The 71249-nt window shown below is 37.1% G+C and overlaps 3 protein-coding genes across 3 annotated transcripts; 2 read left to right on the top strand and 1 right to left on the bottom strand.

The window, feature by feature from the left end:
• Nucleotides 1-13580: 13580 nt before the first annotated feature.
• Nucleotides 13581-17795, bottom strand: LOC131162395 (uncharacterized). Its single transcript, XM_058118838.1, has 3 exons — nucleotides 17367-17795; nucleotides 14555-15955; nucleotides 13581-14471 (listed from the first exon to the last, which is right to left on the bottom strand). Exons 2-3 carry the CDS (start codon nucleotides 15870-15872, stop codon nucleotides 13873-13875), a joined length of 1917 nt encoding a protein of 638 aa, XP_057974821.1. The 5' UTR covers nucleotides 15873-15955; nucleotides 17367-17795; the 3' UTR covers nucleotides 13581-13872.
• A 3089-nt stretch (nucleotides 17796-20884) lies between these two features.
• On the top strand, nucleotides 20885-22783 carry LOC131162388 (cysteine desulfurase, mitochondrial). The gene has a single exon (XM_058118825.1). The coding sequence runs from the start codon at nucleotides 21075-21077 to the stop codon at nucleotides 22443-22445; it is 1371 nt and encodes a 456-aa protein (XP_057974808.1). The 5' UTR covers nucleotides 20885-21074; the 3' UTR covers nucleotides 22446-22783.
• Nucleotides 22784-34014: 11231 nt separating this feature from the next.
• On the top strand, nucleotides 34015-38986 carry LOC131162384 (ubiquitin-conjugating enzyme E2 1-like). Its single transcript, XM_058118812.1, has 6 exons — nucleotides 34015-34346; nucleotides 34457-34541; nucleotides 34654-34746; nucleotides 38368-38456; nucleotides 38546-38631; nucleotides 38716-38986. Exons 1-6 carry the CDS (start codon nucleotides 34281-34283, stop codon nucleotides 38753-38755), a joined length of 459 nt encoding a protein of 152 aa, XP_057974795.1. The 5' UTR covers nucleotides 34015-34280; the 3' UTR covers nucleotides 38756-38986.
• The last annotated feature ends 32263 nt before the right edge of the window (nucleotides 38987-71249 follow it).

Here is a 71249-nt window from a genome sequence, read left to right as displayed (position 1 = left end):
AAAATGTTGGAAGCAGAAATGATGCAAGGGAAGTGGAGGAATTTTAGACAAAAGTTGACAAAAAAAATAGTTTTTTTAGTGGGGAAGGAAAGAATCATAAGGAAAGTTGTCAGAAAAATCATTATAACATAAACTTATCATTCTATTACACAATTTGAGAAGCATAAACTAGATATGGTTGAGGAGGCGGGCCTATGCATGCCCCAATAGTAGCCATGATAATCCTTGCATGGAACTGTTGTGGGCTAGGCCATGCCTCTATAGGCTTTGATCAAACAATACAAACGATTGCCACCAAATTAAGTTACCTTTGTCACATGATTGTGAATCCCACTAATATCAAAGGAGGTCTATGCTTATAATGGAACAACAAAATCAAAATTTATCTAATGTGTGGGAATTTGATCTCAAGTTTTGTGCAAAATGAAAAAGGATCATTGGGTTATCAACTAATTTTATGGGCCTCCTTATCACAAAGATTATTTAGAATTTTGGACTTCTTTGGGTAAAATTGTTGAGAATATAAATCACTTTATGCTGTCCATAGGTGATTTCTATAGTGTTTATAAACAAACTCATAAAAAAGGAGGGGGGGGGGGGGGATAAGCAAATGTTAGGGAGTGACAATATAATGGGGAAAAGGGGGGGGAGATACTGTTATAATTGTATTCTCTAGGAATTTAGAATGAATATATGATTATCTGTGTTATCGTTTGTATGGTTATTCTCTTGGAGTTGAATAATACAAGTAGTCCTTTTCATTGTGGTGTTTTGTTGCCTTGGATTGTGATGTCTGTGATTGTTATAGTCTTATTCTGTGTATGAGAATATATTGCTCGTGTGATATTCTATTGTTCCTTATTTTTCTTGAGTATTGAGACTCACCTGGTGCTTGTGCTTGCAGGCTTGAATGTGTGAGATTTGACTAACTTGTCGAGAGAGAGCTCTTAACGAGTGCTATACGGCCCTTACTTGAGTCCCATTTTGGGGGTCCGTGATAGTTGGTATCGGAGTACAGTGTGTGCGAGCACCATGAGTGGTAATATGAGAAACAAGTCGGGAAAAGTGGAGCGCATTGAGGCGCTTGAGACAAAACTTGTAACCCTGAAGACAACGTGCTGTGAACTCCAAGGTTTGGTAGCAACATTGATAAAGGAGAAAGACGTGCCAACAAAGCTTGAGGCTGCTAAAGAAAACCCCAAAGAAAATCTGTATGGGGTATTAAAATTTGTAGAGATACTTGAGGAACTTGAAAAATTCATTCCACGTATGAAATCCCTAGAGAAAAGGCCAAGAGAGTTTGAGGCCTTCTAGAAGAGTATCGAGCAGTTGGAAGCCTTTGAGAGTAGGCTGGAACATATTGTGGGCATATTGCCATCTCTTTCGTCCCAAAGGGGAGAGCCAATAGAGCTTGAGGCATCCTTACGGGAGCTAACGGATAATTTTGATTTACTTGCAGAAGATATTAAGAACTCCATTACTACTTTAAGGGAAGATTTGAAGGAGATGGATAATGTCTAAAGTGCTGTGGACCAGGTTCAGAGGGATTTACAAGAGATGATTGTAAAAGTGAATGTAATGGCATAAATAGCTCGAAGGCCGGTTGTAGATCCAAGTGAGGGTTTTTGATTGAAGGTACCAGAACCTAAAAGTTTTAGGGGTACGCAAAATGCAAAGGAATTGGATAATTTCTTCTTTGATATGGAGCACTACTTCAGGTGCTCACGAATGGATCTAGTAGTGGACTGGGTAAATATGGCAACCGTATACCTGGTTGGGGATGCAAAATTGTGGTGGAGAACTAAATGGAATGATATTCAGCACAATAAATGTGTCATTAACACTTGGGAGGGGTTGAAACAGGCGTTGAAGACCCAATTCTATCCAGAAAACGTGGAGTACATAGCAAGGTGCAAAGTAATGGAATTGCAGCAAACTGGCTCAATAAGGAGTTATGTACGGGAATACTAGGCCTTGATGTTGGACATCATAGACATGACCGAATCAGATAAACTGTTTCATTTTCTTCAGGCTTTGAAGACATGGCCAAAGAATGAACTGTGCTGGCAAGGTGCTGGTGATCTCTCTTCTGCCCTCACTGCTATTGAACGATTGGATGATTTTTCAAACAATTATGGGAATCGAAATTTCCCTACGTCCGCCAATAATGATTTCAAGCCCAGTAAAGTGTATAATCCCACAAATGGGAGAAAGGACAGGGAGACAAATAGTTCTTGGAAAGATAAAAGAGTGCCCATGAATAGGGAGTGGAGGGGCGGATGAATGGGGGGTGGAGAACGTCGAGTGCCGGTCTCATGTTTTCTTTGCATGAGACTGCATCAAGTGGTAGAGTGCCCTGAGCGAAAGGCTTTGAATGCTTTAAAGGCCCTTCGAGGGGAAACCGAAACCCCAATAGCAACCCCAGAAGAACAACAGAATATGGTGGGAGCATTGAGATTTTTGGGGGCATTAAAGCGCCAAGTAGTTACCAACAAGTCTCAGGAGAAGGGTTTAATGTACGTTGATCTACTTTTGAATGGAAAGAAAATCAAGACCATGATTGATAGAGGGGCCACCCATAATTTTATTGCTGATTTAGAAGCCCAACGGTTAGAATTACAAGTAGATAAGGATGTGGGGAAGTTAAAAGTAGTGAATTCTCAAGTGCTAACCATGGTGGGAGTGGCACCTAAAGTAGCATGCCAAATGGGGTTGTGGTCTGGAATAGTTGATTTGACCGTGGCACCCCTTGATGACTTTGATGTGGTATTGGGGATGAATTTTCTCAAAGTGACACGCTTAATGTCGATCCCAGCTGCAAATTGTTTTGTGATAATGGGAAATACACCTTGTGCGGTCCCCGCAGCCTACAACAAATTCAATGAATTGAAGTTGCTTTCAACCCTCCAATTCAAGAAGGGAGTAAAAAGGGGAGAACCTTCTTTCGTGGTTCTACCGGTAGTTTCAGAAGATGAAGAGATAGGGAAATATCTAGTTGAAATTAAGGAAGTTTGAGAAGAGTTCGAGGAGGTAATCCTATAATAGCTACCTAAGGTTTTACTACCTTGATGACAGATTGACCACGAAATTGAGCTTTTGCCGGGAGTAAAGCCGCCAGCACGTGCCCCTTATCGAATGACGCTGCTTGAGTTAACTGAACTTAGAAGGCAACTGAATGATCTAATTGCAGTAGGATTCATTCGTCCTTCAAAAGCACCTTTTGGGGCCCCAGTGTTATTCCAGAAGAAACAAAATGGTAGTTTGCGTTTGTGTGTTGATTATCATGCTCTTAATAAGGTGACGGTTCGCAACAAGTATCCCATTCCACTGATTGCTGATATTTTTGACCAGTTAAGTACAACTAAATATTTCACTAAACTGGACTTAAGATCGGGATATCATCAAGTGCGCATTGTAGAGGGAGATGAACCGAAGACCACTTGTGTCACCCAGTATGGAGCATTTGAATTCCTTGTCATGCCTTTTGGGCTAACAAATGCACCTGCTACCTTTTGATCTTTAATGAATCAGGTTTTTTGGGACTACCTTGATCAATTTGTGGTTGTTTAGCTTGATAACATAATGGTTTTCAGTGCATCCTTAGAAGAACATAAAGATCACCTTTGGAAGGTTTTGGCAAAACTCTGAAAAAATCAGTTATATGTAAAAGGGGAGAAGTGTGCTTTCACTCAAAAGCGTATTAAATTCTTGGGGCATATCATTGAGGAGGGTCAGATACAGATGGATTTAGCTAAAGTACAAACCATCAATGAATGGCGAGCACCTACATCCGTTAGAGAACTGCAATCTTTCTTGGGCCTAGCCAATTACTATCGAAAGTTTATAGAGGGGTACTCCAGAATAATTGTATCGTTAACAAATTTATTGAGGAAGGGGGTACCATGGGGGTGGTCAGAAGAGTGTCAATCAGCATTTGTTGAATTAAAGGAAAAGATTGTAGGAGATCCTGTGCTAATCCTTACTGATGTGACAAAGTCGTTTGAAGTACAAGCAGATGCCTCAGACTTTGCATTATGGGGAGTTCTTTTGTAGGAAGGGCATCCAGTTGCGTTTGAAAGTAGAAAATTAATGGGTGTCGAATGGAACTATACATTGTCTCCGAGTGTTGAGGCACTATCTTTTGGGTCCAAATTTGTAGTAAAAACCAATAATGTGGCAGTTACTCACTTCTTGTCACAACCTGGACTAACTTCAAAACAAGCCTGTGGCAGGAGAAGCTAGCTGAATTTAATTTTGATTTTGAATACAAAGCAGGGAAGACGAATGAAGTGGCCGATGCTTTAAATAGAAAAATCGAATTGGTAGCATTGAAACTCATCAGTCATTTATCAACTAGTAGGGTGACATTACCTTTGAAGAATCTTATCAGGGAACATTTAAGTATAGACCAGCAGGCGCAGACATTGAGCAAACAAATAGAAAAAGGGAAGACACAACAATTCTGAGTAGAATATGAACTGATTATGACTAAGGACAGGAGAGTCTATGTGCCCAAAGCTAGAAACTTGAGGAAAACCTTACTAAAAGAGTGTCATGATATATTGTGGGCTGGTCATCCGGGATGGCGAAGAACTCATGCATTGATTACACAGGGGTACTATTAGTCGAATATGCAAGATGACGTGATGAGTTATACCAAAATTTGCTTGATCTGTCAACAAGACAAGATAGAAAGAAAGAAGACCTTTGGTTTATTGGAGCCATTGCTAGTTCCTGCTAGACCATGGGAGAATGTCTCTTTGGACTTCATTTCTTCTTTGCCAAAAGTAGAGGAGTATGACCCAATTTTGGTGGTGATTGACCGATTCTCAAAGTATGCAACTTTCGTACCAGTCTTGAAGCCATGTTCAGAAGAGAAGATAGCTCAGCTATTCTTCAAACATGTGGTGAACTATTGGGGTGTTCTAGAAATCCTAATCAGTGATAGGGATGTCAGATTCACTAGGGGATTTTGGGGTGAACTCTTTCGCTTGATGGGTTCAAACCTTAATCTGTCCACCAGCTATCACCCATAGACAGATGGTCAAACCAAATGTTTTAATGGGATGTTGGAAGAATACTTGCGACATTTTGTTAACTCAAATAAGAAGAATTGGGTTACTTTACTGGACACGACACAATTCTGTTTTAACTCTATGAAATCTTATGCGACTAATAAAAACCCTTTTAAGATTGTGACAGGTCAACAACCGACTTTTCCACACATCCTGGATGGTTCATACAAAGGAAATTGCCCAAAAGCATACCAATTCACAAAAAATTGGTTGTAAAACATTGAAGTTACTCGAGTTCAGTTAGAAAAAGTATCGAAGCACACGAAGAAATGGGCTAACAAAGGGAGACGATCACAACAATTTGAAGTTGGAGATCTGGTTCTTGTAAAAGTGCCGTCAGAAACATTTTGATTTCTTCGCGGCAAGGATAAAAAACTTTTATGCCATTACGAAGGTCCAATCAAAGTGATCGAGAAGGTGGGACATGCATCTTATCGGCTGGAACAACCCAAGTGGATGAAAAGACATAGACATCCAGTCCATCCCATGTTTCATGTAAGTAATTTAAAGCCATTCCACACAGATGAAGCAGATCCGCACCAACAAAAGATAAGGAGATCAACAATTTCTAGAAGACAGCCTGTAAGCAAAGATGTCCAGGAGATGATTGCAGACAGAGTTGTCAATGCAGAATGTTGTTAACAACAACAATATCCGGTTCAATGGTTGGGGTTGGGGGAAGAAGAGAATAGTTGGGAAAAGGCTGAAAACCTTCACCATGCCATATAAAAGATTAAAGATTTTAGAAATTCGAAGACAACGACATCAGCTTCAACATCAGAAGAGTGAGAAGGCTTTCTACAACACATCGACGAGGACATCGATAAAATGAGTGGGGGAGGATATTAGGGAGTGACAATGTAATGGGGAAAAGGGGGAGAGAGATACTTGTATTCTCCAGGGATTTAGAATGAATATATGATTATCTGTGTTATCGTTTGTATGATTATTCTCTTGGAGTTGAATAATACAAGTAGTCCTTTTCATTGTATTGTTTTGTTACCTTGGATTGTGATGTCCGTGATTGTTATAGTCTCATTCTATGCATAAGAATATATTGCTCGTGTGATATTCTATTGTTCCTTATTTTTCTTGAGTATTGAGACTCACCTGGTGCTCGTGTTTGCAGGCTTGAACGTGTGAGATTTGACTGACTTATCGAGGGAGAGTTCTTAACGAGTGCCACATGACCCTTACTTAAGTCTCATTTTGTGGGTCCGTGACACATAACATCATCTTCAAAAAAAGGTCTTTAAAACTTTGATGGAAACTCAGGGGCTAATTGATCTGGGGTTTAGTGGGAATCCCATCACTTAGTCCAATAAAGACATGGGCTAGTGAATATCAGATAGAGAGACTTGACATAGGGATTAGGGGTGAGCATAATTTGGGGAAACCCAAATTAACCAATTTAACTGACCGAAATTGATCATTTTGGTTCGGGTAAAAGAATCGATTCGGTCGGTTCAGTTGGGGTTAACTGAAATTCTATGAATCGGTTTTCGATTCGGTGAACAGGAAATATAAATTCAGTTAACCGATTATTCGATTTAATCGCGAACAGCACATGCGTCGTCATCATTCATCATCCGCGATTGTTCTCCCCTGCAATCTCTTCAACGAGCTAATGATAGTCGTCAGCGTCGACTCCGCTTCATCGCGATTGCGATGGTTCTCTGATCGGCTCTGGTCATTGATTCTTCGCTGTTTGGATGGTTTGTAGACGGTAGGAGCTCAACGAGGTGGCTTCATTGTTGCTCGATGCTTTGTGAGCCATCACCATTGAAGTAGTGTTTAATATCTGCTAGGTTGTCGAGAAAATGGAGGAAAAATGACGAAAATGGATTTTGGGATTTAATGGATTTAAATGAGCTGCCGAATTGATAAAAAAATTATAATTACATTATGTTTTTAATACGCTCCGGCCGCTACAACCATGGCTTCAGAGAAGAAGCTCTCAAACCCAATGAGGGAGATTAAAGTCCAGAAGCTCGTCCTCAACATCTCCGTCGGAGAAAGCGGAGATCGTCTCACTAGAGCCGCGTGTTGGAGCAACTTAGTGGCCAGAGCCCCGTGTTCTCCAAGGCGAGATACACTGTGAGATCATTTCGGATTAGGCGTGTTCTCAAACCATCGGTGGCTCTTAGGCAAGAAGTACTCTTGGGTGAAAGTGAGAGAAGTTTTTTTTTGGTAGAACAGTCGTGATTACTCTTTATTTTTCAGTTTACCTGTCAAAGAGTGGGTTCATGTTTTCTATATTGACTAGTATCTGTTACCCATTTGCCCATTTTAATATTTTTTTTCTCTCGCAGTTGTTCTTGGTGCCCTTTCATATCAAGACAATTTATCTTTATTTTTTGAAGTTGAGAATGAATGTTTCAAGCATGTTTGTCAAAAAAAAAAAAAAAAATTCTGTTTTTAATAATTAATTTTAAATAATTTCAGTTAACCGAATTACTCGCACAGTTAATTCAATCGGGCGAGGTTCGGTTAATATCTCTTATTTGGTCGGTTCGGTTAATGGAAATGGTTAGCCAAAATTTTTGGTTAATTCGATTAATTAACCGAATTTCACCTAACCGACCGTTTGCTCACCCCTAATAGGGATAACTAATATTGCTTGGAGAGATTGTTTCCGTAGAGCCATAATAAAAACACCTTCAAGTTATAGAGTTTGATCACAATCCAATTTTGCTTGACATCTTAGGTTATACAAATAATTTCCCTAAGCCATTTAGATTTGAATGGATGTGGATTAGAGATCCATTGAGTTTTGATGTTATTAAGGGAGTTTGGAATCAAGAGAAGCAGAGATTGAAAGTTTTAAATCTTTGTTCAACAATCAAGAACACCAAGAGTGCCATAAAAAATCGAATAGGGAACACTTTGGATACTGTCATTACCAAATTTTGGAGACAAGAAGATTAGTAAATTTTATTCAAAGCCAAGATGCATCCCAAAATTTCTTGAGTTGGGAAGCTACTCGATGCCGATCTTAAAGAGCAAATTTCTGGGGAGGATTTATTGTGGAGATAGAAATCTAGAGTAAAATGGACATTGGAAAGGGATGCTAACTCAAAATTCTTTCACCTATCAACAATCACTGGAAGGAGAATGAATGCCATTACCTTTCTTAAGAAGGAGGATGGATCATGGGTTGAGGACAAAAAATAAATTGGAAAGGAATTTTCACTAGTCATTTTTCAAAAAATTATAGAAGCATTAATCCCTAATTTTCTAACCATCTATAACATCTTATTGTGCCTACTATTAATCAAGATTAAATGTAAGGTGTGTGAAATTCCTTCTAAAAAATAGAAATAAGGAAAACCCTGGCTAAGATGCACCTAAGGCACCTGACCCTGTTGGTATATCTCTAATATTCTTCAAAACCTATTGGTCCATAGTGGCAAAAGATGTGACTAAAATGGTTTAAAGCTTCTTCAAACATGGGAAAACGTTGAAAGAATTAGGCCATACAAACATAGCTCTAATTCCCAATGGTTAAAATGCCAAAACGATTGACCACTATAAGCCTATCAGTCTATGCAATATGACTCAAGTTAATTCCTAAGATTCCAGCCACAAGACTAAAACTTGTCATGGCTAAACTTATCACACCTAATCAATTAGCCTTTCTAAAAGGTAGATTTATCACATACAATGTTGTATTAGTCTAGGAAATCTTTTATAATTTCGAAAAGAAGAGAGGGGAAGGAGGTTTTATGGGCATTAAGGTAGATCTCAATAAAGCCTTTGGTCATATGGAAGGGAGTTTCATCCTAAATGTCTTAAGCTACTACGCTTTTAAGGATCAAGCAATAAATCTCTTTGAACAATGTCTTTCCACTCCATATTTCTCAATTTTGATCAATGGTGGTCCCCTGAGCTCTTTCAAACCTACGACAGGAGTTACGCAAGGCAATCCACTTGCCCCCTTCCTCTTTACTTTAGGTATGGAGGTGCTTTCTAGAATGCTTTACAGAGAAGAAGAACATGATGAATTGTAGGGCATAAGGATTGCTAGAAACTGCCTCGCAATCGGCCACTTCCTTTTTGCAGATGATTTTTTTTTTCTACCGAGCAAATGAGCAGAATTCAAGAACAATTGCAGAGGACCTTGATTACTTTGGAGAATGGTTTTGTCAAGAAATAAACAAAAACAAATCAGGTATTTCTTTAATAAAAATGTTGACAAAAGAAAGACCAACATTATTAAAGATATGGTTGGACTAAAGGAATTGAAGGAAAAGGCGAAGTACTTGGGGCTACACATTCTTTCTGGGAAAGGATTTATAGCAAATAATTGACAACATAAAGCATAAATTGAGTGGTTGGAAATAAAAGGCCCTATCGTATGTAGGAAGAAGTACTCTAATCAAATAAGTCATAATGATAATGCCATCTTATGCTATGACCGTTTTCTTTATTCCTAAATCCCTTTGTGATGATTGGGACAACTTGGCCGAGGACTTTTGATGGGGACAACTCAACGATGATAAGAGTCACATCTAAGGAGTTGGGACTATCTCTATAGACCTAAACATATTAGGGGCCTAGGATTTAGATGAATGAAAGACAAACTATTGGCCATGTTAAGTTGGCAAATAACCAAAACGGATGAACCCTAGTGGGTTAAATTCTTGAAGCTCAAATATTGCAAGAGAAAGGATTTCTTAAATGTTGAAAAAACGAAGACTGACTTATTTATTTGGAAGACAATTTTAAGGAAAGTAGAAGTTATAAATTAAGTAGGGTGCATGCATCCCATGGGTGAAAGGGGGGGGGGGGGGGATATAAATGTGTGAACAGATTCATTAGTTCCCTATGTACTTGGGTATATCCCAAAACCTTTGATTAAAGGTTAGTACGATTTATTCATAAAAAAAATTCATATTTATTTTTAACATTATTCTATTTAACAACATCCATTGTCTTATCCTTACGAAACTATAGTCACGAAGTAGGCCCCCTAAAGGTTCACAAATCAATACTTGTAGATAAAAAAATAGCAATACAAGCTTAAATGTTTGATTATTGTTTTGTCCTAGATTATGGCATTGTCCCATGTTAGTTTTGCACTAAAACAATTAAGACTTGGTTGCTAACTATCCTTCTAATGCTTGCGGCTTTGTATGAGGTTAGACTCACAACATGCGTACCATAAATTTGTTGTCAAGATATGTGGCATGTCTAAATACAAATTTTGGTATTAGGATGCTCTATAGAGTTTTAATTAGTAAGCTTGAAGCACGGTTCCTTAAAAGAACCCCAATTGCCTAAATCATTTTAGTAGTTTCTAAGGTGCTTAAGGATCCACCACACATAATTAGTGATACACATCACTTTTCATTCCACTCATCCTAGTCATGGATAAACAATCTCTCTAATGTTTATAACTTTGTAGGAGGTTAGGCTCACTGTATGTATGATATGTTACATGTCTCAATATGAATTTTGATATTGGGACACTCCATAGAGTTTTAATTTAGCAGGCTTGAATCATGGTTCCTTAAGAGAACCCCAATTGCTTTAACCCTTTAGGCGGTTCCTAGGGGTGCTTAAGCATCCTTAATGCATCGTTATTGATACACACCACCATATTGGACCACCAATTTTCCTTCTTCCCATCAGTCAAGTCTCCTTGGGCTCGGGCTATATAAGAGGAGGTAGCCCATTTCCCATCCCATACCCCCTTCACACTACTCCTAGAATTTGAACCAAAGACATTTGATATGAAAGTCTCAAACTTTGACCATTGGTATGTTTCTTAGGGGATCCCAACATGGTTTTTTCATATAAAAGGATGACAACAACTCATATACATTTGCCTTTCCTTATATATAAAAAAAAAAAATCTATAACCATATATTGTAGTATTTTGGCACTTTAGCAATCTCTCTCTCTCTCTCTCTCTCTCTCTCTCTCTCTCTCTCTCTCTCTCTCTCTCTCTCTCTCTCACACACACACACACACACACACACACACACACACACACACACACACACACACACACACACACACAAAATCTCTCAACTTTTTGGGATTCCTTTAGTATATGAGTTCTCTTCACCCATCAAAGCTTCCTTAATTGTCGTCTCTCATGCTTGAGCTTTACAGGGTTCACCTCATTTTCTTCTTTGGGTCTTCTTTAGAACATACATTATTTGTGTACAATATAGGTTCTCCCTCGCTTCAAGTGCACCCTAGTACATTTAGTGATTTGGAAAGTCATTTTTTAAGATAATTGCTAAAATAAGGCTAGTAATGAACCAAAAACTCCAAGCACTACTCAATCTACTCAGACATTGAGAATAAGGTGGACTAGGGAAACACTTTACCAATCACCAAGAATCTCAAGACTTCATTGCTTACATGGCCTAGTTGATGTAAGTATCCCAATCCTCTCAAAGAAGATGTCTAGTGTGTTTAAGGAGAGCGTTGAAATACTCATCCAATTGATAGCCATCATTAGTTAGATGATTCTTGCATACTCTTCATTTTTTGAGTTCTCAGGGGACAATCTTTGCTTCTCTACTTAATCCATATTTAAATGGAAATGATTATTTTTTTAACTTTGGGATACGTGAAAAGAGTACACAGTTAGTGCAAGAAATTCCCTTTACATCAAACCTCATGGTAGTATCTTAAACACCACCTTATAGAGAGACTATTCCCATCATGCCTTCAACACTTACTGCTTCACTCACACAATGTCTAACAATTGGAATCTACCTCACATGCTCCTTTGAATCTCACTTTCATACCATCAACTTTTATCACCTCCAATTTTTCCTTTTAACAATACTACTTGTAAAAAGAAAGTAGGAGAGGGTTGTTATTTCGAACTTGAGTTTCAATTTTCCTTAAACAACTTTGGTAGCTTCTAGGTTCTATTTGTAATGAATTGAAATAAGATTTTGGGGCTTAGTCAAAGTTGGAGAGAGACTCCACTTTTAAACAATGTTTGGTACACTATAGTGAAAGGGATAAGGAGTGGAATGAGATGAAACATTGTATTTGAAACATATGAAAAATAAAATGAGTAGTTCCATTTCATTCTTATTTTTACCACTTCCTAATTCCCCACTTTTCATTGTCATTAGTATCTCTTGGCTAGAAGAAATAGTAAATAATTCCTCTCCTTCCCCATCCCCCTTTAAAGCCATGTTTACTATGCATTCTTGCCAAAAGTATTACAACAACTTTATAATCAAGGGAGATTCTTCCATTACAAAAAAAAAAGAAAAAGATTCAAGCTACTCTCCCTTAAAGCCCCTCTTAGTTTTCGTGCCACGCCTTCTTGAAATTTGTGACATAGTATATGGAAACTCCTTCAAGTTGCCCAAAAGACTTCTTGTGCAAAGGGGTGGAGTGTAAATACTTCAAATTATTATTTCATCCTAGATTGTGAAACTATCCTACATTGGTCTTCAGTATATACAATTATAAATTGATTATTAACTATGTTATGTTTTCACCAATGTAGAAAGTTTGGTACGCAACAAGTGCTTAGGGTTGATCATCTCGATGTTGGGGAGTCTTTCTACCAATTCTAGCTTTGGGTGGTCAAGAGAGTTTTGGCTTAATAGAGTTAAACAAAGTTTCTTTAAGTGAGCCTCAAGTCTCCTTCCTTTTTCTTAGTTGCTCAAGCATTTCCCACATATCTGTGGAATGTGTCCATTTTTATCATTCTCATTCCGGTCAAGGCTTACTATCATCATGAATGAAAACCAATCTCTTTCTCGTTGGTCAAGCCTTGACGTGATATTATCATATTGGATAATGACAAATCTCTCATAAAGCCTTGATGTGTCATCATGCATGGAGATTGCCATGTGCCACATATAAAACCTAGACATGACAAATTTAGAACTCTATGCTCAGGACACTTGTCATACACTTGTCACATGCACATAAGAATCCATAAATCATTAGATCATACAATGAATGTAACAACCATACACAACAAGCATTTTTCTTTAGAATTCGAATATGGCAAAACTTAGTTTAAATTTGCTAGACAATTGTATTTAAAAAATAAAAAATTTTAAATACAAATTTGTATGAATTTAAGAAATTTAACATGATTTTATACTATATCTTATCTAAATTTATACATTTAAATATAAAATCTAAAATATAAATTGCCGAACACAATATAAGGAGATTTTTTACGTTAGGAAGGAGTTAAATGTGATTTTCACAATGAAGTTTCTTTCAAGAGGAGAAGCCCAATTTGAAGCTTTGATACCAAAGTGGAATTTAGGATATAGTGAAGGAACCTTGATCCTAAATTGTTTTGTTAAATAATCACTTCACCAAAAAGCTTAAACTCTCATGTTAATGACTAACAATATTTATTAAGCTTTAACACTCCCCCCCATACGTGTACTCCAATAGCATGTGAGGAGATAAACACATGATAACAGGAATTTTTTAAACACTACAAAATAAATTCATGACCTCTTGGTAACTAACTTTGATATCATGTAAGATAACCAGTTTACTTAAAAACTTTAAGATACTAGATTGTGAACTGACAATGTATAACATGTTCAAATCCGTAACTTCAATTCCTCAACTCACCACGCTTCCTGGCACGGCTGAGATTACATTTATACATTGGTGCTGCATTACAAGGGATACTCCAGCAAGCAAAGAACCCATAAAAATTTGCCCATTTACCATGCAAAGCAGAAAGGGGTGGGGAGAGGGCAGGGTGAGGACAGCTGAATGTAAGGAGCTTGAAGGAAAAAAATAAAATCCTTAATCACGACAAATTTCATAAGAGATGTCACTCTGCAGATGCAGCTTCATTGTTACTCAAATCAGTTCCCATCTCGGGCAAAGTTTCTAAGTCTGTCCGAGCCTCCTTCTCTTCTTGAAGGACTGAAGAACTTGAAGAATCATCTGAACCATTCTCACCTGCATTGGCAGTGTCATTTGTGTTTGAGAATGCCTCTTTCTCTTCATGGTTGACTGAAGAACTCGAAGAATCACCTGTTTCAGTCTGACCCACATCTGCATCGTCATTTTCATTAGAAGATTTGGTGTTCTGTTCAGTCCTCTCTGTCCCAGAATTTACATCTGAGTTATTGTTCTGAACAGCATCATTGTCCTTGTTCTGGTCTGCAATATCATTGTTATTCGTGTTTTGGGACTCATCTTTCCTTTCTTGAGATACTGAAGAATCGGCTGGCTCTTTTTGCCCTGCATCAGCATCACCATTACTGTTTGGGGACTCCTCTTTCCTTTCTTGAGATATTGAAGGATCGTCTGGTTCTCTTTGGCCTGCATCACCATCATCATTAGTGGTTGAGGATGCAGTGCTCCCCTCTGTCTTACCATCATCTTTTTCATTGTTGGTGGAAGGAGGAGAATCGTTTTGTGTTCCTGCAGATGTGTTCCAGTCAGCAGTCTTTCATCAGGCATAACAAACACAAAATTGATAATAAGAATTTGGAATTTTCTTTTACCTGCTTCTATATTCTCAGTTGTGGTTGATAGTTTCACATTTAAATCTGACTGCACACTGCTGGCAACTGCACCAGATTTTTCTGTTTGGTCAAAGACAACAGATTCTGTGGGAGGGGTTATTTCTTTAGAAATAGTGTTGTCCACTGTTTCATTTTGATTTTGAGAGGAATCAGATGCCATCTGTATCCCATTTTTCTCTGATGAAACAAAAGTTTCTGCAGATTCGTTCTCTTGCCTCTGTTCATCGGAATCTGTTGCGATTGATGAATTAGGAGAGAAACCATCACTGGAATTCGGCAGATTGATTTCATTATCCTTCTCCTCAGTGGCGGTCACATTTGAAGCATCATTCTTCTCAACTTTTTCACCTCCACTCACATTTGGGCCAGACTCATTTTGGTCGATATTGGCAAACTCAGAGCTATTGTCTTTTCTCTGCAGTTCGAACTCATTCTTTTCTTTGTCTTCTGATTGCTTTCTTTCTTTTGAGTTTTCTGAACTTCCATTCTCAGTTCCATCTGGTATATTTTGAGTTTCCAGGACTACTGTGCTGGAAGCATCATTCCCCTGGTATTGTCCTTCTTTTGTCCCCTCGTTATTCCTGTCACTTCCATCATCAACTTGATTCTCTGATGAAACTGACTGCTCAATCTGACCTTCCTTCTCGTCCCTCTCTTTCTCTTCACTTTCCATCTGATTGTTCTCTTCATTTACCTCCACTTTAATTTCTTTCCCTTCACTCTCCTCTCTGTTCCTCTCAATTGCATCTTCATAACTTTCCTTGTGTTTGCTTTCTGCTTTCTCATCTTCCTTAATGTCCTCTCTACTCTCATTTCCGCCAGCTTCTCTATCTTTGCTCTGTTCACTCTCCATGTCTTCACTTTCCTCTTCCTTTCTCTCTTCATTCTCCATACCTTTATCCACAAAATCCTCTCCATGCTCAACTTCTTTTTCTGCGATCTCTTGATCATGTTCATGTATCTCATCACCCACACCCTCTTTTCCTTCCTCCTCACCCTCTCTAAGCCTATTATTTTCTTCACCTTCATGTTTATTTTCTTCACCTCCTTCCTCTGTAGGCTTCTCATCCTCGATGGCAGTTTCCTCTACATGAGGATGGACATCCTTCCTCCCTAACTTCACAATTTCATTGACATCCTTAACCCTGCTTTTATCATATGCAGCTTTCTTATCATGGGAATGCTTGACTTGGTAAAATAGCCAGACGCAAACACCAAGCAACAGGCATATCTGCAAAGCATGCTTAACCCTGAAACCTTTAGATCTCTGAGTCCTACGAGGTGACTGTCTGAACATGATAAATTTCCTTGAACCTTAGCTTATGCCTTGCTCCAAGAAACTATGTCCCTTAAAATCCAACTTTATCAAGTCTTCAAAATCTATTCGAAATTTAAAATAAAAAATAATGTAAGGAATACATAATGCAGAAATTATGCATTAAAGGAGACTAAACTATGGATATACAAATTTCAATAGACATCAATCTCACAAACACATACTAACAATGTGTCACATAAAATCCATCCAAAACCACCATATGAAAACCAGATCAAAACTGACACAAGTTCAGAAAATGAAGTAGAAAAACATAAACCCAGATTGGCTGGCATAAAACAGCAAATTGAGTTAACATAACGTATGTAACCATAGATGGGAAAAATAGACAAACATAAAAACATAGTAGTTAAAATCTTACAATTTGCATTCGTACAATTCATATAAAGTCTGCACCACATAGATTCAAATCTTACTAGCAAATCTAAAAACAACTGAATCGTTATTAAAACTATTGATTCACCTCTTGAATCTAACGAATTGATCTGAATCCATCGAATCCACGTGATTCCACACCTGATATCATTCCTGACAGACCCGACCAATTTAAAGCCCCAGAAAGAGCATTTCTTTTTCTTGCTTTTATTTTTACTCGATTACCTTACATTCCTCATCTACGTCAAGTTTGTGCTAAAACAAAGGAGAAAATAGAACCTCAAATCTTATGCTGCCTTCACAAAACCATTCTTCACTCTTAGACTAGTGTTCTGCCACTGAGAAGAAGGGGGCGGTACTTATATTTCATTGTGTTGTTAAGATTCAAAAGTTTTTCTTTAGTAGTTTGTACAATTATTATCATTTTCTAAAGTTCAATTTTGAGAAATTGTACCAAACCTTATGATTCGTTTCGAATCTCGATTCCAAAATTGTAATTTCAATTCATGATTCGAATCTCAATTTGACAACTATGCTAAAAAAATAAAATATCAAAATAGTAACAAACAGTGAACAATGTTGCAATTCCCTGCTTACATCCTGACCATATCTATATAAGATTGCTAATGCAATACTATATTTCGCCATTTCAACAGGTATACAGGCTCGCTGGACTTGATCTGCAAAAGATATTATCCATAAAGAAAGATAAAGAAAAAAGACACCGAAACTAATAAAATGCCAATCAATCCTCCAGCGATAAAACATTATGCGGGTTTCGACTATCCATAAGCATCCGCCAGCAGTTCTGAGACAACTCGTTTCAGTTCAACCAAAAAACCTCATATATGAAAAGAAGGCGCACAAAGTCAAACTTTTTAATTTTTTTTTATAACGCTGAAACGTCCCCAAATAGGAAACAGATCTGCACTTCGCTTATTTTCTATCATCAATAAAACTAATCCCGTTGAATATAATCAAACAGTGGGACATCAGAGATCCAGGCAAGCCGACATCCGAAAAAGGAAGAACAGAATTACACTTGCAGTGAAATAAATAAATGGTTCGGAAGAGACTTACCAACAAGATGTCAAGAACCACGAATTATGCACAGATGAAAAGTGGGTTTTCAGAAATTGCGTGATTACTTCCCCGAAAGTGAAGATTTGGAGGTTGAAAGGATTATAAATGGAACATTGAACGAAAAGCTCCTTGAGCAGAGAAAATGGAAGGATATGCAGATTTGGGTAGTGCGTTATCTTTTCCCTTTCTGCTCGGTTCTGTTTGTGTGTATACTCGGATTGGATCTGGGAACAGGAAAGTTCGGAGCCAAGCAATGTATTGAGAGAGAGCAGCGGCGTCAGCATCGCTTGCCTTTTAGAATTTACTCATCGTCTCCTCACGCGAGAACGTTGGCTCCATTACAGAATTGTTACTACCTACACTCCTAAAACGGCGTCGTTCAAGGTAAAATGACGTCATTTTATGTTCTGAGGGGACAAACCGCCCTGAATTTCATCACCGCTTCAGATTTTGGCTTCTCCAGATCCTTCAACCCTGACACGTGTCCTTCGTCGAGAACGTTGGCTCCATTCCAGAATTGTTACTACCTGCACTTCTAAAACGGCGTCGTTCAAAGTAAAATGACGTCATTTTATGTTCTGAGAGGACAAACCGCCCTGCATTTCATCACCGCTTCAGATTTTGGCTTCTCCGGATCCTTCAGGCCTGACACGTGTCCTTCGTCGAGAACGTTTCACACAATTACTGTCCTTTGGTGACCCTAACCGCTCTTATAAGCGTAAGACCACACTTCTAAATTGGGTTTTTTTTTTTAAATAATATATTAAATAATATCTGTTTGGGAAAATATTTCCCAAAATGACTATCTCACTACTAAACCAAGCAGCAGGCAAATTTAAAGGGTCAGCACAGGTGAGAGATCGATACGTGACATCCAACAAGATTTGCCTAAAAATCAGAGTGTGGATGAGGAGAATTGTGTACTGTGCACTGTGCAGAAGGCAGAGAGGGCTGTGACATAAAGTTTGAAAACTCACAATAAAGTATTGACTTTACCTTTCTTTTTCAACTTTTCCATTTGCGTTTTGCGTGGGGATAGCAGTAGGCAGGTTTCTAGGGACAAAAAACACTTTTTATAATTGAAATTACTCAGGGTCGACTCTTCACAATATAGGGTCCTAGACAAGATTTAATTTTCTTTCTTCGTTTTTCATATCCAGATTCATATTTTCTCGTTGACCTAATTAAATTTCAACATTAACATTAATTATAAATTGACAAATTATGTAAACAAATAAAAATAAATTTAATAAATCTATAAAAATAATAGATTGAAACAATATAACCTGACTATTATTATTATTGCAAATCGATCGGTGAGCGAGACTTTAGAGATATCAGATTTTTGCCGAATACAACGCTCTAACCTCAAAACTTCCAAAATCTAAGAAAAAATAGAAAAAAAAAAAAATTTAGAGTGAAAATAATAGAAAAATAATGTACAAACATTGAAATCAAAATTAGGGTTGATGAAAATTATAGAAAATTGGAGGTCCGAAAATGATGAACACAAAAAACAGAACAAAAGTCATAGAGAGACCGAAAGATGAGAGTTAGAGAGTGTGAGAGATGGAAAGATTTTTTTAGAGAGACTAAGAGAGAGAGATGAGAGTAATAGATAATTAGAAATATAATAAAGTTGTTAGTTGGAAAATCAATGAAATTTGAAAAAAAAGGAATTAAATTGCATTTATTTTACATATTAAAGTACAATTTCATTTATTTGTTAGTTGAAAAGTTAATGTATGAGAAGAGAGCATAATAAATAATATTAACATTATTTAATTAAAAAAAATTTGGGGCCCCAAAAATATATTATTATATTAAAAAAAATTTGGGGGCCCCAAAGGCGAGCACCACACCCGTCTAAAGGAAGAGTCGGCCCTTGAATTACTTGAAAAGACACACACATGTACTCTTTTTTTTTTTTTTGGGTACGACCCGGGTATCCGCCTACCGTCAACGACGTCCGTTTCACACACATGTACTCTTACATGTATGCGTGCTAGTTTTACAATCTAAGTTCCAAAAATAAAATAATTTTTTACAATTTATAACTTATAATTTTCCTTAAAAAGAATATTAATCATCCTTCCACATAGCCACACACATGCGCGCGCGCGCACGCGCACACACACACACACACACACACACACACACACACACACACACACACATATATATATATATATATATATATATATATATATATATATGCAACTAACACTTTCAAATTAATGTTTTTGACTAGTTAGCAATTTGGCATTTTCTTTTAAAAGTTATTTTTATTTTTTCATGATTTTTTCAAATTAAATGACAAATGATGACATTTTTTCCTTGTATTTTTCATACTTGGGGGACATGGAGATTTATAAAATGAATATTGTAAAAATAAATAAAATGAAAGAAACAAAGTAATTGAAGGATTTTTAGAATTAAAATTAACAAAAAATTAAAAACATTTCGAGAACGATGATATATAAATATGTGTCTGTGTGTGTGTGTGTGTATAATTAATAAGTAGTGTGAACATCATATGTGTGTGTGTGTGTGTATATATAATTAATAAGTAGTGTGAACATCATATTAATTCCTAGAGAATCAAGTCGATTTATGTCGATTGTATCAATATAATGACACAATTTTATATGAAAAAATAAGAGTATATAGATAAAAATATTATTAAATTACAAGAAAAAACATAACTAAAATATCAAAACTCACATTTCAAAAATAAAATTATAAAATTGAATGATAGTGCCCCTGTGCTTAAAATATAATTACTTACTTTCAGTAAGTAAAAATTGCTTTTTATAACAAAAGTATTACTTTCACTCTCAAATTAATGTGCAGAATTTTGGAATTAAATTTTTATTTTAAATTATTTTTTCTACATTAAAAGATACGTGAAATCTTGAATTTCTATTTTAAATTTTAAGAAGTAAAATTCTAATTTTTTAAGAGTCTTCCAAATTAAATGATAAATATTGACATTTTTTTTTAAAAGGAAAATTGTAAGTTATAAATTGTAAAAAAATATTTTATTTTTGAAACTCAGATTGTAAAATTGGCAGGCATACATGTAAGAATACATGCGTGTACCCCTAGGGTGTGGTTTAGGTGGTAGTGCGGGTTGCAGGAGTACCTTTCACGAGATCAGGTGTTCAAACCCTCTTGGACTCGTTTCCGCCCCTAGACTCCTGAATTTACCCTCCCTTTGGAGTTGTGGAATCAATTTCAAGGGACGCAAAATTAGTCACGTGGACCGTAACACGGACACGTGGATATCCGGTGCATAATAAAAAAAAAAAAAAAATACATGCATGTGTTTTGATAAAAAAAAAAAAAGAAAAAAGAAAAGAAATACATGCGTGTGTCTTTTCAAGTAATTTCAATTATAAAAAGAGTTTTTGGTTCCTAGGAAATCTGCCTGCTGCCATTTTCATGCAAAACATAGATGAAAAAGTTGAAAAAAAAGAAAGTAAAGTCAATCATTTATTGTGAGTTTTTAGGATTTATGTCACAGACCTCTCGATCCTTTGCATGCAGCAAAGTTAGCCTTTTAATTGCCATATGAACATATTGCGTTAGAGTTATTCTGAAAAATAATTTTTTAAATAGTGTATTATTTTTCTAATAGGAAAAAGCTCCTTTTAAATTGCCTATAGCCACTTTTGCCACAATATCGCGTTTTCGCAGTCGAAAATGGCCTCTAAGCTCATCGCCTCTGCGCTCCGCCGCACCACCGTTGTGCCTTTACGTCTCCGTCAACTCTCTACGGCGGCAGCGGCTGTTGCTCCGCAGCCCACGGCCACCGATGCTTACGAGGAGGTGGATGGAATTTCATTGAAAGGGGTCAAAATCTCCGGCAGACCTTTGTACTTGGATGTGCAGGCCACTTCGCCTGTGGACCCTAGGGTTTTGGACGCCATGCTTCCCTTCTACCTCTCCCGCTTCGGCAACCCCCACTCACGCACTCACCTCTATGGCTGGGAGTCCGACCTCGCCGTCGAGAAAGCTCGAGCTCAGGTGGCCTCTCTCATCAACGCCTCTCCCAAAGAGATAATCTTCACCTCCGGCGCCACAGAGTCGAACAACATCTCCGTCAAAGGCGTCATGCACTTCTACAAGGACAAGAAGCGTCACGTTATCACCACCCAGACGGAGCACAAGTGCGTTCTCGATTCTTGCAGGCACCTTCAGCAAGAGGGTTTCGATGTCACCTATCTTCCCGTGGATTCTGATGGGCTCGTCGACCTCGATCGCCTTCGCTCGGCCATCAGGCCTGACACGGGGCTCGTCTCCGTCATGGCGGTGAATAACGAGATTGGGGTGATTCAGCCGGTTGAGGAAATTGGGAAAATTTGTAGGGATTTTAATATTCCTTTTCATACTGATGCAGCGCAGGCGTTGGGGAAGATTCCCGTTGATGTGGAGAAGATGAATGTTAGCTTGATGTCGTTGAGTGGCCATAAGATTTACGGACCGAAAGGGGTTGGGGCTTTGTATATTCGGCGGAGGCCGAGGATTAGGGTTGAGCCCCAAATGAGTGGGGGTGGGCAGGAGAGAGGGATTCGTAGTGGCACAGTACCCACTCCGTTGGTAGTGGGAATGGGTGCTGCCTGTGAGCTGGCTGCACAGGAGATGGAGTATGATAAGATGAGAATTTCGGCATTGCAGGAGCGGTTGCTAAATGGGATGAAGGCTAAGATTGATGGAGTGGTGGTGAATGGAAGCATGGAGAAGCGATATGCTGGGAATTTGAACTTGTCTTTTGCGTATGTGGAAGGGGAAAGTTTGCTCATGGGGTTGAAGGAGGTGGCAGTGTCGAGCGGGAGCGCTTGTACAAGTGCAAGCTTGGAGCCCTCGTATGTGTTGAGGGCTTTGGGGGTGGATGAGGACATGGCTCACACTTCAATTAGGTTTGGGATTGGGAGGTTTACAACTGAGGCAGAAATTGATCGGGCTGTGGAGCTCACGGTACAGCAGGTGGTGAAGTTGAGAGAAATGAGTCCGCTTTATGAGATGGTGAAGGAAGGGATTGACATTAAGAGTATACAATGGGCGCAACATTGATTGGCTAAAATGATTGCCAATGCTGTAATGAATATGTGATACAAGAAGTCAAGAACACATGGCTATATGGTATTTGGACTATGTGATATATGAGAACAAGCCTGCGAGCTAGAGCTGCTCATTATAGAATTCCAGGTTTCTGTAATGTTACCTTTGTACATGCCTTTTGAGAATTTTCCATGGGTACTTTTCACTCAATTTTGCAAGATGGTTACTTTGATGTTTCGAACAAAATTTAACTGCTATCACTGTAAGTTATTGTCTTTCTCTTGGTCTGGACACAGACATATGTTGTTATTTTGTAACTGGAATAACCTGAGCATACATCCATTTTAGTCTCTGCTTTGTTGGATTTATATTTTGCATGGCTTATTTTTTAGGATTTCATACAGGATTGAATGTTGGATTGCTTGCAACTTTCTCATTTTTTTGTTTGAATGAACTAAATATGAATGCTTTTGGATTGTTGTGTCTTAGAGTGATATTTATCAATTCAATTGATTGATTGAATCAAACAAATGAAAATGGATTGTGAGTTAATTGCATTCTAGAAATGTCCTATGAAAATAGAACTTCTTCTAAAATGGGTTTTGTTATTTGCAGATTAGAGAACATGCCTATTTTAATCTTTTGTCTAATATTTTTTGGGTGTTACTGAAAACATATCCATATAAGTTATGCTATTGGAGTGTGAAAATGGGGTATTGTACAGGTTTCAAGTAAGGGTGTTGGCATGGGTTTCGAATGAAAGACTGCCTCTAGAGGTTATGTCAAGTTTAAGGATATATTGGTTTTATGGAAACTAGCTTCAACTGGTTTTAAGTATTTTGAATTTTTGATGGTGCTTAGCGAGGTTCGAGGAATTTCATTTCAGTTAGCATTATTAAAGTTCTGATCTTTGATAATTTTTTTTTGTTGTTTGGGTTTGGGTTAGTGTTTTTAGTGTCTAAAAGTTGGAAGATGGCATTTTAGTGTGCTTTTTGTTTCATGGGCCTTAGTGGCTAGCCATGGCAGCTTAAAGATTCCTTTGGAGCCTCCATCACTCAAACCATTCTTTTGATCTGGCAACTCCTCATGAAAACCATGACGCTCTCCTTGTCAATTACAGGCTTGGCTAAGCCACTCCTAGCCCATGTTGTTTAGTGTGACAAAAAAAGTGAAGGAGAGGTACTTTTTTTTTTTGGTGGCAAACTTCCTAGCCTGTGTGCATGGGCTAGAGGTAGCCACCCCCAACTCAACACACCAGCACTAAGGTAGACCAAAGGCAAAAGGCATAAAAACCAAAACAGAAAACAAAACTCCACTCATGTCCTTATCCCGTCCCTTGTAGATGGCTCACCGATAGGGTAATTATCATAGGTAATTCAGTACAATATTATTCAATCCAATCTCGCCCCACAAATCTTAGTTTTCTAAATATTCTCACTCCTATGCTTTTTGGTGTATTATCCATGTCTACAATTGAAGTATTTTGAAGGTTAAGGCTCCATATTCTATATTTGAGAATTTTATTTTGAACTACATGTTTGCATGGGCGTTTACTTTTGGGGAAAGTTGGCTTCTTTACTTGGTTATTTTTTTATTCTTTGTGTGTTATCGTAAAAGTGGTTTATTGTAGGCCTTGTATTGAAGGGGAGCTTAGGCACAACAGTAAGGTTGTCACCGTGTGACTTAGAGGTCACGGGTTCGAGGCGTGGAAACAGCCTTTTGCAAAATACAAGGTAATACTGCGTACTATAGGCCCATTATGGTCCGCCCCTTCCCCGGATCCCACATATGCGGGAGCTTTGTACATTGGGCTGCCCTTTTTGTAAGCCTTGTATTGGCTGAGTTGCCTTGTTTCTTTTCCTTTTAAAACCTATGTCTCATTTAGAATTGGAAAGTTGGGCTTGTTGGGTTACGTTTTCACATATAGTTTTCTTGAAAACAAGGGATACGGGAAATACAAAGAAAATGCATTTCTTTAGTCGTTTTTGCATTACTGTTCTCAGAATAATCTTGAAAACACCTCCCTTTTAGGATTCTATAAGATTTGACGTTTTCTTTGAATTCAGATCCAATCCAAAACTCCCAACCCTTTGTTATCCCATTTCACTGCCTCCCACCACCATGCTTTGTTGCCATTGTCACCAACCACCATGATGCACCACCGACCACCATTGGTCACTGCTCACACCACCTTATTGCCACCAATTACCTCTGCTTGCCATTGGTCTTCCCAACCTCCCATTGCTACCAAGCACCACAAACCCTGCTGCCTACCACCACCCACCACCACAACCCTTTGTTGCCAATAATCAACATCTACGGCCACCTTCCACCAGACACTACCATCGTTGACCATCTCTATTCATCCCCGCTATTGTCACTGCCCACCATTATACCACCATTGCCTTCCCTCGCTATTGCCATACACATTATCTGTTTTTTTTTTCCCCAGAAAAATATATTCAAATTTAATTTTTCGAAAGCATATGATAGGGTGTCTCGGGAAGTTTTATGTGGGTTTTAGAAAAAAAAAAAAAAAAAAGGTGTATGTAGTAGGTACACTGATGCCATTAATGATATGTACGATGGAGTAATGACTAGTGTAAGGACTATAGGTGGAGAAACTAGAGAATTTTCAATTACTATAGGTATACATCAAGGATTTGCTTTGAGTCCTTATCTTTTTGCTTTAGTGATGGACTAACTGACTAAGAACATTCAAAATGAGGTTCCTTGGTGTATGTTGTTTGCAGATGATATTGTATTGATTGATAAAACTAGGGGTAAAGTAGAGGTTAAGTTAGAATTACGGAAAAAAGTTTTGGAATATAGAGACTTTAGGATAAGTAGAAATAAGATAGAATATATGAAATGTAATTTCAGTAATGGTCGAAAGAATATTGGAGATAAAGTTAAACTTGATAATGAAGAAATAAATAGAATTTGTTGATTTCGATACCTTGGATCTATCATGCAAGTTGAAGGAGAAATTGAAGATGATGTGATGCATAGAGTTAAAGCAGTTTGGGTAAAATGAAGAAGCGCTTCAAATGTGCTTTGTGATCATAGAATACCCTTAAAATTAAAAAGGGATGTTTTATAGGACAACTATAAGACCAGTTATGTTATATGGATCAGAATGTTCGGTGACGAAGAAACAAAATATCTAAAATGTAAAAATTGACGAAATGAGAACGATGAGATGGATAAGTGGTATAACACTGAAAGATAAATTAAGGAATGAACATATTGACGATAAGTTAGTTGTAACACTTATAGAAGATAAGATAAGGGAGAGACGACTCAGATGGTTTGGACACTTGCAATGTAGGCCACATAGTGCGCCAGTGAGGAAGTGCGAATTAGTTACTGTGGGGGGTAGTAGAAAGGGTAAGGGTAGACCTAAAATAACTTGAAATGAGATAGTGAAGAAGGATTTAATAGCTCAAAATTTTTCAAAAGAAATGGTCCATGATCACATAAATTGGCGGAAAATGATTCATATAGCTGACCGCACCTAGTGGGACTTAAGGCCTGGTTTTGTTGTTGTTGTTGTTTATTTAGTCCAAATCTGTTCAGAAAAATTTGAACATACACAACACACTCTTACACAACACAAACACTAATTCTTTTTGGTGTATATTTGTGTTTTTAGAACTGAAGGATTTTGAAGGTTAAAGCTCCCTATTCTAGGTTTGAGAATTTTCTTTCAAAATCTATGTTTTGCATGGGTTTTTACTTCTGTGGAGAGTTGCTTCTTTACATGGTTATCTTATTGGTTCTTTGAGTTTTATCTAAAAGGCGGTTTGTTGAGGCCTTTTATTGGCTGAGTTTCCCTGTTCTGTTTCTTTCTTTCTGAAACCTATGTCTCATGTAGAATGAGGAAAATAGCATTCTGGCCAGCATATGATTCCACCTACATTTATGCAAACCAAAGCTGATGGGGGGTAGGAGAACTTTTGGGTATCTGCTTTACATATGTGGATCATGAGAACTTGGCATAGATGGCTTACTACTCTTTTGACCTGGTTGAGTGGCCAGTACATGTTTGATACATATTTAATTTTTGATCTCTTGGATGCTGTTGATCCATCTTTTTGGTTGCTCTCTATTTTCTTGTTTGTACATGGGATGAAATTTCTCTTTGCTGATAAAAAGTTTTTCTAGAAAAAAACTTTGGACATATCTATAATTTGGGTGTTCTTTAAGCTAAGATCAATTAATATTAATGTCCCATAGATCTTAGAAAGCTATGGACATTTAATTCTTACAAATTGCAAGAAACAAGGAATTGAACCTATCTTCAAGTTGATTGCCTTACTAACAGTCTTAAGACAATGTATCTTCCACATTGACAAGTCAGCTACTTCGGTGTGTTATTATCCTTGAACAGTGACATCATTCTTACCATGACCACCACCAACTTTGCATGAAGTATCTACCATAATTACAGTGCTCACTAATGACAGTCTTTCACCCTGCCACTTGTGCTTACATCTATCTACTTCCAAACCACCTAACTCATACCAAACCATTCCCCACTGCCTGCAGGCTCCAGCACACGAATGTTGCCTCTTTGCCTCTAATGTCAATTCATTTACCAACTGCACCATGTGCCATTGATGTAAGTAGCTCACCATTCCAAAAATTGACATGTTATCTACAATTATATCTAAACCCATTCCAATTTAGTAAAAAATCTATAACTTTCATATATAGAAGTTCTACACCATCACATGTGGTGGGTTTCTGGTTGATATTTCATGGATGTGGCATTTAGAATTGGGTGATACTATTCATCATGGGGATTTTCTTCATGGGATGCATCACTGGAAGAATAGCACTATCTACATGCTGCTGTATTTTCAAAACTGTTATTTTTCTCAGTGCACTTCAACCCGAAGCCTTCCCTTGACTGTACGCCTAATCCCCCCCCCCCCCCCCCCTCTCTCCCAACAGAACAAAAATCTGCCTCTCCCTCTCAAGAAGGCATTTATCTTTCTCATTTCTCTCTTCATCTGTATACTTCTCTTCCTCGCTCAGTTCGTCACTTGTTCTTCTTCTCCATGTCTGCTGCTCTTTCTCTCTTATGCACAGGGCTATTTATCTTTAGCTCTGCAATCAATCTGCAATATCATCAACCAAAATTTGCTGAATCTTCTTCTTTGTCCAACAGAGACTCTCCAGAAATCAGTTATGGAACTTCCAATCTTCTTCCAGTGGCTCTATGTTTTTGTGTCTGGGGGGAGATAAAGTTTCACACTGCAATTAGAACATGCGTAAAATGCCCATGTGCCCAGACACACAACCCAAAAGCTAATGAGCTGTTACTCTACGTACCTGTGATTTTCCTGCAAAGCATCAGTGGGAAACTATTTTTGTTTAGAATTACAATTTCCTTGTTTCTGAAGCTTAGCTGGCGAATTTAGTTATTGTTTTTTCTTTGTGTCGAGGTACCAGGACTCAATCCTAGCCTCTTGATAATGGAGTAATTTTTAGTCATTTGTTTTTACATTAGTAGTGAGGCGTGGAAAGTCTCTTGCAAAAATGCAAGTAAGGCTGCATGCTATATACCCATCGCGGTTGCCCCTTCCTTGTATGGCTGTATCCCGCATACGCTGGAGCTTTGTGCACCAGGCTGCCCTTTTTGCACTGGGATGTCCTTTATATTTAAAAATTTTTGCTAGAAATTTCCCTCATCTTTATTTTGAGGCATTTGACACAGCAAGTTGAGGGCTGCACTTGCATACCTTGGCTCAGGGTTCTTGTAGACTTTTCATACTCTTCCACTAGCTACTTTCAAATTTCATCCTGTTGGATCTGCTGTTTTGAGCATCAGAGTAATGTGAATTTGATCGCCTGCATTTGATGGACAAATGCATTTCCCCTTCCATTTTTTGTATTTTTATTGAGAATTTTCACATCTATTGAATCATTTTTTGGATAATAAAAATGCACTGCATCTTTGACAATATTTTGAAGGTCTTGTTGAATTAATTTCTGTTCACTTCTACTTCTGAGATGTATTCTACTCTGTACGCTTATGAAGAAGATAACCATTGTCGTTTTGATCTTCAAGGGCTAAAGTTCTATTATATCAGTGTCACACAAAAGCATTTGGTAGATATGCCGTAATAATTTCCAGCTCGATTTTTCTCTTTTGCTTCTTGATAGGTAGATATGGGAGTGGGATAAGGATTGTAGATGGTGTCCAAACCCTCCAGGGGTACCATATGGTACTAGATTTTTATGTTGAACTCATAGGTTCCTAGTGTGTTCATGCACTCTGATGGATAAGCTTGGGGTGCACTGGGACTAATTTCTGAATCTGAAGCATTCTGAAGTGGATCCCAATCATTGTTTCGTGATGTTGTCAAATTGTCATTTACATTGTGGCCTTAGGACTATTTTGTTTATTATTTATTTCTTAGAAATCCCTTCACCATACTTACCTGAAAATGGGATTCTTCTTGGCCTTGCACTAATTCTTGGGTGCCTCAGCTGTGCCTGGTAATTGATTCATGAATGTTAGAAAATTTTTTGCACTCTATGTAGTAGGAACCATAAAATGTTTCACTGTTGTCAAAGTTATGTATACTTCCAATGCCCTTCTTGTAGTGATTCATGAAGACTTCTCAATAGTTAGTCTAGTTTACGATGCAGAAGTTTTCATTTTGCTTTTGCATGTCTCACTTATTGTCAACAAGGCGACTTTTGGTATTTTGAGACCCCACTTAAGTGAAACCTTTGTAGTATTTTCTCGTTCATATGATTCTTTTTCTTATATTTTTCTTAGTATCCAATCAAGCATACAGAGTTCCTCTCTGTGAGGCCAGAGTTTTTATTAAGGTTTTTCTTTAAATTTTTATATCCCTCTTGATTCCCCTGTAAGCTTCGACAGTCATTCTCTTTATCCCTGTCATCCATATGTGACCTCACTGCATTTTCTGTTTGAGCTTCCATTCTGATGCCTACAAGTATCATTTCTAGCAGGGTAAGGTGACCTTAATTCAGGTCTCAGAGCTAGATTTTAAATATATGGGCTTATAGCTGAGATACTTGGACCCTCAAAACATTCTGATTTTTGCCTCTGTTGCATCGTGTGAACTCGTAGTCCTATGTCCAGCTTCTGTGTTTAGAGGAAGGCTTCAAGAATGACACTAGATTTTTTTTCCCCTTAACTGAATGAGGCTTATGTTCAGGGTAAGGTGACCTTAATGCAGGTCTTAGAGCTAGATTCCAAATATATGGGCTTATAGCATCGATGCTTGGACCCCCAAATTATTCTGATTTTTGCCTGTGTTTTGCCTGTGTTGCATCGCATAATCGGGTAGTCTTATGTCCAGCTTGTGTTTAGAGTATGAATTTAAGAATGACGATAGATATTTTTCCCTCAACTGAATGAGGCTTTGATGTTCACGGTAAAGTGACCTTAATGCAGGTTTTAGAGCCAGATTCCAAATATATGGGCTTATGGCTGAGATTCTCTTGGACCCCCGGAACATTCTGATTTTTGCCTGTGCTGCATGGTGACTTGCTAGTCCTACGTCCAGCTTCCGTGTTTAGAGGAAGGCTTTAAGTATTCATAATGGTAGATGTTTCTCTTGATTTTTTTTCCCTTTACTAGAGGCTTTAGAGTCTCTGTGGTGTGTGTGAATGATCCCTGGAGCCCCAGTTACTGTCTGTTGACAGTAACAGTGGAAGTCTCATAAGATTCGTGCGATATTTTTTGGGGCTTTGGGATTTATTGCTTTGGGTCTGTGACATGTATATCATGTTTTTCATTGCCTCAGGATGGAGGAATTTCAGTGCTTGCAAAATACTTGAAGAAGAGAATCAGAATCCATTTCCATATGGCTCCCAGCTTTTGAGTTGCCTCTTTCATGCTTTTAAACACTTGCACCCACTCACATTCTTTCTTGTTTGGATAAGGATTCCCATTTCCCAGGACCCCTCCTTATCCTCTTGGCTATATTGAGAATTTTGGTCCTTTAAATCTCTTTTTATAGATAACCATCTAAACATGGTTTCATGGAATATGCCAGCTGAGTGTTGTTCAATCCAATCTAGTGGAACTACTTTATCCTTTGAAACCAACTCACATGTAGAAATTTGGATCCACCTATAGAACTGATAGAAACACACCTTATGGATAAGCAAAACTTGAATTATGTTTTGTCGAAATTTTGCACAAATTTAAATTTAAGGTATCAAATTGACGTTGGTAAGTGCAAGATGACTTTTTGTTCTAGAGATAAGATATGCTTTAATGCAAGTTCAAGAAAGATGAACGCTAAAATAGACTGAAGAAAGAACATTTTGATGGCCAACCTTGATCTAAATGAAAAAGGCTCATGAGTTGGATTGGAAAATAATTCTGGAAGGGGGGGATTGTGGAGAATCAAGGCCAAGTGGAGGAGGTCTTCCAGGGTGTACGAACTTTGGATCTTTGTGTTTGGGTGGGTTTTGCTTTGTACTTCTTGAGGCTTTAGTTTAGTCACAAGAAGAATTTTTTTTTTTAAAGAAGAAAATTGATAAAAAAAAATGTTTTAGTATTAAGAGAAAAAATAAATTTTAAATATTTGGTAAAAAAACTTTGAAGTATTTTAAAATATTTAAAATGATTAAAATGAATGTGTGTTTTAAGAAATGTAATTAGTAGATTGTTACATTTGGAGGAAAAAAAAATTAAGAATAGTAATGGAACAAAATAATTTGTTGAGAAGAGAGTCAGCTTTAACTTTTAAAGGTTTCAAATCGACACCTTTAATAGTCTCTTAAAATATTTAAAAACTTGTTTGCTAGATGTATTATATTCGGTCTTTAAGGGGAATTTCTTGACACGGCTTTTAGGATGCTTTAAATGGGTATTTTAGGTTTAATAAGGTTTTATTGTACATTTTCTCAATGTATTTTAAGGATGCTTAAAATGAATATTTTAGGTTTAATAAGGTTTTACTTTGGGCATTGAGTTTGCATATTTTCTCATGTTTATGGCATTAAACAATGTAGGAAATTTCAAATTTTTTTCTTCATTATTCTAGTTTCAACCCAATAATTAAAACTTAGGGTATGCTTGATTTGCGGAATAGGTTAGTTACAATTAATTAATAATTTAATCATAAAATAAATAGTAAAGTGAAATTTTTTTATTAATAAAAACATAACAATGAAAATAAATGAGATTTTTTGAATAAAAAATTGATTTATTTTTATTTTATATAAGTAGATCCACTATTTGATAGAAATTTAAAACAAAAGTAAATTATTTAATTATTTATTTTATTTAATGACACTTTTTCCCTGAGTTTGTAATAATTATTAAATAATTCTCCAACATTATAATTTATTGACGAAAATAACTTTTCTTTAATTGATTGCTTGTCAATAGTCCACGCTAAAAAATAGTTTATATCACTCATAAATTTATCTTTCTATCCTTCTAATCAAATTAACATATATTGTTATTAAATTCCTACAATAAATTAAAGCCAACTGCAACCATGAGTATTCTAGATGGACACTAGCTAAACTATTCGTATTTTATTATCAAACACGCAACTCAATCAACTATGGATCGCTAAATAAAGTAGAAAAAAAATTTAAAACATTATTTTCACATAAAATATGCACATTCTATTACCATAATATGTTCAATTTTAAGCGTAAAATACTCCCTAAAATATATCATATCAAGAAGTAAGTCTCCAATATCTTGTTTATTTGAATAAATTTTTTTTTAAAAAAATATTGCAAAATGAGTCATTAATAGTTAAGATGAAATATTAGTTAGATATAATAATGAAGTCAAACTAAGAAATCATTACCCAAAAAAAAAAAAAAAGAGGAGGATGATGTACAAACAAAGAGTACATGTATATATATATATATATGAACCAAACAAATTTACAGAACATCTTATTAACAAAAAATAGGTAATGTAAATCAAACACATCCAAGAATTTTCAATCATGTTCTTAATTGGTTGGGTTTTGAGCATGTATTAATGCCTTATTTGTATAAAACAATGCACTACCTATTGTATAATTTGGTATCTTTGAATTTTTCTTACTTTGATTTTAAAACTATTCGCTAACTTTCATTCTTAGACATCAGAGAAATCCCCTTAAGTCCGCTAAAACCTCCTCCTAAGAGCTCAATTTCATTCTTACGGATTAAAAGTGAGAAGAATACTTTTTCAACATTCTATTTAATCGACCTCCAAAACCGCGATCTGTTTTTAAGCATCAATAAGTTGCTTATTTTATATCACCTTTATCATATAATTGATCTTTTATATTCTCATTTTATCAAATGAAATGATAATTTTTTATTGGTTTCATTTGATGAAAAAATTGGCAGTCATTATAAGATATTTTAAGTTTATTTAAAAAAAAATTGGTGAGATATACCAACATTAAAGGAGAATAACCATTCCAATGTTATAGAAAAATGAAATATAAAGGAGTGTGAAGTTGTGGAAATATTTTCAATTTTTCCATTTTAATTTTTCATAAGAATACAAAAAGAGTTAGCTAAATTTTCATTTTTACAATATTTGTGTGAAACGGATGAATAATAATAAATAATATCGATATTATTTACTTGTTAAATAGTTTTATTTTTCATTTATAAATTTTCAAATAATTAGAAAAATGCCATCTTATTTTTAAAATTTTCAAATTTATATATAAAAATTGGTATATATTTTATTGTTATTTTTATAAATTTTTAACTCTTACTTTATATATAAGAACACAAAATTTAGATTTTTAACTGTAATATGTGTGGATTATGTATAGAGCTTCTTCTAAATACAAACAAATCCAAATTCAAGTTTCAAAATCTATGATTATAAATATTGTCTCATATAAAATTTGAAAAATAGAAAAACAAGTGATTTTTTGTGATTATTTTAAAATTCAAACATAAAAATAAAAATAATTTTACAGATTTAGATAAACTTTTTACTTTCTACTTTTTTAATGCAAATCTTAAAAATTTTTAAAAGATAAGTTGCAAATTTTATAATTCTTTGAAAAACTAAAAATTAGAAAACAAAAATATTTTTCAAGACTAAACCGGCCCTAACTTTTTAGGAAAACAAAAGCGTCACTATTTTTGTAAATAATGGAAAAATTCCTTCATTAAAGATGTAAAAAGTTACATCGACTAAATTGCAAGACAGCGCAACAAAGAAAGAAAAAATATATGTAGCCGAGAAGGCAATAAAGACTATTATTTTTTATTTATATTTTTAATTAACGCGTGATTGACTTTTCTATGTTGAATTTATGATGTATTAATTATGAGAGGATGTAAAAAAAATTAAAAATTTATGGAAAATAATTTTTATTTTTAGTTAAAATAAAATTACAGAAACGTTACTTTAGTTTTTAATTTTCAACATTAGATTAAGAAAATTAAAAATAATAAAATTTGTTTTCAGCTTTTCTATAAGATTACACAAAAATTAAAAAGATTGTGATATTTCTAAAAAAATGTAAAATAAAAATAAAGTTATTTTTCTTTTTGCATAGCCCATGGAATGTGATGCAAAGACGACGTCGTTTCAACATTTACACTGTCGCCTTCACGCTCACGCCGCGGGGCGACCAAAACCAGGGGCTAAGAATGGTCCTCACGACTTTATTACTATGGCGAAAAAACAAATCATGAGAGAGAAAGAGAGAGGGAGCTTCGATTCCTTCTCTCTTGTCTCAGCCCATCTCAGATTCCACGAAGCTCTCCTTCGTATATATCCTCTCGCTTTGAGCAAGGCAATAAATTCTCTCGCGCATATAATTTCTGAGTGAGGATCTGAATTTTTTTTGTTGAACTTGGTTCATGGCGTCCTCAGCTCAGCTTCGTCTTATGTCCGATCTGAAGGCCATTATCAACGAGCCTCCGGAGGTGAGATTCATTCATTCGCTTGCTCATTCAAACATGATAGTGACGTGCCTTTGATTTCATTAAAATTTAAAATTTTGAACTCAATTCGAGCCCGATTCATCTGTATTTAGGGTTGCAGCGCGAGTCCGCAGTCCGACGATAATCTATTCGTGTGGAGTGCCACCATTTTTGGTCCCGACGAGACCCCGTGGGAAGGTAAATCAGATCCAATCGAGCTGTATTCCAGACATTAGAAAAAAAAAAAAAAAGATTTGGAATTTTTTCTGGGTTTGTTTCTTTGGGTTAAATCATTCGTTGGAAACTGCAGGTGGTGTTTTCAGCTTACGAATGACCTTCAACGAGAATTATCCCGAGAAGCCGCCTCGTGTTCGATTCACCTCCGAAATGTTTCACCCCAATGGTTATTCTTGCTTTATTTATTTTCCATTGTTGATGTGTATATATTATTCACTTGTTAACTACGTATTTAGTTAGATTGCTTGTGTTGCTGTCACTTTTGCACATACACAAACACGTGACATTTCTGTTTTGATTTCTATTTTTCAGTATTTCTTAGTTAAATTATAAAAAAAAACTGGAGCCTCAGCTGAGATTGCATTCATTGAAAACAAAAAATGAAGAAAAAATGTCTTTATTGTTGCGATCCTAATATTACTATTTATAAATGCAGGCCTAGTAACGCACCTGTGAAGTTTAGTTACTGCTTTTGGTATTAAAAGGGGTAGGGATAGACCTGAAATAACCTAAAATGAGATAGTAAGGAAGGATTTAACAAATCCTAAGTTAGAGGAAGGAAATGCTCTCGATCAGGTAAATTGGCAGAAAAGGTTCATGTAGCTCATCATTTTTAATGGGACTTAAGGCTTGTTGTTGTTGTATATTATGAAGAATTCATAAAAATAGCTGAATGAAGTGAGAGTTCTCTAGGTTTTTCCACCAAACCGGAAGGCTGTACTTGGATATTGAAGTGGGAACTTCCCATTAGGAACATGGAAAAGTTGAAGAAAAAGAAAAGATGTGAGAGAATCTTTTTATGTTTGTTTGATTATGAAGGAGAGTACAAAGGGAAACAAAATGTAATGTTAATCAATGAACAGATTTATATTTTTGATTTTGTGTCAAACCTCTCATTTTTTTAATCTTAAATTATGTTTAGATAAATTTTCATGTCTGATATTTTTCAAGAAAGAGCACTAATGCATAGAAAATGGTTTTCCTTATTCATTCCTTTTCCTTTACCTCCACTCACAAAATCCTTGATCCAAATGGAGCTGAAAGAAAAAGAAAGGAACATGCTTGAGGAACAAATCCATTTTGATGCAATTTGCAACATTTTTTCAGAAGTTCAAAGCTTCAGTGTTTGTGTCAACAAAATTTCCAATACAATTTGAATAGCCACTAGATTAATGAGAAGAAAATTTGAGTGAATCATGATAAAGTAGAGGTTTGGCTTTGTTGGGTTTCTGCACTCTCTCTCTCTCTCTGCTTCACTAGATTATTGAGGAGAAAATTTGAGTGAATCATGATAAAACAGAGGTTTGGCTTTGTTGGGCTGCTGCAGTCTCTCTCTCTCTCTCTCTCTCTCTCTCTCTCTCTCTCGTAATATGTTAAACTGCTTTTACTGTGAATTGACGATGCTGTGATAGTATTACTTGTCTGTTGGGTAGTCCAAATTTAGGATCTAGAGAAAATGTTTTGGAAATCCTGTCTTTAACTTCTTATTACGATACTTGTTTCACTTTGCGTACTTATTTAAAAGCACATGAAATTTTTACATTGAAATTTTTTCTGGCAGCAAGTGTGAAAACAATAAGCAGAGGAAAAGAGGTAGTAGGATTTGCTAATTAACTTCTATAATACCTCGAATGTTTTTGGATTTGTGTGATATTATGTGCCTCTATGCCCTATATCATCCACTTTAAAACTTTAAGAAACACATTTTATTGTTGCATGTGTATCCTCTATTTGGTGACATTTGCTTGACATCACGAAATGAGTTCTTGCATCATCAATACTTAACAAGGACAGTCAAATAGGCGAAAGGCCAATGGATGATATTGATGTTACCAAAAGTTTTGGGTGTGTATGCACCATGTTTAAAAACTTTTAATTGTCTTTGTATCTTTTATATATTTATAGATTTTGGGTTGTACTTAAGCTCTTGTGGCTCCAAGGTTGTCTTATGCCGAGTTTTCTCTTCCTATGTATTTGAGCCTTCTATATTCTTTACTATAGATTCTAGAAACTCAAATTGGGGCAGCTTTTGCTATATACACATATTGCTCTAAAGGTAATAAATCATGCTGAAACTTTGGTGGAATCAAGTGGAAAATGGAGTAATTTGATGGAATTAATTTTTTGGGTCTCTTGTGGCCATAGTTAAATTCATGATAGTAATTTGGCTTCCTTGCAGTAAACAATGGTGGTTAATGAAAGATCAACATTGTTGTCTCCTTTTTTTGTGGTCCTTCCTTTCTTCTAGCAGATCAGTTAATGAGAATCAAAATTTGAGTTTCCTAGGGGCAGGCCTATGTAGGGAAATAGATTAGTTATGTACCATTGCCGTCACTGCCTTTTAAAGGTTAATTCTGACAAGCTGACACATCTGGAAATTATTGCAAACCATACAGTTAGAACATTATATTAAGACATATCATATGCAGACTCCACAATAATTGATGTTTTTTAGAAAACTTAGGATATTCAAGCCATTTGATGGGACAAGTATATTGAGAAAATGGATGGCTAAGGCAAAGGTAAACTCAAACTCAAAACTCTTAATCTAGTAATGCTATGATTTTCTCTGTCATTTTCTGAGTGTGAGAGTTAAATATGCTCATAGCACTAGGGAGCACAACCAAATCGCACTAGCTTGCAAGTATGAAACTAACAAGAGGACCCTCTATTTTATCTTGGCATGTTTTTGCTTAAAGTTGGCTGGGTCTCTGCACACTTGGGCATCTCTCTGATGGTATGACTGTATGAGTAAATGGAATTTTCTACGAAATTAATTTGTTTTGCTTTATGCAAACAAATAGAAGAGAACTGATTTTATCAAATCCCACTAGCGAATCAAAAAACACAACTGAACCATTGTGGAATATATTGATTCACCCCATGAATCTAATGAATCAGTCCGAATCTATTGATTTACATGATTCTAGGCCTACCATATCCTGACAAATCTGACTGGTTTGCAGCCCCCAAAACAGCATTTTTTTATTTCTCTTTTTACACAGTTACTTTCCATTCCTTGTTTACGTTAGTTTTGTGCCCAAAAAGAGGAGAAAATAGAACGTTAGTTCTTATGTTGCCTTCACAAAACCATTCTTCACTCTTGGAGGAGTATAGTGTTCTGCCATTGAGAAGAAGGGGCAGAACACTCATTGGTGAAGGTGATACTAATGTCTTACTTGTGTTGTTAAGGTTCTTAAGTTGATTTTCTTTGGTAGTTTGTTCAATTATTATCATTTTTTTACGTTAATTTTTTCCCCTTTTTAGTTAGAGAAAGAGTATGCATGAAATATGATTTTTTAAAGTTGTTGATAAACACCAATAGTTCATTTTTTTTTTTTCTCTGGAGTCCTCCCTATAAACAACATAAAGTTCTCTTTTCTATTAATTTTTCTCGACTCATTACCTTTTTATTGTTGAGGGAAAGCATATGCATGAAATATGATTTCTTTTATTGTCAAAATTCAAATGTACTATACAATTTTGCTTTGTATATCAATATATGCATGGTGTTTGAAACCGATTTTGGAAATTTGTGCTGAATCTTTCGGTCTGATTTGATTCTCGATTCCTGAAAGTAAAATTTTGATTCATGAATCTAGTCTCTGTTTGAGAACTATGGTTGTGCATGTTCCCCTAATCAAATGGCATGTTCAAAGTTTTAACTTTCTATGCCCTTCGGTAGATCTTCCTAAAATATCTATTTTATGTTTTAGAAACATTTTTTCCTTGTCATAGTGCTCAAAACTACAGCCATTTTTATTTTTATTTTTTACTTTTTTTGCAGTTTATTGTGATGGCACACTTTGTATGGACATAATTCAGGATGCGTGGTCACCCTGCCACAATGTATCTACAATTTTGACGTCAGTTCAGGTATTAATCTAAGGCCAAATCCCTTTTTTTTGGAGTACTTCTCATGCTTTCAGATAGTTTATGATTGAATTCATTTAAAATCAATGCAGTCACTTCTCACTGACCCGAATCCTGCAAGTCCTGCAAATCCCGAGGCTGCTCAGTTGTATCAACAAGATATTCAGGCTTATAACAAGTTTGTAACCTTTGCTATTTCTTGTTTATTTTCTTAAGTTAATGAAGTCAGTTTAGACTAAATCTTAACTGCATAAACTTGCAGAAATGTGCGCAGATGTGCTCGCAGATCCATCGATTCTTAAATACAATCAAACCCTTTTTCTGCCATTGGATTAGGAGAGATCTCTGCTTTACTGGCATATAAGTCCGACTGCGTGTTCCATTCTTCTGTATCTACTTTGTTATTTTAGGGTTTCCCTGCCATATATTCAAGTCATATTGATAATCATGTTGTGAGATTTGCACTGTTAACTTGTGATGATTTGAAGAGAATTGCATTCAAAGGTTTTAATAATACGAGTGTTTAAACTTTACACTTGTGCACATTGCTTCCAATATCCGTGTTAGATTACCAATTTATCTAAAAGTTTAAGCTCTTAGGTTGTGAGCCAACAATATATATCAAACTTTTAACACTTTGCCGCACGTGCAGCCAAACAACACGTGGAGAGAAACAAATAATAAATAACACCACGGAATAAAGGTGAGCGACAAGACTAGAATCGAAGACCTCTTGGTAATTAGAGTTCTGATATCATGTTAGATTACCAGTTTATCTAAAAGCTTAAACTATTAGGTTATGGACCAACAATGTATATCAAGTTTTAATAATTCATATTATTTTCATGACCAATTCTTGAAGTGGAATACATCGAAGGCTTTAAGTAGACTGTTTGGAGTGCTTAGAAAAGAAAAAGGATTCTCCAATCCCTGGGAAAATGATGGTGTACCAGTTGGAAGATCCAGAATCAATTGCTCTATTACTACAATACATGGGAGTTTAAAAATTATGGACTTAATTTCAGAAGAAACTTCAATTCCAGGAATTCTTAGGGATTTTTTGAAAATGCAGCATTTAGTTGTAGTTGAGTTCTGAATTGGTAATTTGTTGGTCTGCATCTTCTAGCAATTTTCAACTCAAAAGTCTTAGCCCTTCAAAAAATTGGGAGAAATCTTTTAAAGAGAATTGAACCCTAGACCGTACCATATGCAATCAAGCCATGAACTGAAGTCCGATGGGTTGTATATTGGTTGCCCTGTAATCATGAACAAAGTTACGGTACTACGTTGGAGCCTCGAGGTAACATAAAATGTTAATTGGATTAGAATACTTAGCACATGAAAGAACATATAGTAGTGTTTGGTCCCATATCAAATTTTGAACCGGGTAAAAGCAGACAATACTTAAACAAAGTTGGGTCCAAAATCGTTGCATTTGGTAACAAAGTCATTGTAGGAGTACTATCATATGAGTAGATCCTACAAAAAAGGTGTAAGCCACTCTGATGAGGATGTCAAAGATCAGATGAAAGAGTAGTCCTACATAAGATGTTTACTAGGGAGATCTTGGATAAGGATGATTTGGTTTCAACTATTTTTTATAAGATAAATTCGTAATATCAGTGTGCCAAATTCGACAAGACCTTACCAGGGTTGGGCCCAAGACTGTTACACATTGCCAAATAATTGTTGCATTTCATTTGAAACATGGGCTCATGCAATAGTTTCAGTCCAATTCTAATGTGGTATTGTTTGTTCTAATCCATCGAGGTTATCTTTGGTTTATATTCTTATGACTAGATTAGTTTAATAGAATAGTTACAAGTAGTTATACAAGAATTATGTTATTACAAAACAAATAATATTGTGAAACATTTTATGAATCCATAATAAGTAATAAATGAGGAATGCCTATTTCCAAATTTCATCATGGGAATGTCTATTCCTTTCTTATTACATGTTAAAGGAATAATTATTCCCTTTTTTCTTAATACTTAAACTATATTGCAATTTTTTTTTTCAATAAATAGCTATTCTTCCGAACAAAAAAAGCCGTAAATCTCACAATTTTGTCTTGTAAGTGATCCATAATATTGAAACCTAGACTATCTTTATATAACTAAAATTGCTCTAGTATAAGAACAACTTGCAAAGCTACTGCAATAGTATAAGAACAAACTCATATGATTTAAGAATCTTTTCTATCGAATAAGCGAAAAACAAATGAAAATGATCAACATGGTTTTCCATGGGATAAATATGGTGTACACTATCTTGATATTCTGAAACAAGTCACTTCTATTTATATGAAAAATATTAATATGTTACAATGAAATTAGTAAAGCATCCGTTGTTTTACTAAAGTTTTCATTTACATCTCACGGTTTGATTCTTTTATATGTAAGTTTTTTTTTAGATATGACTTGTTTGGTTTGTAAAATAACTATTCTTTGAAACCAAGTAATAAAAATTTTAGAAATGTGAATAATAATTATTCTTTATATATATTCCTAATTATTTCATTTAACATTTAATAAGGAAGAAATAAACTTTCTCATAGTAAATTTAAGAATAGTTATCTTATTATAATAAGAATAGACATTTTGCAAATCAAACCATCCTCATTCACTGATTCAATTTATCCTTATATAAAATGTTACTATCCTATTAATGCTCACAATACACTAGCTATAAAGGGCACGTGTTGATTCTTGGCCTTTATATATATATATATAATCACTAGAATAAAGTATTGTAATCTCTTCTCTCCGACATGTGTGCATATTTAGTTGTAGACTTGATTAAACAACGATGCCATTGAGATAAAAAAAATTATATAATTTGAAAGAGTCAAATTTGGAGCAGTTTTTTTTTTTTTTTTAAAAAACTATCCCTAGATCCAATCACTAGCTCATGACCATTTGGTACTACCGTGGAAAAAGTATAAAATTAAAATAAAAAATTGAAAATAATAACTGGTTTAGTTATGATCTTAAAATTAAAGCAAATAAAAAACCTAAATGCATGTTCATTTTTGATTCTCTAATAAAATTATAGTCAATTAATGATCATAAACTAAACCGATGTTTAGATTGATGTATTTTGTAGGGAACATCCTACTCAACGCTCATAATTCAAGTCATTCGAATGTTAAAGAAATGTAGAAAGAGGCTTTTCAAAGGTGGTTCAGATGGTAAACTCAAGGTTCTTCTAGTTAAATGGCTGATATTTGAATTTTGAAAGTTATGAATTAAAATAATACCTTAATATTTAAGTAGATAAGGGTAGAGGGGCAGACCCATTACCTCAGTGGATTAGTCGAGTGTCCAAAGGGTCTCGATCAGTATAATTTTGACAGGAAAAAAAAGTTAGGTCCAAAATCGTTGCATTTGGTATCAAAGTCATTGTAGGAGTACTATCATATGAGTAGATCCTACAAAAAAGGTGTAAGCCACTCTGATGAGGATGTCAAAGATCAGATGAAAGAGTAGTCCAACATAAGATGTTTACTAGGGAGATCTTGGATAAGGATGATTTGGATTCCAACTATTTTTTATAAGATAAATTCATAATATCAGTGTGCCTAATTCGACAAGACCTTACCAGGGTTGGGCCCAAGACTATTACACATTGCCAAATAATTGTTGCATTTCATTTGAAACATGGGCTCATGCAATAGTTTCAGTCCAATTCTAATGTGGTATTGTTTGTTCTAATCCATCAAGGTTACCTTTGGTTTATATTCTTATGAATAGATTAGTTTAATAGAATAGTTACAAGTAGTTATACAAGAATTATGTTATTACAAAACAAATAATATTGTGAAACATTTTATGAATCCATAATAAGTAATAAACGAGGAATGGCTATTTCCAAATTTCATCATGGGAATGTCTATTCCTTTCTTATTACATGTTAAAGGAATAATTATTCCCTTTTTTCTTAATACTTAAACTATATTGCAATTTTTTTTTTCAATAAATAGCTATTCTTCCGAACAAAAAAAGCCATAAATCTCACAATTTTGTCTTGTAAGTGATCCATAATATTGAAACCTAAACTATCTTTATATAACTAAAATTGCTCTAGTACATGTTCCATGTCTGATAATGACAACTTGCAAAGCTACTGCAATAGTATAAGAACAAACTCATATGATTTAAGAATCTTTTCTATCGAATAAGCGAAAAACAAATGAAAATGATCAACATGGTTTTCCATGGGATAAATATGGCGTACACTATCTTGATATTCTGAAACAAGTCACTTCTATTTATATGAAAAATATTAATATGTTACAATGAAATTAGTAAAGCATCTGTTGCTTTACTAAAGTTTTCATTTACATCTCACGGTTTGATTCTTTTATATGTAAGTCTTTTTCTAGATATGACTTGTTTGGTTTGTAAAATAACTATTCTTTGAAACCAAGTAATAAAAATTTTAAAAATGTGAATAATAATTGTTCTTTATGTATTCCTATTTATTTTATTTGATATTTAATAAGAAAGAAGTAAACTTTCTCATAGTAAAATTTAAGAATAGTTATCTTATTATAGTAAGAATAGACATTTTGCAAATCAAACGATCCTCATTCAATTTATCCTTATATAAAATGTTAGTATCCTATTAATGCTCACAATACACTAGCTATAAAGGGCATGTGCTGATTCTTGGCCTTTATATATATATATATAGAATCACTAGAATAAAGTATTGTAATCTCTTCTCTCCGACATGTGTGCATATTTAGTCGTAGACTTGATTAAACAATGATGCTATCGAGATAAAAAAATTTATATAATTTGAGAGAGTCAAATTCGGAGCAGTTTAAAAAAAAAAAGAAAAAAACCTATCCCTAAATCCAATCACTAGCTCATGACCATTTGGCACTACCATGGAAAAAGTATAAAATTAAAATAAAAAATTAAAAATAATAACTCATTTGGTTATGATCTTAAAATTAAAACAAATAAAAAACCTAAATGCATGTTCATTTTTGATTCTCTAATAAAATAATAGTCAATTAATGATCATAAACTAAACCGATGTTTAGATTGATATATTTTGTAGGGAACATCCTACTCAACGCTCATAATTCAAGTCATTCGAATGTTAAGGAAGTGTAGAAAGAGGCATTTCAAGGATGGTTCAGATGGTAAACTCAAGGTTCTTCTAGTTAAATGGCTGATATTTGAATTTTGAAAGTTATGAATTAAAATAATACCTTAATATTTAAGTAGATAAGGGTAGAGGGGCAGACCCATTACCTCAGTGGATTAGTCGAGTGTCCAAAGGGTCTCGATCAGTATAATTTTGACAGGAAAAAAAAGTGTGAAATGGAAAATGTGTTACTTTTCACTGTATAATTCAAGTCGGGTTTGAACCTTTAGTAAACCAAAAAGTTATTGAAATTGAAATACAAATTTAGGATTTTAAGTTTAAAATTACGAGAAATCGAACTTACTTTAATATAATTTATATAATTTTTTTAAAAGAAATTTATATGATTTTTAAATATGTATGTGTCATCAATTGAATTTATATGCCTAAATGCAAACACCACAAAAGGTTTTGCAAGGAGACAAAGCTCAAAAAGCATCGCTACTTCTTCTACAAGCCTAACTTTGTTTGGTTTGGAATTAAGTCTCTGTCTTATTATTAATACGAATATATATTTTTCCGAGTTGATGAATGATGTGAGTCGTCTTCTTTAAAAGTTTCCCCTGGTTGAACTCAGTAAGGACAAACTCTAGCTCTACTTTTTTTTTTAATGGACAAAATCACATAGCACATAGAAAAAAAAAAATGTGGAAGGAATCACGTTTTAATGACGTCCACATTCCTAATTATTTGCATAAACATAATTAAAAAAATTATTTTTTCACATGATTTTGTTCCTTATCCATTCTCCTCAAAATAAATAAATCAATATAAAATGCATATATGTGTGCACACACATGAAAAAAAAAATGATCTATCTTGTGAGATGTACCTTAATAATTAATTACAACTCGTGATTTTTATGTTATAAGTTTTGACTCAATGTTTAGTATTGTTAAAGCTTGATACACATTGTTGTCAGACAACCTAAAAGTTTAAGTTTTTCGGTAAAGTGGTAATCTAACATGGTATCAGAACAGGTTATCAGGAGGTCTTGAATTCTAATCTTGTCGCTCGCATTTATTTAGTAGTATTTAAAAAATTTATTATGTGTTTATCTCTAAACGTGCTATCGGGCTGCACGTGCGGGAGTGTTAAAGTTTGATATACATTATTGGCCCACAACTTAAAAGTTTAAGCATTTCAGCAAAGTGGTAAATCTAGCAAGTATAGTAGAATAAAATGAATTAACAGTGAAGTGAAATAATATATATATATAACAAGTAAGTTAAATTATAAGAACTAATTCCATTCCTTTCTTGTGTGTCACGCCAAGTTTTTGATTTTAAGAAGTAAAAAGTATATAACGTACGAGATGATCGAGTTATCTCTCAGAGTTTTTTCTTCCAAAATGTGACTGCCACACTTAGTAGTAGTAGGCAAGGTCTTAAATTTCGATATTGACTCAAATTTTAAAGTTCTAAAAGTATGGAAAATTTCTATGTCAATTTCGATTTCGATTCGAAAAAATAAAGGAAATTAATAGTAAAACGTGGAATTCTTTGTGAAACTTTAGAAAAAGGTTAACAAACATAATAATATAAGTTTTAGGACTAATATATAACAAATTAAATACATATATGTTTTGTATGAGGTGGAAAAGTTGTAAAATAGTATATGCATCTAGGGGTGGCAAAATGGGCGGGCGGGCCGGGTTCGGGCGGGTCACCAACGGGCCGGGTCATAAACGGGCCGGGTCATAAACGGGTTGATGTTAAACGGGTCACACACATGTCAACCCTAGCCCGTCCGTTTAATAAACGGGCGGGTAACGGGTCACCCGTTTAAAAAATATATTTATTTATTTTAAAATTTTTCAAAAAATTCCATATAAAATGACTTTAAAAAAATAAAATAAATATTGCATTATATTTATTAATACAGGAGTAACACAACTGTGGAAGTTGGAGGTGTCACGTGTGGTCCGTGTGGACTGTGGAGGCTGGAGCCTGGAGGTGTTGACTGTGGAGGCTGGAGGTGTGGCTTGATCCGGGACCATGAGTGGAAAGTTCGCAGCACGTAGCAGCGCACCAAAGGAGAGCCGGAGAGGAGAGGATTGAGAGAGTGAGATCTGAGAGGAGAGTCGAAGAGGAGAGGATTGAGAGAGTGAGAGCTGTGAGGAGAACCGTGGGCCGCAGCGTAGCAGCACACCAGAGATCCAGAGGAGAGGAGAGGATTAAAAGGGTGAGAGTTGAGAGGAGATCCGAAGAGGAGAGGATTGAGAGAGTGAGAGCCGTGGGCCGCAGCGTAGCAACGCTCCAGAGGTCCAGAGGAGAGGAGAGGAGAGGAGAGGATAGAGAGGGTGAGAGCTGACTGCTGAGAGCCTGAGAGGAGAGCCGCGGCTGGCAGCGCAGGTTAGGGACTTAGGGTTTTTTTTTTTTATGTGGCTGTGTGGGTGGAGATTGGAGAGTCGAGACTGGAATCGCTGAGGCCCGAGAGTCTTCTGACCGAGAGTCTTCTGAAGAGTGAAGAGTGAAGACTGAACTGAATATATATAAAGGATCCAAATTAACGGGTCACCCGGCGGGTGACCCGCCCGAACCCGGTTGAACCCATTTATAAACGGGTCAACCCGTGACCCGCCCAAATATTAAACGGGTTAATTTCTTTAAACCCAAACTCGTTTTAAACGAGCGGGTCCGGTTAACCCGACGGGTCATAACCCGTTTTGCCAGGCCTATGTGCATCAAACATATTTGTGAGATAATGTATATAAAACATATTCAGTTAATACAAATGAAATTTATAAATAATTTAAATATTATTTATTGTACAAACAATGATAGTTTAGACATGAATGGTTAAATAAAATGCTACGTTAAGTTTATTTTTTCATATAATTTCAAAAGTGCTTGTAATAAGCTTTTGTTTCGATAAAATAAAAAATAAATTAAAAGACAAATTTCACTTCACTCCTAAATCTCTTATTTGAATTCTGACAAAATTTCATTGTATAATTAAAATTTCGACAAGTTTCGCTAAAATTTCAAGATTTCGATAAATTTTGGATGACTTGTTGAGATTTTGATGAAAATTATTTAAGACAAAAATCAACTACCATTTTGATTTCGAGGGTGACGGAAATAAAAAATTTCAGCAGAAATTTTGAAAAATTTATGGAAATTTAAGATTATGGAAGTAGGTAGTCGGACAATTAGTTTCTCTTTGTGCTTTCCTAATTATTAAAATTTTTTATACTTTTTTCTTAGTAGTATTTGGGAATATGAATTTGAAATTTTAGATTTGTATTTAAATGGATTTGGACAATTTTAAAAGTAATTTTATATATTATTTATCCAAATTCAATACAACTTCAAATTTAAACTTTTCTCAAACACGGAATTAATATATTTCAATTTCTAAGCTGATCCAGTGTTTGATCGATCAAATTCAAAACGTATCAAGAAATTTTTTAGAATTAAAGAGATGGACTGAACAACCTTGCCCAAATCCACTGAACACTTCGACGGACGAGGACCAATTAGCAAAAAAAAAAAAAAAAAAAAGTAAATATTAAACTACTCAAGATAAGGTGAATCAAAATTAAAACGTCTATCTATGAATTTCATGCGCGCTTAAAATTTGCGGAAGCTACTCAGCCATCACTCCATGCATGACCCTACATGCATGAATTATTCGACACACGTCCATGCATGCATGGGCCGCCCCGCTTGCATTGAATTTGATCACACCATTGCTATGATAATATATACAATAATTTAGAAAGCAAAGTAGCTAGAAGACCTACCCTAGCCGTAGGGTAGGCTATATTAGGGTAGGTTAGCCTACCCTACCCTACGCACCTTTCCAGCTCCATGCATATGCATGCACGGAATAATGATATAATAACATATATGCCCCATTCAACTAATAAATTAAATTGAATGCAGTGCATGGTTATCCATGCATGCATGCATATGCTTTATTACCACTCACATCTATCCAACCCGACTGACATTGACACCATACCCGTGTACCCATAATAATGCCCCCCCTCTACGTAGCTTTCCAAGCGTGCAACTGTTGGGACATGCAGTACGTAATTAATTTTATTTGTCATACGATAAGATAGAAAGGGTAGATTCCATGGACGAGAATGAGTTGCTTTGCTGATTGACAGAAACCAAGCTTGCGTAAAATGGCGGGGGAATTCATTTAATGGAGGAAGAAGATGGCAGCTGTATTTTATATATATATCAATTATATGTGCGCGGACGTAGATGAGTTAGGTCGTGAATTAAGAGACCTTATTCCATCTTGGCCAAACAGAGTCATCTTTTTTTTTTTCTCTCTTTTAAGAGAGGATAAATTTATTAAAGGAGCAACAAACAAGCAACTTAAATTTTTCTAAGCAAAAGAAAATGACAAAATGAAGAAAAATAAGCGAAATCATCCTTTCAAATCAGAGCAAATATAAAATAACTCTTTTCAATCCAAAATAAAACAAGAAGGAATTTGACCTAATACAAAGGTACAAGTTTGACAAACAATTTTCAACTAAATTCATCAGTTATGCGTGTAATATAATTGACGTTACAATCTACACTAATGTGTATGTTTTGACAAATTCTAAATGAGCTAGCTAGCTAGCTACAACCTAGCCTATATTTGAAAAATAAGAACAGGGGAAGAAGATTAACATATCGTAGAATTAAAAGAAGGGAAATTAGGAAAATAATAAGTTAATGGGATGTTAAAAAAAAAAAGGGTCCTCTGTAGTGATTTTATTTTATGTTCTGGCCAGGTTTTAGCAAATAAAAAAACTTTTATGTTCTGGCCAGGTTTTAGAAAATAAAAAAACTTAGTAATATCTTGAGACGACCTAATTGTAGAAATTGATACTTAGGTATTAGAAGTTTTGTGTTTGAATTTTGAAAAGGTTTATGAGTTCGGGCATGGGCTACTGTTCTTTGTGTAACTCACTTTAATGAGTCTCAAATGAATGAAAAATATATATATACTATTGAGGATGAGTGTTTATATATATGGTTGAGTTGAGATCGAAGAGACTTAACCTTTTAGTGTAAGTTTAAGACACACACGATAAACATGATTTATACGTCTTAATAACATGATTTATGCGTCTTAATTTTAAGGAACTTCGAAACTCATAATTTCACACAACAAACGTTAAAAGAAAATCATACCTTGATCTATAGCCTCCAAGCATATATCTTTTGACTGTGTTTCTATCTCACAACCTTACGCTTCCTTATGCTCTATCTTAATTTGATGGAAATCTTAGCACAAGCTTTTTAGGTTGAGATAGGACCAGTCCCAAACCTCCTTTATATATTCATCACTTCCATCAAGTGATTAATTAATATACATAATTTATCATAATTATAGACTTCTCATATTCCGAGATATTATTATTGTAAATTATGATAACATTATTATATTTAATATTAAAAATCTTTCATATTACCTCAATAAATATGATCATAATTTTATTGAGTCAATTAATATCTTACATTCTCCCACTTGGTTCAAGTGAAATTACTTAACGTAGTTGATCATATAAACATAATGCACATACATTAGTTATCATTAATATGTAGAAAACATATAGGAGTCATGGTGGTTCCATATCATCTTTATAAACATAGTCCCTTCCATGTACTACGATACAAGTTTCACTGCATGTAGCGATCTTTAAGTGGGATACATACAATACTAGGTCCAACTTTAATGACTTAATTGAGATAATCCTGTTATCTTTATTCCAAAACAATTATGTATACAAAATAGAAAACAGAAATAACAGAAACATTTTCATTATCGAGCTCAAGTATCAATTAAACATCATACATTAAGATTCAATAACGCTCATCTTTTCAACATGACCAACAAATGTTTTGGGCAGCAATCCTTTTGTCAAAGGATCAGCTATCATACAATCGGTGCTAATATGTTCAATTGACACTTTTTGTTTCTGTACTTCTTCTTTAACAACAAAAGTATTTCAATTCCATATGATTAGCACCCTTGGAATACTTATCATGCTTAGAGAAGAAGACAACTGCGGAATTATCACAATAAACTTTCATGCAACACTGTTGACTATTCTAAATCCTAAAATAAAGTTCCGTAACCAATTAGCATGAATTGTAGCCTCAAAGCAAGCTACAAATTTAGCTTCCATAGTGGACGCAACAATTATTGACTGCTTCACACTCTTCCATGAAATTGCTCCGCCGGCTAGCAAGTATACATAGAAAAATATGGACTTTCTTATATCCACACATCTAACAAAATCAGAATCCGAATATCCAACCACCTCAAGATGATTAGACCTTTGATACATAAGCTTGTGATCTTTCGTTCCTTGCAAGTATCTCAGGACTTTCTTTGCAACCTTCTAGTGAATCATTCCTAGATTACTTTGATATCTACCGAGCATTCCAACTGCAAAGCTAATATCTGGCCTTGTGCACGTTTGAGCGTACATTAAGCTCCCAACGACAGATGCATAAGGAACATCCTTCATTTGTCTCCGATCCAAATCATTTTTAGGACATTGCACGAGACCAAACTTGTCTCCTTTCTGAATTGGAACAGGATATGTTGAGCATTTTTCCATTTTAAATCTCTTTAAAACTTTATTTATATAACCTTTTTGAGACAAACAAACCAGTCCTTGGGACTGATCTCGAAATATTTTTATTCCGATCACATACTTTGCCTCTCCCATGTCTTTCATTTCAAATTTTTTAGAGAGAAATTCTTTGGTCTCATGTAATAGACCAAGATCAATAGTTGTAAGCAAAATATTGTCAACATACAAAATCAGAAATATAAACTTACTCCCACTATTCTTTAGATATATACACGATCAAAAGTGTTTTAATTTCTTTAAATCCAAAGGAACCAATGGTATTATTAAACTTAAGATACCATTGTTGGGAAGCTTGTTTAAGTCTGTATATTGACTTCTTAAGTTTACACCAAATTTTCTTTCCCTCCAACTTTAAAACCCAATGGTCGATTTGTATAAACATCTTCATCCAAATTTCTATTGAGAAAGGCAGTTTTCACATCCAATTTGTCCCGCCCAAACTTGCAAATGGGTCCCAAGTGTGATTTTAGTAACCTAACCTGTCTTTATATCATTTAAAACATACATGATACTATACTGAATGAGGGTCCGACCCCGTGGGGTATACATACACCTTATACACATTCACATACATATCCATACTCATCAAATACGCAGCAAAAATGTTCTTTCTATACATACATCATACAATACCAGAGTCTATATACAAATAGAATCTACGTTCCCAAAATACAGTACGTACTCTGGGTGTTTACAAAACCCAACAATGACAACCCGGTTACAAAACCTGTACTTACACAGGTACTAAATGCAGCACCCACGCTTCCGGACGTTAGGATGCTAGTTTCGGTTACTCGAAAGACCTAAAAAAAAATATTTGTATATTTGGGGTGAGACACTTCTCAGTAAGGAAGAAAACATGTTATATTAGTGTGTGACATACAAGTGTTATTTTAACATAAAACATAACACGATACAGTTCCATTATTTTCACAATCCAGTTCCAGTACATATGATACCAAATATACGGTCAGTGTCGTCACACTTAAGCACACGATATCCTGCAATAACCGAAGTCTCACGGAGATATCGTTGCCAATACGGTGTCCACTCACACCCATCAGTGACTAGTCGGAACAAACAGACGATATTTCACACCCTCGGATATAGAGCCGGACACTCTCGCCCACGGTAATTAGCCGAGACATGGTGGCAACGTATGGTAATTAGCCGCACCTAACTGCTTTACAAAATTCGGAACAATTTTGGAACTCATTTTCCTATACTCATTAGTGTATGGTAATTAGTCGCCCCTAACTGTTTTACAAAACTTGAAACATTTTACATACAACAGTTCATTCCACACTTATTTGAGCGTACACAAATCATATCATTTTCAGTTCGAGAAATACAGTTTAATACAAATATAGGTATGGTTATCTCAATACTGCAGTTTTATACAACATATTATTTTCCAACAGAAATAGAGATGATACCCGAAACACCCAATTTTCCCAAAATTGTAACCTGAAAATCCCATATTTTCATCTGATAGATTTTCCCAAATAAGTAGCCAAAACATACATACGATTGTAAACTATAGGTTTACTGATCCTGTAAAAAAATAACTGATATAAACAGAATCCCTTTACCTTTTCTTGAATACCACAAACCCGAATTCTACGATTCCAAAACTATGAATCGAGTTCCCAAAACCTAAGCATCCAAGAACTATACTTTACTATAATTCTTACTACTACATATATACTGAAACGAAAACGAAATCGGACCCTTACCTTAGTTTTGGGTCAAAACCCAAAAATTCTTGAAACGAATTTCTGATTTGCTATAAATGTATAGATTCCCCTTTTGATCCACATGGTAACGTTGGATCATTGATTCCGAAAACTGATGGCCTGAAATCCTTGAGAAAAAGAGAGAAGATTTGAGTTCAAGAGAGAGAGAGAGAGAGAGAGAGAGAGAGAGAGAGAGAGAGAGAGAGGTTTTTTTTTTTGTTTCTTAACCATTAAGCAAGTGAAAAATATATTTATAAACAAGTTGACCCGGCTAGACTCGTTGACAAGATGACATCCTCATCGACGAGTCACAAAATGAAGTTCGTCGATGCCAAGATGGCCTCATCGACGATCCCGAGATTTCAGGATTTCCTAAAATCTCTTGGCATCTCCTCATCGACGAGCTACTGAATCTCTTCGTTGAGATAAACAAGAGGCTTCATCGATTAGCAAAGAAGCCTCGTCAACGAGCCCTGTAGATTTTTGCCTTTTAAACTTTCCTTCTCTTTTCCTCATTTATTTAATACACTTATCTTGGGTCAGGCTCTTACACATTTGTCATAACTCTAAATCGTAATGAGCTACTAAAGCCATAATAATTCTAAATGAATCTTTCTTAGAGACTGGTGAAAAGGTCTCTTTATAATCAATACCATCTTTCTGAGTAAAGCTTTTAGCAACAAGTCTGACCTTATAGCGTTCAAGATTACCACAAGAGTTGCATTTGGTTTTAAAAACTCATTTACATTCAACTCTCTTGCAACCTTCTGGAAATTCTACAAGATCCCAAACTTCATTTTGTTCCATAAACTTTAACTCATATTTCATGACATCCATCCATTTATTAGAATTATCACAAAAAACAAAACTGGATCATCTTCAATTCCTAACTTAAAATCTACCTCTTGAAGATAAACCACATAATCATCTGAGATAGCAGATCTCTTTTCTCTTTGAGATCGTCTTAACACAATCTCTTGTGATTTTTCTATAATATGTTCACTTTGAATAGTAGGAGTTGTAATTTCCTTGATTTCCACATTTTTTGGAACCATACTCCCACTAGTTTCATCATTCTCAATGAACCTAGCATTTCTAGTTTCAACTATTCTGGTGGCATGATTAGGACAATAAAATATATACCTTTACGATTTTTCTGGATAACCAATGAAATTACCACTATTTGTTCTTGCATCCATGTTCTTTTCTTGTGGATTATAAAATTTAATTTCTGCCCGACAACCCCAAACATGTAGGTGTCGTAAACTCGGTTTCCTGCCAGTCCAAAGCTCAAATGGTGTTTTTGGAACTGCCATACTAGGAACACGGTTTAATACGTTGTAAGAACCCGAACCGTGATAGGTGGGTTTAATTAAATAAGAGAAGGGTAAAATTGGAATTTGAGCAGGTTTCATCGACGAAGGATTTGTTATGCTCATCGACGAAGTTTAGAGGCTCGTTGACAAGGAAAAGCTGAGAGATTTTGGGAAACCGGTGATATCAGGATTCGTCGACGAATCCGTCGTCTCATCGACGAGATGTCTAAATGACCTCGTTGACGAGGACACCATTTCTTCGAAGAGGATGCCCGAGTCAAAGGGCTATAAATGTCCATTCTCTTGCTTCCAAGCTAAGAAATCTAAATATTCTCTCTTTCTCTCTCTCTCTCTCTATAGGAACTCGAAGGGGTCTCTCTCTCTCTCTCTCTTTAGATTTCTTCACCGTTCATCGTTAGAATAGTGAATCTGAAGTTACGTGGAGGATCATGGAAGGATTCTCTACAAGTTCTACGGATCAGATTTTCAGTTAAGCCATTTTTGGGTTTTGGCGTAAAATGAGGTAAGGCTTGGTTTTTAGTTCTGATATGATAGTTTTGTAGGGAACATTGTTGTGAGTATATTTTGTACTGTTGATTTTAGATTTTGAGAACTCGGTTCACTGTTTAGGAGCCGTAGAGTTCGAGATCAGTCTTTTAGGGGAAACGTAAGGGAATATAGTTTACATTAGTTATTTTTGAAATCGGATTTGGTAGAATGGTGGTTCACGGTCTTGTGTGCATTTTGGTTACTCATTTGGGGGAAATTTGATGTGTGAAATTATGGGTTTTTCATATTACAATTTTGGAAAAAAGGGGTTATTGGGTTGCATCCCCAGTTTTGTTGAAAACCGTTGGTATATTGTGATTTACACTATGTATTAGGGATGACCGTACCTTGACTTTGTTTTAAAATGTATGATTGGAAAACATGATTTTCGGATTACCAAATGGGTGTGGTATGTTTGGTTATATGATCATGCATGAATGTGTTATATTGAAATGCAAAAGGAACTGGGAACGAAATTGTTCCAGGTACTGAAAGAGTGTCCGAATCTATATCCGAGGGCGTGTTTATCGTCTGCCATGTAGGCAAGAGTGTCTGGCTCTATATCCAAGGGTGTGAGCCTAATTGGTTGATCACTGAAGGGTGTGGATCCACCAGTTAGCATCGGTACGATGTCATGGGAGTCTGGGACTAGCTATGAACCGGTGGCGCTGTATTCGCGGGTTTGCTACGGGCCAACGCTGTATGTTGCAGACTAGCTTCGGGGCGAGGGGTGTGATGGCATTGTATAGATCATGGGCGTGCATATGCGTGTGTGTGCGTGTATACACTATACTGGAACTGTATTGTGAGAATACTGGAATTGCATTAATTTTGTTTATTTGCTGTCATGATAACACTCGAATGCCACACACTAATATAACCTGTGTTTGCCTTACTGAGATGTGTCTCACCCCTACTGTACATATATTTTTATAGGTCCTTCGAGTAATTGGAACTAGCGTCCTAGAGTTGGGAGCGTAGTGGCCGGTGTACTGCGGGTAGCACTTGGGTAAGTGCTAGGACTTTTGTTTCGTGGGTTGCCATTTTGAGGTATGTTGGCACCCGAATGTACGATTTTGTACGTATGGAGCCTGGACTCCGTTTTCTCTTGTATAGACTCTGGTATGGTACAGTATATGTATAGAATGACCTTTTTTGCTGTGTATATGATTTGTGAATGGATGCGTATAGGGTGCCTGATAACCCCACGGGGTCAGACCCTCATTCATTATGCTGTATCATTGTTATTTGTATGATACAGGGACATGTTAGGTTACTAATTTCCCTAGGTCCCATTTCCAGGTTTGGGGTGTGACAGCTTGGTATCAGAGCTAACCAAGTTACTAGGTTTTGTAGACTTGGTTAGGTGTAGCTATGTGTACATACCAAAGTATAGGAGGAAGGAAATGGGTAGAGTAGGTACAGGGTTGTTTTGTTGCTAGACAGGGATTTGTCGGCGGTATTCCGTGTTTTTCCTAGAATGACGATTTTAGTAAAAGCAGGGCAAACCATTAATGGCTTTCGTGTTCGTGTGATAGGACAAACTGAGACCTAGCAGGGAATAGTTAACATGATTAGGGATAGATCATTGTGTTAATTGTACTTTTTTTAGGGATACTGATAGATTCCTATTGTGTTGCAGCATGGAGCCCAAGGATAATGACCTGGGAAGTGGCTCCGGGGACACTGCGAGTGATAAGTCCCCGTTTGTGCCTCGAGGTTTGACGAGGCAGGTTTTGCGGGAGATCGGGCGGAGTGTGAGGAGATGCAAATGTTCTCCTACTACTGCGGGGTGTACCATCGAGAGATTTACACACATACACCCGCCGACGTTTGTAGGGGGACTCGACCCGATTATAGGGGAGGATTGGGTTGAGAAGACCAAGAGGATTCCGGAAGTCCTCCACTGTACGGATGAGCAGAGAGTTCTATACACTACCTTCCAGTTGTCTAGGGAGGCGAGGCATTGGTGGACTGCCGTGAATCTGCTGGAAAAGTAGAGAGCCGGTGTTTCAGAGATATCTTAGAGCCGTTTCAAGGAGGTGTTCTTTGAGAGATACTTCCTGGCCTCCGCTCGTGATGCGAAGGCGGATGAGCTTTTTGCTTTGTCATGGGGAGATATGTCGGTGCAGGGGTATGCTGCTTGGTATATAGAGTTATCCCGCTTTGCACCGTGTTTGATCTCGAGTGAGTACGAGAAGACTCAGAGGTTTGAGAAGGGTTTGAGGAAGGATATCTGCTGGTTGGTGGATATGCTTCAGATTTGCGAGTTTTCGATTTTGGTAGACAAGGCCACGGTGATCGAGAACGGCATCCAATAGGATGAGGCAGATCAGGAATCGAGGAAGAGGCTAGTACCTTCTAGTTCTCAGTCTGGATCTCATTAGGGATCGTGGTATAAAAGGAACAAGGGCTCAGGTTACCGTCAAAATACCGAGCGCCAGAGTACTCATGCAAGTCAGACACAGGATTGTTGTACCAGGTGCCTCAGGTGGCATGAGGGCGAGTGTCGGTATTTTGGGGATAACTGCTACAACTGTGGCCGGTCAGGCCACATGGCCCGCGACTATCATGCACCGAAGAGAGATTTGCCTACATCTAGTGTGAACTGGGGTAGTAACCAGAAACCTCAAGGAACCATTTAGATGAATACAGCTTCGGCCGGGTATACTTTCTTACTCTAGTGGATGCTAAACATGTAGGGAATGTAGTAACAAGTACCTTATTATTGCTTTCAAATAAAACTTCTTTTTTGTTTGATTCGAGTGCGACCCATTCTTTTGTATCTGTGAGTTTTGTTAAACTGTGTGGGGTTGAGACCCAAGTTATGAATGAGGTATTGTTTGTTGCTACACCATCTGGGAGTATATCATTCTGTAGTAGGATGTTAGCAAACTGGCCAGTGATAATTTAGAGAAGGTTGCTACCGGTGAACGTTATGGTATACGATATGTTGGGGTTCGATGTCATTCTGGGGATGGATCAGTTGTTCTCCAATTATGCCATGATCGACTGTCGTAGGAAAGTAGTAGTGTTCAGACCTCCTGGGGAGCAGGAGTATGAATTTGTGGGATCATGTGTGCGTTTGACGCCACAGATTCTATCAGCATTGCAGGCGAGGAGGCTACTCTTGGACGGATGTCAGGGGTACCTAGCATGTGTAAAGGAATTGCCATGGGATGAGTTGAGACTCAAGGATATTCGAGTAGTCAGCGAGTTCTCGGATGTGTTTCCAGATGATTTGATCGGTTTACCTCCAGATCTTGAGGTGGAGTTCGCGATAGAGTTGTTGCCTGGTAAGGCACCGATCTCTAAGGCTTCGTACCAGATGGCTCCAGCAGAACTTTGGGAGTTGAAGGAGCAGTTACAGGAATTATTGGATAGGGGATTCATTCGGCCTAGTGTTTCGCCCTAGGGAGCTCCAGTATTGTTTGTGAAGAAGAAGGACGGGTCGATGCGGATGTGCATTGATTACTGTGAGATTAACAAGGTAACTGTGAAGAATCGCTATCCTTTACCTCGTATCGATGATCTTTTTTACCAGTTGCAGGGGACACGAGTCTTTTCAAAGATTGACTTGTGGTCAGGATATCATCAGGTGAGGATCAGATCTGAGGATGTTGCGAAGACTGCTTTCTGAACTAGACATAGCCACTATGAGTTCTTAGTCATGTCTTTTGGGTTGACGAATGCTCCGGCGGTGTTCATGGATTTGATGAATAGGGTTTTCCATGAATAACTGGATAGATTCGTGGTGGTATTCATTGATGACATTCTGGTATACTCAAGGAGTTCGGAAGAGCATGAGGACCATTTAAGGTTGGTGCTACAGATTCTACGAGAAAGGAAGTTGTATGCCAAGCTGAAGAAGTGTGAACTCTGGTTGAATCAGGTTGCGTTCTTAGGCCATGTGGTGTCTAAGGGCGGCATCTCAGTTGATCCTAGTAAGATTGAAGTGGTGGTCGACTGGGTAAAACCGAAGAGTGTGTAAGAGGTTCGGAGTTTTCTAGGATTGGCGGGTTACTATCGTCGATTCGTAGAGGGTTTCTCTAAATTTTGTGGACCTCTGACACGATTGACTAGGAAGGGGGTGAAGTTTGACTGGACTAGTGATTGCGAGCAGTGTTTTCAGGAGTTGAAGCACCGGCTGGTTATTGCTCTGGTTTTTACCATTCCTTTGGGGGATGGTGGGTTTGTGATTTATAGCGACGCATCTTTCAAAGGTTTGGGATGTGTGCTTATGCAGCAGGGTAAGGTAGTAGCGTATGCTTCTCGGTAACTTAAGGAGTATGAGAAGAATTACCCTACGCATGATCTAGAACTAGCTGCTGTTGTATATGTACTGAAGATCTGGCGACACTACTTGTATGGTGTGTAGTGCGAGATCTTTACTGACCAAAAAAGTATCAGGTATTTCTTCACGTAGAAGGAGTTGAACATAAGGCAGAGACGGTGGCTTGATTTGATTAAGGACTACGATTACGTCATCAGTTATCACCCGGGGAAAGCTAATGTGGTAGCTAATGCATTGAGTCAGAAGTCGGAACCTATGGTTGTATCTGCAGTTGTAGCTCAGTATCACATCAGACAGGATCTAGAGAGCTCAGGTATAGAGTTGGTGCATGGTGATCATCAGACTTTCCTTGCTAGTTTAGTGATCCAGCCGACTTTGGTTGAGTATATAAAGGCCGCGCAGGCTAGTGATGCCGAGTTGATAGAGGTTGTGGAAAAGGTACAGCAGGAATTGGCTACAGAGTTTAAAATCTATGAAGGAGGTGTATTGAGGTTTGGGACCAGGCTATGTGTTCCGAATGATGATGAGATCAGAAGGACAATTCTGGAGGAGGCGCATCGTTCCTTATATACGGTTCATCCTGGTAGTACAAAGATGTATTGAGACTTGCACGAGACCTTCTGGTGGTTTAGTATGAGAGGTAAATTGCTCAGTTCGTGGAGTAGTGTCTGATGTGTCAGCAGGTGAAAGCTGAACATCAAAGTCCGGCAGGGCCGTTGCAACCTTTGCCTATTTCGGTGTGAAAATGGGAGCATATTTTCATGGATTTTGTGACCGAATTGCTGCCAGCTCTTCACGGGCAGAATGCTATATGGGCAATCGTGGACAAATTGACAAAATCTGCTCATTTCATACCAATGAAGCTTAGCTGTCCTTTGAGTAGGTTAGCAGATATGTATGTGTATGAGATTGTGAGAATGCACAGAGTAACAGTGTCCATTGTGTCAGATCGAGACCTGAGGTTTACTTCTTGATTCTGGATGAGCTTATAGGAGGCACTGGGGACAAAGCTTACTTTCAGTACAGTGTTCCACCCCCTAATAGATGGACAGTCGGAGAGGACGATACAGATCTTGGAAGATATGTTGCGAGCATATGTGTTAGACTTTGGTGGTAGCTGGTTATAGTTTATGCCACTAGTAGAGTTGGCTTATAATAACAGCTTCCAAGCTAGTATCGGGATGGCACCGTTTGAGGCTTTATATGTTCGGAGGTGTTGATCTCCTTTATGTTGGGATAAGGTTGGTGAACGTCAGGTGTTAAGACCTAAAATTGTGCAGCAGGCATTTGAGAAGGTGGGTTTGATCCGGGAGAGGATTAAATTAGCTCAAAGTTGGTAAAAGAGTTACGCAGATGTTCCCTGCCGTGAGTTAGAGTTTGATGTGGGGGGTAAGGTATTTCTGCGTATCGCTTCGATGAAAGGGGTGATGAGATTTGAGAGGAAGGGCAAGCTGAGCCCGAGGTATATCGGACCATTCGAGGTTCTTGAGCGAGTGGGTCCGGTAGCCTATAGGATTGCACTACCTCCAGCACTCTCGAGGGTCCATGATGTGTTTCACGTGTCCATGTTGAGGAGATACGTGCTGGATCCATCACATGTTATCAGTTATGATGGTTTGGAAATGGGGGATACTCTAGCATATGAGGAGATACCTGCTCAGGTCCTGGACCGTAAAGTTCAGAAGTTTCGTACCAAAGATATACCATTAGTGAAGGTATTGTGGCGGCACCATGAGGTTGAGGAGGCTTCTTGGGAACTGGAAATGGAAATACGCCAGATGTATCCATAGTTGTATTGAGTACTTGTACGTTATCCTTGTAACGACTTGGCCCTTTATACGGACCCAGGTGTCACTCACTCATACAAAATACCTGTACCTATTCAAGATACATAGACAACCCGCCCTAAATAAGGACCTATAGGTGTAAACCATACATAATTACAATGTAAATGTTACAAAAAAACATAAACATTCATTAGGTTTTCTACTAGACTTATACCAGAGCTTACTAATACATTCACAAGTACATAAATCCAGACAAAGAATAAATCCTGTTATTATAATCCTCAAGAAAGGACCTTCATCTAAGTATAATACATGATTCGAATGCTTACGTAAGCTAAACCAAAATACAATCTCCTCATTCCCTTTAGCTACTAGGACCGACGTACTGATGGACCTAAAAGCAAAGGTTGTATAATAGGGCGAGACACCTCTCAGTAAGGAATAAAGTGTTACAATCAGTGTGTGACCACATATGAGTATTTCGATTAAACACATGTATCCATATGTATAAAACAAAGGTTTTTAATGCCGAATCACTGCACATATATCAATATAAACAATACCGTTTTTCCATATAAGCTTTTAAATCATGTATATGAATATAGAACAACCAACATCTTAGTATCACATATAATGCCTATTTTACCCCGTGGCACGGGTTGTGCGCTGATATCTCCAACAATGCCCTATTCGTGTAGGCATTTGTCAAGTATCTAATATATAGTCCGACTGCCCCCATTTGGTCTATTATTTCACCAGTGGTTTCATTACTCTTGCTAGCCGACTATCTATGTACTCACACTGATTTACATGTGTGGTTGCACTGTACCCTTCCTGCTGAGGAATTCCCTGCCATTAGGAGTATCTTTCAGCTCCATAAATGAAGCTTTTTCAACTTCTCACATCGGAGTATCTTTCAACTCCTTTGGTAACAAGTTGTAGTTCCATTTATCATATATACAATTCATAAAAAAACATGATAACCTGTGCAATTCTAGTATTTTCACAAATTCAGATAATCACATCGTGTTCAAACCCGCCTATCCACTTGGTTCACCCCCTTTTTTTTTTACATATACACAGCTTGGTGTATAACCGACCTCTGTTTTCCACATTTTCAATATAACAAGTTGGAACTCCGTTCCCATAATCCATATCAATAATATCAAATGTTCACAAGTTCAATTTCATCCACTTGTCACACTAATTTAAACAAAAATCCGCTAAATGATAAAAACTCCGATGAACATCATTTAAATGTAACAGTGAAGGATTCAAGCATCTCTTACTATAGTATAATGCAAATAGGTGATTTTCATAAAATTTGGAGATCATACGCCAAGATCCTCGTTTTTGCCAAAAATCGAAAAATCATGAAACCGACATTTCTACTCGGTAGAATTTAGCAAATAAGCAGTTAAATCATATATATAAAATAAACTAGCTTTTTAGCTGTTTAGTTTTCCAAAAATAACTATTGTAATCAAATTCCCCTTACCTTAAACTTGAAACGAAACTACGCTCAAAATCGATCCAAACTGACAACCCGGGATCCTCAAAACCTAAAAACCATAGAACATAACCTTACTATAATTTCGACTACTATCCAAATATTCAATCAAACTTGAGATCAGATTCTTACCTCGATTTTTGGGAAAACTCAAAAATCCTTAAAACAGCGATCTGATTCTCTAAAATCGTAGAACTTCCTCCCCTAATCCACGCAGGAACCTCCGTTTTTAGAAACGGACATCAAATAGCAAATAATCTAGGAGAGAGAGAGAAATTTTGTTGGTAAAGAGAGAGAGAGAGAGAGAGATTTTGGGAAGAAACTTAGCTTTTAAGCAACCAAAATGGATATTTATAGGGCCTTTAACCAAGTCCAACTCGTTGATGAGGCGGCATCTTCGTCGACGAATCCACCACACAGCTCGTCGATGAAGCCATCCCTTCGTCGCCGAGCCCAACTTCCAGATATTTCTCTGACCCGCTCAATATTTGCTCGTCGACGAGGCTCTAAATTTCGTCGACAAGGATTTGAAGGACTACGTCAACGAACGTGACTCCTTCGTCGACGAACCCAGCTTATTACGAGTTTGGGTCTCTACAATCTTCCCTCCTTATAATAATTTTGTCCTCGAAATTTACTAATCATTGCTCAATATAAACTTTTCTTATTACTCCGCTTTACAAAAGAGTTGACCATCACCTACAAAGTGGCTTTGGCCCAAATTCATTACATACTCTCACATATGGCGGAGGAATACCGTGGTTACATAAAAGATACATCGAAAGATTACGTCTATATACAAAACTCTCCCAAAAGATCATACCATTCAATCCATACCATCTACACTATTATCTACCTGCGTTCTATCAAATAATTGTGGGTACTTCTGGCGTATTTCAAATTCTAATTCCCATGAAGCTTCTTCCATTGTATGGTTACGCCATAATACCTTTACGAGAGATATTTCCTTAGTCCGTAACTGTTGCACCTTTCGATCCAATAGCTGCACTGGTACTTCCTCATATGATAAGGCATCACTGATCTCTAGAGGTTCGTAACTCAATACGTGTGATGGATCTGGTACGTACCTCCTTAGTACAAACACGTGAAATACATCATGGACTCTGGATAACACTGGACGTAGAGCCACTTGATAAGCAACTGAACCTATCCTTTCAAGGATCTCAAAAGGCCCGATGTACCGAGGACTTAGCTTCCCCTTCTTTCCGAACCTCATCACCCCTTTCATCGGAGTGATTCTCAGGAATACCATATCTCCTACCTCGAATTCCAACTCTCGTCGATGAGTATCGACATAACTCTTCCGTCAACTTTGAGCTGCTTTGATTCTTTCCCTGATTAGTTTGACCTTTGTAGAGGTCTGTTGAACTAATTTTGGACACAGTATCTGCCACTCACCTACCTGATCCCAGTACAACGGAGATTGACACCGATGACCATACAAAGCCTCATAAGGTGCCATCTCTATGCTTGCCTGGTAACTGTTGTTATATGCAAATTCAACAAGCGGTAGATATTGTATCCAACTATCCTTGAAATCTAGTACACAAGCCCGCAACATATCCTCTAATGTCTGAATAGTCCTTTCTAGCTGTCCATTCATCTAATGGTGATAAGACGTACTGAACGTCAGTTGCGATCCCAAGGCATCTTGTAAAATCTTCCAGAAATGAGATGTAAAACGTGGATCCTAATCTGAAACAATAGATATAGGGACACCATGGGGTCATACCACCTCCTGCACATAAAGTTCTGCCAACCTATTCAGAGATCAGATTACTCTGATTGGAATGAAATGTGCAGTCTTCGTCAGCCGATATACTATAACCCATATGACATTCTGCCTATGCACCGTTGCAGGTAAACCCGTCACAAAATCCATTAAGATGTGTTCCCACTTCCACTCAGGGACGTTGAGTGGGTGAAGTGGTCCTGCCAGTTTCTGATGTTCTGCTTTGATCCGCTGACATGTCAAGCACTGCTCTACAAAACGGGTGATCTCTCTTTTCATGTTGGACCATCAGAAATATTCCTTCACATCTGGGTACATTTTCGTACTACCAAGATGTACAGTGTAAAGTGAATGATGTTCCTCCTCTGGAATGACCCGTTTAATCACGACATCATTCGGTACACAAACCCTGCCACGAAATCTTAATATCCCATCGTCGGAGATACTGAAATCCGGCTTCAACCCCTTCTAAACTCCTTCCATAACCTCAACCAACTCAGGATCCTCCTTCTGCGCCACACAAATCCTCTCTTGTAAAGTCGGCTGTGCCATCGAGCTAGCAAGAACAGCCTGATGGTTTTCTTCCACTACCTCCAAACTCAACCTCTCAAGGTCCATACAGATCTGATGCTGAACCTCCACTGCTGAGACTGATGCATCAATAGACTTCCGACTCAAAGCATCAGTTACCACATTAGCTTTTCCTGGGTGATAGCTAATAGTATAGTCGTAGTCTTTAATCAACTCAAGCCATCTGCGTTTGTCTCATGTTGAGTTCCTTCTGGGTGAAAAAGTATTTAAGACTTTTATGGTCGGTAAAAATCTCACACCTTTCATCGTACAAGTAGTGCCTCCAAATTTTCAGTGCAAACACTACCGCTGCTAATTCCAAATCATAAGTCTGGTAGTTCTTCTCGTATTCTTTGAGTTGACAAGAAGCATAAGCAACCACTTTGCCCTGCTGCATTAGAACACAACCAAGACCCTTTTTCGAAGCATCACTATAAATAACAAAGCCACCATCACTGGATGGAAGAGTCAGAACTGGAGCAGTGACCAGTCGCCGTTTCTGCTCCTGAAAACTTAGCTCGCACTCATCCGTCCAATCACACCTCACGTTCTTTCGTGTGAGTCTCGTCAAAGGACCTGCTAAACTGGAGAACCCTTCCACGAACCGATGGTAGTAACCTACAAGACCCAGAAAACTTCTGACTTCCTGAACATTCTTCGGTCTCGCCTAGTCCACTACTGCTTCAATCTTACTCGGGTCCACCGATACACCTTCTTTAGACACCACATGCCCCAGAAATGCAATCTGTTCCAGCCTGAACTCGCACTTCTTTAGCCTAGCATACAACCTCTTATCCTTAAGCACTTGCAATACTAGCCTCAAATGAACTTCATGCTCTGCAGCACTCCTAAAATACACTAGGATATCGTCGATAAATACCACAATGAACCAGTCTAAATTTTCATGGAAGACCCTGTTCATCAAATCCATAAATGCTGCAGGTGCATTAGTCAAACCAAAAGGCATAACCATAAATTCAAAATGGCCATATCGGGTTTGAAATGCAGTTCGAGACGTCCTCTGCTTTCACCTTTAGCTAGTGATACCTAGACTGTAGGTCAATTTTGGAGAAGACCTGCATGCCCTGAAGTTGGTCAAACAAATCATCGATCCTGGGTAGCGGATATTTATTCTTTACCATCCCTTTTTTAAGCTCTCTATAGTCGATTCACATTCTCATCGACCCATCCTTCTTCTTCACAAATAATACCGGTGCTCCCCAAGGAGAAACACTAGGTCAAATGTACCCCTTGTCTAACAGCTCTTGAAGCTATTCTTTCAACTTTCTCAATTCGGCTAAAGCCATACGATATGAAGCTTTTGATATCAGCGCCGTACTTGGAGCTAACACAATAGCAAATTCCACTTCACAGTCCGGAGGTAACCCTAACAAGTACTCTAGAAACACGTCAGGGAACTCGCGTACTATAGAAATCATCTCCAATTCCCATTCTTCTACTGGCATGACTTTCACAAACCCCAGATACCCTTGGTACCCTTTAATTAGTAGCCTTCTCACTTGCATAACAGAAAGGATCCATGGTGTAGAACGCACACACGATCCAAGGAACTAAAATTCCTGCTTTCCTGGCGGTCTGAACAACACCTCCCTCCTGTGGCAATCAATACTGACATAACTGGCAAACGACTAGTCCATCCCTAAGATGATATCAAAGCCAAACATATCATACACCACAAGGTCAATGAGTAGCATCCTTCCCTGAATTTCAACCGGGAAGTCACGAACTACCTTGCTACACCCAACCACCGATCCAGATGGTGTAGCCACCACCAGTTCATAATCTAACAATTGCACCTCTAATCCACACAATATCAAAAATCCATGGGAAATAAAAGAATGCGTGACCCCGGAATCAAATAATACTACAGCTTTATGAGAAAGCATGTAAATGATACCTGTGACTACGTCACCAGCGTTCTCAGCATCACCAGGAGTTAGAGAATACACCCTAGCCTGGGCTGTACCCCCTACTAACCGCCACGCTATGTCGGAGCATTCCCTTTGTATGGCTGCTATGATGCTCCACTGTTTCCCTGCATCGAATAGTCTCTCATCTGGTGCCCTTGCCTACCACACCGCATACACGCCCCTGTAGACAACCAACACTACCCTGAGTGTCTCTTTCCACATAAAGGGCAACATTGAAAATGTGCGGTGTTCTGAGACATACTACCACTCTCCTTCTTCCAATTACCTTGCTTTGCCCCAGATGAAGAACTAGGAGGCGCTGACCCTTTCTTCGAAACCTAGACCTTTACGTCCTCAAGCAAACACTCCTCTACTGCCGTGGCTTTATCAACCAACATAGCAAAGTCCTGTAACTGCAAGATCGCTTTCTGCTTACAGATCTCACTCCTCAGACCACTATGAAACTTCCAGGCCTTCTTTGCTTCATCCGGTATCACGAATGGAGAAAATCGGGATAGCTCCTGGAATTTGGCAGCGTACTGCTGCACTGTCAATGATTGCTGCATCAAATTCATAAATTCCTCCATCTTTGCATTTCTAACCGTGGCTAGAAAATGACGTTCAAAGAATAACTCTTTGAACCAGGGCCCATGTCAATGCTACTGGTATCGGTCGGAGTTCCTCCATCTTCTTTACAGACACCCACCATCTCTCAGCCTCTCCTGCCAACTTGAACGTGGCAAAAGTGACTTTTTGCCTCTTAGTGTAGTTCAACACGTCTAGGATCTTCTCGATCTCTTGGATCCAATTCTCAGCACGAAGTGGATCTGCACTACCCACAAAAGCCAATGGCTTCAACCTGGTGAACTGCTCTATGGAGCAACCCAACTCAGTCGTAGGATGATCCTACCCCCTATTCGTCCGCACTACCTCAGCCATAAGCTGCTGTGTGAAGTCATGCAACACACTAGTGGAATCATTACCAGCCTTAGGGCCGGCACCCTCACTATTACTGCCTCCCACGTTGGCAGTGATATCCCTGGATTCCATCCTGAAAACAATTACGAGAATCCATTAGAAAGGTAATAGCCTAAGAATCGACTGATACCATCATGTTATAGACTTAATCCCTTAAACTCATATCCTCGGTATTGACGTACTCCATTAATTAGACATCCCCATTCTAACTCAATTTTCACCATTCTACTTGGAAACAAAACCGTCAATGGATTGCTATGATTTTCTTGAACCTTTCGATTGATCTAGGAAAACACAGAAGTCTATCAATGAATTTACGTTTTCAGGTATACAAAGCAAAATTCATAGTCTTATCCATGTCCTATACTCTGGTATATTATAGACTATCAAAACTAGCAAATCCTAAGTTCTACACATATCCCTAACTAGGCAGCATGAATCAGATCATACTTCTGAGTGGCCATGTCTCTGATACCAACTGTAACGAACTGACCTTTTATACAGACCCAAGTGTCACTCACTCATACAAAATACCTGTACCTATTCAAGATACATAGACAACCCGCCCTAAACAGGGACCTACGGGTGTAAACCACACATAATTACAATGTAAATGTTGCGGAAAAACATAAACATTCATTGGGATTTCTACCAGACTTATACCAGAGCTTACTAATACATTCACAAGTATATAAATCCAGACATAGAATAAATCTTGTTATTAAAATCCTCTAAAAAGGACCTTCATCTAAGTATAATACATGATTCAAATGCTAACATAAGCTAAACTAAAATACAATCTCCCCAGTCCCTTTAGCTACTAGGACCAAAGTACTGATGGACCTGAAAACAAAGGTTGTATAATAGGGTGAGACACCTCTCAGTAAGGAAGAAAGTGTTATAATCAGTGTGTGACCACATGTGAATATTTCAATTTAAAACATGTATCCATATGTATAAAACAAAGGTTTTCAATGCCGAATCACTGCACATATATCAATGTAAACAATACTGTTTTTCCATATAAGCTTTTAAATCATGTATATGAATATATAACAACCAACAGCTTAGTATCACATATAATGCCTATTTTACCCTGTGGCATGGGTTGTGCATTGATATCTCCAACAATGCCCTGTTCGTGTAGGCATTTGTCAAGTATCTAATATATAGTCCGATTGCCCCCATCTGGTCTATTATTTCACCAGTGGTTTCATTACTCTTGCTAGCCGACTATCTATGTACCCACATTGATTTACATGTGTGGTTGCATTGTACCCTTCCAGCTGAGGAATTCCCTTCCATTAGGAGTATCTTTCAGCTCCATTAATGAAGTTTTTTCAACTTCTCACATCGGAGTATCTTTCAACCCCATTACTGGAGTATCTTTCAACTCCTTTGGTAACAAGATGTGGTTCCATTTATCATATATAAAATTTATAACAAAACATGATAACCTGTGTAATTCTAGTATTTTCACAAATTCAGATAATCACATCGGGTTCAAACCGGTGCTTATGCACTCGGTTCACCCCCTTTTTTTTACATATATACAGCTTGGTGTATAACCGACCTTTGTTTTCCACATTTTCAATATAACAAGTTGGAACTCCGTTCCCATAATCCATATAAATAATATCAAATGTTCACAAGTTCAATTTCATCCACACGTCACACTAATTTAAACAAAAATCCGCTAAATGGTAAAAACTCCAATAAACATCATTTAAATGTAACAGTGAAGGATTCAAGCATCTCCTACTACAGTATAATGCAAATAGGTGATTTTCATAAAATTTGGAGATCATACACCAAGATCCTCATTTTTCCAAAAATCGAAAAATCGTGAAACTGGCATTTCTACTCGGTAGAACTTAGCAAATAAGCAGTTAAATCATACATATAAATATAAACTAGTTTTTTAGCGGTTTAGTTTTCCAAAAATAACTATTGTAATCAAATTCCCCTTACCTTAAACTTGAAATGAAACTACGCTCAAAACCGATCCAAGCCGACAACCCGAGATCCTCAAAACCTCAAAACCATAGAACATAATTTTATTATAATTTCGACTACTATCCAAATATCCAATCAAAATTGAGATCAGATCCTTACCTTGATTTTTTGGAAAATCCAGAAATCCTTAAAACGGCGATCTGATTCGCTAAAATTGTAGAACTTCCTCCCCTGATCCATGCAGGAACCTCCGTTTTTAGAAACGGATGTCGAACAACGAAGAATCTTAGAGAGAGAGAGAAATTTTTTTGGTAGAGAGAGAGAGAGAGAGAGAGAGAGAGAGAGAGAGAGAGAGAGAGAGAGAGAGAGAGAGAGAGAGAGAGAGCTTTTGGGAAGAAACTTAGCTTCTAAGCAACCAAAATGGATATTTATAGGGCTTTTGACCAAGTTCAACTCATCGACGAGGCAGCGTCTTCGTCGACGAATCCACCACACAGCTCGTCGACGAAGCCATCCCTTCGTCGATGAGCCCAAGTTCCGGATATTTCTCTGACCCGCTTGGTATTTGCTCATCGACGAGGCTCTGAATTTTGTCGACGAGGATTTAAAGGACTTTGTCGACGAACGTGACTCCTTCGTCGACGAACCCAGCTTATTACGGGTTTGGGTCTCTACAATCCTACTTTGGGTTGGGATAGGTGGTTAGTCGTTGGGAGTGTGTATGTTGTGAACTCGTGAGACAGTTTATGTTGTAACCACGGTATTCCTCTGCCATAAGTGAGGGTATGTATGTATGTGTTATGATGAGGCTGCGTTGTAGTAGTCGCTTGTTTTTTTTTCTCTGGAGTTGAGTATGTGTGTGAGTGTTTAATTGTATGTATGAGTTCGTGAATGAGAGATTACAAATTTCAAGGACGAAATTTTTGTAAGAAGGGAAGGTTGTAAGAACCCGAACCGTGATAGTTGGGTTTAATTAAATAAGAGAAGGGTAAAATTGGAATTTAAGCAGGCTTCGTCAACAAAGCCAGATTTCGTCGATGAAGGATTTGTAATGCTCGTCAATGAAGTTTAGAGGCTCATCGATGAGGAGAAGCTGAGAGATTTCAGGAAATCGGTGATATCAGGATTCGTCAATGAATCCATTGTCTCGTCGACGAGCTGTTTATATGACCTCGTCGACGAGGACACCATTTCGTTGATGAGGATGCCCTAGTCAAAGGGCTATAAATATCCATTCTCTGGCTTCCAAGCTAAGAAATCTAAATATCCTCTCTCTCTCTAAGAACTTGAAGGGGTCTCTCTCTCTCTAGATTTCTTCGCCGTTCGTTGTTAGAATCGTGAATCCGAAGTTACCATGAGGATCGTGGAAGGATTCTCTACAAGTTCTACGAATCTAATTTTTGGTTAGGCCATTTTCAGGTTTTGGCGTAAAATTGAGGTAAGTCTCGGTTTTCAGTTTTGATTTGGTAGTTTTGTAGGGAACAGTGTTGTGAGTATATTTTGTATTGTTGATTGTAGATTTTGAGAACTCAGTTCGCTGTTTTGAAGCCGTAGAGTTCGGGATCGGTCTTTTTGGGGAAAGGTAAGGGAATATAGTTTATATTAGTTATTTTTGAAATCGGACTCGGTAGAACAGTGGTTCACGGTCCTGTGTGCGTTTTGGTTACTCATTTGGGGAAAATCTAACGGGTGAAATTATGGGTTTTTCATGTTATAGTTTTTGGAAAAAGGGGGTATTGGGTTGAATCTCTGGTTTTGTTAAAAACCGTTGGTATATTGTGATTTATATTATGTATTAGGGATGACCGTGCCTTGACTTTGTTTTAAATAGTATATGATTGGAAAACATGATTTTCGGATTACCAAATGGGTGTGGTATGTTTGGTTATATGAGCATGCATGAATGTGTTATGTTGAAATGCAAAAGGAACTGGGTTCCAAATTGTTCCAAGTATTGAAAGAGTGTCCGACTCTATATCCGAGGGCATGTTTATCGCCTGCCATGTAGGCAAAAGTGTCCGACTCTATATCCGAGGGCGTGAGCCTATTCTGGTTGATCATCGAAGGGTGTGGATCCGCCAGTTAGCGCCGGTACGATGCCATGGAAGTCTGGGACTAGCCATGTGCCTGTGGCGCTGTGTTTGCGGGTTGGCTACAGGCCAACATCGTATTTTGTAGACCAACTTCGGGCTGAGGGGTGTGATGACACCGTGCAGATCATGGGCATGCGTATGCGTGTATGCACTGTACTGGAACTGTATTGTGAGAATATTGGAATTGCATTAATTGTTTTTATTTGCTGTCATGATAACACTCAAATGCCACACACTAATATAACTTCTGTTTGCCTTACTGAGATGTGTCTTACCTCTGCTATACGTACATTTTTACAGGTCCTTTGAGTAATCGTAACTAGCGTCCTAGAGTTAGGAGCGTAGTGGTCGGTGTACTACGGGTAGCACTTGGGTAAGTGCTAGGACTTTTGTTTCGCGGGTTGCCGTTTTGGGGTATGTTGGCACCCGGATGTACGATTTTGTATATATGGAGCCTGGACTTCGTTTTCTCTTGTATAGACTCTGGTATGGTATAGTACATGTATAGAATGACCTTTTCCGCTGTGTATATGATTTGTGA

The sequence above is a fragment of the Malania oleifera genome, chromosome 1 (genome assembly GCF_029873635.1).
Source record: "Malania oleifera isolate guangnan ecotype guangnan chromosome 1, ASM2987363v1, whole genome shotgun sequence".
Taxonomy (NCBI): Eukaryota; Viridiplantae; Streptophyta; class Magnoliopsida; order Santalales; family Ximeniaceae; genus Malania; species Malania oleifera.
The sequence above is the reverse complement of the archived record's forward strand: the minus strand, read 5'-3'. Positions and strand labels throughout refer to the sequence as shown.

What these genes read in the sequence shown, in the direction of transcription:
- LOC131162395 (XM_058118838.1), bottom strand. Translation starts at nt 15,872, where the DNA reads ATGTTCAGACAGTCACCTCGTAGGACTCAGAGATCTAAAGGTTTCAGG. An exon ending in AACTGAGAATATAGAAGCAG is followed by an intron (nt 14,472 to 14,554) that starts GTAAAAGAAAAT and finishes ACACATCTGCAG; the next exon opens with GAACACAAAACGATTCTCCT.
- LOC131162384 (XM_058118812.1), top strand. Translation starts at nt 34,281, where the DNA reads ATGGCGTCCTCAGCTCAGCTTCGTCTTATGTCCGATCTGAAGGCCATT. An exon ending in CGACGAGACCCCGTGGGAAG is followed by an intron (nt 34,542 to 34,653) that starts GTAAATCAGATC and finishes TGGAAACTGCAG; the next exon opens with GTGGTGTTTTCAGCTTACGA. An exon ending in GATATTCAGGCTTATAACAA is followed by an intron (nt 38,632 to 38,715) that starts GTTTGTAACCTT and finishes ATAAACTTGCAG; the next exon opens with AAATGTGCGCAGATGTGCTC.
- LOC131162388 (XM_058118825.1), top strand. Translation starts at nt 21,075, where the DNA reads ATGGCCTCTAAGCTCATCGCCTCTGCGCTCCGCCGCACCACCGTTGTG.